We start from the raw sequence: 72,089 nt of genomic DNA on the forward strand, positions 1-72,089 counted from the left end.
TTAAATATATCAGTGATTCCTGCCCTAAAAATGCCAGTTTATCTGTATTAAATCGAAGAGGAATCTGGGGTCACTATATATGTAAATGTTTACAATGTAGGCATCTATTGTTAAGTATGTATATGTATATGTGTGTGTATGTATGTATATGCATAGTATGAGTCCCACCAGTCTTTTTGGATATTTTGCATTCTTTGTAAATATTGTGGCAGATACTGCAGGGAATATACATTTTTATGAGAGAAGCTGCTGAACACCTCATGCCTTACTTTTAGAAAACACAGAAATTACAGGTGCAGATGAAAAGAACCCACATCTGCATCTCCAAAAGTATAAGGAAAAAAAACAATGAAGATCAGTCAGGTTTGAGGCTTCTGTGTTGTCCTCCTTCCCTCAATCAAAAGATAAACTACCTTACGAAACATCACCTTTATTTTTAAAAGTAACCTGAAACTGTCTTTTCTTGTTCGATCTCCAATTTTAATTCTCCTCTTTGCATATAGAATTCTTCATAGATGAGGTTAACAGTATAGTGCAATCAATAATTAGCCAGGGCCAAGTAGAATAGGAACGATACAACACAGGCAATTGTTGCAGCTTATAGTGAGAAACATAATTATAATTATACTCAAAGTGGATCCAGGAATGCATTCTGAATTCCACAAATGACACTTGGGATAAAAATGCAAGCCAAATATATTGGAATAAAGTTTCATTTGAAATGGATTTTGTTATTGTTGTTGTAAGTAGCTATTACACATACAGTCCAAATTCTATTGATGCAACTATATAACTCACTGCATCACAGGGATATAAAGAGAATTAGTCCAGTTTTAACTTTCTTCAGCATAAACATGTTTTCCTCTGTTTCTGACTAACTCTCTCTTAAAAGTGCTAATCTTTCTGTTCATCTTTTGCATACACCTCCTCTGCATTTTCACCTGTATTCTTTTACTGAACTTTAATAAAACAGAAATCATTTTCCATTTCTACGCAGGCAAGAGAGGATCTTACATGTAGGACAGTGGCATCCACTCCCACCAAATCTTTACAGCCCCCTGTTCTTTTCTGAGTCTCCTTTCCCTACTGTGCTAAGCATGGAGGGCTCACACGCCAGCAGCAGCCCTGCACCACAGCGCACCAGCGCAGAGGTTCACACCACAACTGGAAGGGCACTGACACTGCACCCTCTAAGCGCTCTTACTATGTTTATGGGGTAATCTCCACCAGCTAAGCAGCACTCGCGGTGCCACTGAATGTTTTTGTCCTTCCTGCCTTCTTATACCATTTTGAAATAATACCTACAGTACAGCAACAAAAAATAATGTGTTTGATGTATCATTTCAAGAGCACAGTGCATCTGCCCTTGAAAACAGATTAGTCTGTTCATAGTTCTCTACACTCTGTGGGTATGATAACTTTTAGAGGGGACAAACTTGCAGGTTCCCAACTGTTTCTCGAAGTCAAATATCTAGAATAGGAAGGATTTCATTTTTCAACTTGTTTAAATTTTCTATGATAAATGCTCAAGAAGTCATAGACAGATCTCTTTGAGCTGTGCAGGTGTTCTGCCTTTTCTTAACCAGTTCTCCTGTGATCTTCAGCCTCATGGTTTTGCAAAGGTAGACATAAAACTGAAGTTTTATGTCTACCTTTGAAGATATTTGGTTTAAAATAATTGTTTACCCTGGGCACAACATAGCATAAAAGAACACTCTCTGCTGGTAACGCAGTTCCTCTTGGTAACTGAAGATTGTGTACACATGTACTGAGCTCTTCTATAAGAAAATGTGCATGACAGGATTCAGGGGACATCAGAATTACAGTGAACATGAGAAAACTGTATGCTTCATTTCAGGGCAAAAGTTGCACAGACAGATAGCCTGGTAACAAAGAAAATACTTTACAGTTTCAGCATCTTGTCCTGTATTGTTATTTTCAGATTAAAGTAGCTTTCCTAATCACCAGTCTCAAGTATGCTTTAATATTTTGAGAGAGATAAGTTTGGAGAATTTTTTAGTAGCAATTAACAATAAGAGAATAAAAATTAAATAACCAACAGATTCAAAAACAATAGACTTGGGACTTTAAAAATAGACTCATGTTGTTTTCACTGCTTTTTCTAAGTATTTAAATGCACATAATCATAAAAATATAAATCCTTTCTGTTCTCATACTGTAATTTTAAACAAAATTGAAAAATTGCATTAAAATAAAATAAAATTAAAATGTGCTATGTACTTCTAATAAAACAAAAAGGCTTTAGAAATGTAACTACAGCTGCCAAAAAGAGTCTGCTCACTTATTTCGTCATGATATTGTTGTGGAATAATACTATTAATGATAATGTTTAATCATGATTATGCAAGACAGCTTAAATTGAAAGCTCACTATGACATTTATAACCCAATTTTCCACATACATTTGCTTATGAACCCCCTCATTAGCTGTGACGGTCCAACAAAGTCACAGTTGATGCCTCAAACATCCGGTGGGGAATTTTGACAAAGGAGATGGTCTCTATGGAAATGCTGGAGTCATTCAGCGGACAGAAGGAAGATTTGGTAGGGAAGATTTGGTAAGGGGGGGGCGGCGGGGGCTTGCGGTGGTGAGACTGCACCTCTCTGACGCTGGATTTCCCTACCTTGAGCGACTCCGTGAAGAGCCAATGGGGAGCCATTTTCATGATGAATGCGCTAAGAAGAGGGGTCAGATGGTGGTCATACCTACAGGGAGGGGGTAGTAGCTCCCCAACGATCCCCAAGCCCACCAACCCATTTCTAGAAGGCTCTGAAAGTACAGACTGCACTGGAGCTGGGAAGGTTCTGGAAGCATGAACTGCACATCACACCTAATTAGCCTAATGAATACAAGTACCCGCCTGGAGGAGGGGCAAGGGATTATAAAAGGACACAAATTGAAACCCTAGGCAGTGTCCTTCTGGAACTGGACCTGAAGGCTGACTGGACCAACAGTGGCACCAAGACTGGTGAAATCTTTCTCTTTCTCTCTTCTTTCCTTCCTCTTGCTCTCTTTTCCCCTTTCTTCTCTTCTCTCCAGTTCTCCATTTTCTGCATACAGGGCTTGTTGGAACATACTGTATGATTTAAAGCTTGTTGGTGTCTGTTACATGATTGAAATGAAATAAATACATGATTATTAGTATATGTTACATGTTGTACAGTTTGTTGGTGCATTTGCACTTTGTTGATATATGTTGTAAGCTTTGCCTCAGCCACTGTTTTCATTGAATTCGAGGATTTTGGTTGTCATTCAAGTTTTGCTTAGCCATTATACTATCTGTTGTGCCACTGCTGGGTTTCAGGTAAACTTGTTATTTGGTGAAACCTTTTGGGTGATTGTTGTCACTTCCCATACTGTGCGGAGAATTAAAATCAACTTCATCCTGGCCCACAGACTGTGACGGGACACTAGCATGAGAAACTTCCCAGAAAGTGAAATGTCATATTAAATATATTAAAAGCTTTGAAAACTGTAACACCATTACCCTGCTGAAAATCACACTTACTGTTTCTTCAAAGACAGATGATTCATGTACATGAGTAGGACCTTTCATGCAAGTTTTTCATAATAAATGCAGTAGTTGTGAAATAAAATTACTACTTCCACGGTAATGTTTTACTGAATATGTATTCATAATTGCATGCATTCATAAAAGATAGAACAAAATGTTCTAGTATCTGGTTGTGACACAATAGAAATTCTAATTTTAAATTAGGTCAAAACATATAAGAAAAGGCTTCAGTGTGTGGAAGTTGATGCAGTAATTTCTATATGACTCATTCAAATACTACCTCAAAAGGTACTTGTTATAACCATTCATAATGAGAAAGGGTATCATCTGCTTTTCAGTGCTTTAGGAGGTTTGTGGCAATTATTTCTCTTAATAAGATTTTTTTTTTTCAGTAGAGTATTGATTAAGGACAAAGGACCACTTAGAGTAATGCTTTTATCCTTAGACTGCAAAAGATGCTTTTACACTATTTTCACTCCAGCCCTAAAAATAATTTATATTTATTTACGTCCCATTTTTTCTGTATTCTAATAGCTGTGTGCAATCACAATATTTAAAAATGTCAAATAGGATATTTTAAATTGTTACTGTAAATGTCTTCAAATCCTGTCTTCAAACTCTTTTAAAAAAAGAAAAATATTAAATATCTTAAAATTCTCCTGAAGTGGGATGTCCTTTTCTGGATGTAGCTGCACTACCTGCAGATGATTTTTGCCTCCAGTCTGTCTCTCAGCTCTCAGGGTAATTCTGCTGCTGCTTTGCAAAATGGAGGACGGGGGTGGGGGGGGTGGCGGGGGGTGTGTGGTTTCAAGTCCATATCAGATAAAGTCAGCTGCGTGCACTCCAAATACCTTTGTTTTCTTTGTAACCTGTTTGCCTGCCTGCAGGGGATTAGGAAGAGCACACACATGATCTCTTGCTGGCAGAGGTGAAGAGATGGTAACTTGTGACTGAAAAGAAGCAATAAATTGCTGTGGGGCAGAGGAAGGGAAAGCACAGCAGTATGTGTGTCAGGCATGACTGCTTGCAAAGGGAAAGCCATGCCCTGGCCATAGGCTTCTAAATCTAAAACTGGATAATCAAAAACTAATGTGCAGTAATTGGTTTCGGAGAGAATTGCTGAGCATGCTGCACTTTAAAACAGACTATGTATAAGCAGGGTGGAGATAATGTTATCCAACATCATCTGTCTAAATCCAGTCTGTATTACATACAGCCTAAACTGTATGTGGTCTAAGCTACTCAGCTAGGTTTCTTCTACAATCAGTGAAGAGAAACGAACACCTTAAAAAGTGCAATTCATTGCTGTGAAAGGTTTCTAACATAGGTGATTCAACCTTTGAGGTTACTTTTCTCTCTATATACCTCAAAGTCAGCAGAGTTATTAATATTCAAAGAACTTAAGTTTGATGAAGGGAATCCCCCACAAATTTACCATGGGTAATTCCTATTCCAGTTTTGAAAAAAATATTTGCTAGGTAAATTAATCTCAGATGTAAATTGCAAGTTATTTTACATATCTCAAAATCAAGTTCATATTTTAACCAAAATAAGTTCTGAAAGCCATTCTTTGGATATTCCCATTAGCAAGTCTTAGAAAGCTAAAAACCTGAGCATTAAAACTTACTTTTCTTTTTAAACTTCAGCTGGACTTTTGGTAAATTTTCAACATGAGGATGTAATTATTCCTTTCTTTTTCTCTAGCACTACTGTCTATGTCAATGAGACTGATCGCTCAGCTAAGGATTTTGCCTTTCTCCACCCAGTTCTCTACTATATTGTGAAATAACTTAATTCTTGGCAAAGATGATATAAGATACTGACAATAATGTAAAGATCTGATTAAGGATTCACTGAAAGAATTGAGAGGTCTTTTTGGACAATAATGAAAACTCTCTGTAAGCAGAGAGTGTCTGACTGATACCATTTTACACCTATTCTTTACAAAATCAATCACAGAATCATGGTTTAGGTTAGAATGGACCTTAAAGATCATCTAGTCCTGACTCCCCTGCTATGGGCAGGGACACCTTCCACTAGACCTGGTTGCTCAAAGCCCCGTCCAACCTGGCCTTGAACAGTTCCAGGGAGGGGGCAGCCACAGCTTCTCTGGGCAACCTGGGCCAGTGCCTCACCACCCTCACAGTAAAGAATTTCTTCCTAATATCTAACTTAAATCTACCCTCTTTCAGTTTAAAACCATCACCCCTTGTCCTATGACTACACTCTCTAAAGAGTCCTTCCCCATCTTTCCTGTAGGCCCCCTTGAAGTACTGGAAGGCTGCTATAAGGTCTCCCTGGAGCCTTCTCTTCTCCAGACCGAACAATCCCAACTCTCTCCACCTGTCTTCAGAAGGGTGCTTCAGGCCTCCGATCATCTTCGTGGCTTTCCTCTGGACTTGCTCCAACAGGGCAATGGCCTCCTTATACTGTGGCCCCCAGAGCTGGACACAGTACTCCAGGTGGGCTCTCAGGAGAGCAGAGGGGGAGAATCCCCTCCCTCAACCTGCTGGCCACACTTCTCTTGATGCAGCCCAGGATACGGTTGGCTTTCTGGGCTGTGAGCGCACATTGCTGGCTCATAGTCAGTTTTCCATCCACTAATACCCCCAAGTTCTTCTCTTCAGGGCTACTCTCAATCCACTCAACACCTGGCCTGTAGCTGGATCTAGGATTGTCCTGACCCATGTGCAGGACCTTGTACTTTGCCTTTTTGAATTTCATGAGATTTGTATAGCTCACTTCTCAAGCCTGTCAAGGTCCCTCTGGATGGCATCCCTTCCCTCCAGTATGTTGACCATACCACACAGCTTGGTGTCATCAGGAAAGTTGCTCAGGCCATAGTCTTTTAGCCTTTACCAATGTTTCTCATCAAGCACAAGGACCACTAATCACTGGCTCCATTGTGTAAGCCAAATATTTTGTGGCTCTATTGTGTAAGCCTGATAGAATCCAAGCCTTGCAAAGGACTTCATCATTGAAGAGGTGATAAAGAGCTGATAAGAGGTGAGCATCTGACGCCAGAAGCTGGATGATTGCCCAAGAAGCTTGAAGTCAGCAAAAATCTGTGGAAACTGCGGGAGAAGTAAAAGCAGCAGGGGGAGATCATGAGCATCAACTCAATTCAAGAACTTGGCCCCCCCTACCTGCAAGGAGTATGCTTGCTAATGTACACAGCAAACGAGGCTAATTTAAATATAACTAACCAATAGCATGTGGAATGGTAATTACAAACCAATGAGTGTAAACTTAGATAGGTTTTTGCTAATTATGTAGGAGGGTAAATAGGCTGTAGTTCCTTTGTGTAGCGTGCTAGCTTTGTGGAATTACCACCTAGTAACTGTCTATGCACAACTATGCAATAAAACCAGTATCTTGGCTTTGTGTGTGAGACACACTGGCTATTGCACACCAGGTAACAAACTCCATTTGAGGGACAACAAGGGTGCACTCAATCCCACTGTCCATGTTGCCAACAAAGATGTCAAACAGTGCCGGTCCCAACACTGACCCCTGAGGAACACCACTGGTCACTGCTCTCCATTTGAACATGAAGCCATTGACCACAACTCTTTGAGTGTGACCATCCAGCCAATTCCTTACCCACCTAGTAATCCATCCATCAAAGCAATACCTCTCTCTCCAATTTAGAGAAGGATGTCATGCAGGACAGTGACAAATGCTTTACACAAGTCCAGATAGATGACATCAGTTGCTCTTCTCATATCTACCAGTGCTATAACCCTGATGTAGAAGGCCACCAAATTCATCATGCACGCTTTGTCCTTAGTGAAACCATGTTGGCTTTCACAAATCACCTCCTTATTTTCCATGTGCCTCTTACGGAGACTCAAATAAACAACCACCAAAAATTAAAAGTCTGTTATCAGCACAATTAACTAGCCCTCCACAACTATTCAATTACAGGTTCAAATGTGAGAGGAGAACGGAGCAACTTCCTAGGGTGTAATGACAACCCAAAATGCAGAACAAAGCACCACTTTCTAGGGTTTAGCGACAACCCAATCACTCACCTAACAAGAGAGGGCTCTCAAACTTGAGGAACTTCTCAGGGCAGTGTCCCAGCCCAAGTCACCTCAAGGAGTTTCCTTGAGCGGTGTCCCGACCCAAGGGGAGAGTCCTCAACCACAGTGTGCTGCTCCAGGGGACAAGTTCAAAATGGCTTCCCCCAGGGGACTGCATTTATACCCAGGCCGAATCTGACCTGTAGTCAGTAGCGGCTCCTATTGACCAAAGGCCCCAACTACCGTGAAGCCCCGAGAACAAAGGCAGTCAGGAGCTGCTACACTTCAGCAGCCAAGAAGCCCTATTTTCATTGGGTGGGTGCACCTGCCACAGTGCCATAGCATACTTTCCAGAAGGATCTGCTCCATAATCTTGCCAGGCACAGAGGTGAGACTGACTGGTCTGTAGTTCCCTGGGTCTTCTTTTTTCCCTTTTTAAAGATGGGGGTTATGTTTCCCTTTTTCCAGTCAGTGGGAACTTTGCCGAACTGCCATGACTTCTCAGTTATGGTGGATAGTGGCTTAGCCACTTCATCTGCCAGTTCCCTCAGGATCTGAAGATGCAGGTCCCATCAACTTGTGTACCTTCAGGTTCCTTAGAAGTTCTTGAACCTCATCTTCTCCTACAGAGGGCGGTTCTTCATTCTCCCAGTCACTGCATTTGCCTCTGTGCCTTGGGTGATATGGCTAAGCCGTCACCCTTGCTGGTGAAGACTGAGGCAAAAAAGTCATTCAGTACGTCAGCCTTCTCCATATCCCAAGTGACCAAGCCTCCTGTTTCCTTCTGGAGAGGTCCCACATTTTCCCGTGTGTTCCTTTTATTACTGACATACCTATAGAAACTTTTCTTGCTGCCCTTGACATCCCTGGCCAGATTTAATTCTATCAGGGCTTTGGCCATCCTAACCTGATCCCTGGCTTTTTGGACAGTTTCTCTGTATTCCTCCCAGGCTACCTGTCCTTGCTTTCACACTCTGTAGGCTTCCTTTTTATGTTTGAGCTTACCCAGGAGCTCCTTGTTCATCCATGCAGGTCTCCTGGCGTTCTTGCCTGACTTCCTCTTTGTTGGGATGCATCACTCCTGAGCTTGGAGGAGGTGATCCTTGAATATTAACCAGCTTTCTTGGGCCCCTCTTCCCTCCAGCGCTTTATCCCATGCTACTCTGACAAACAGATCCCTGAAGAGGCCAAAGGCTGCTCTCCTGGAGTCCAGGGTAGCAAGCTAACTGTTTGCCCTCCTCGCTGCCCTAATGATCTTGAACTCCACCATTTCATGGTCACTGCAGCCAAGTCTGTCCCACCAGCCACTCCTTGTTGGTAAGAACAAGGTCCAGCATAACATTTCTCCTCATTGGCTCCTCTATCACTTGGGGAAGGAAGTTATCATCAAGACATTCTAGGAACCTCCTGGATTGTTTATACCCTGCTCTGTTGTCCCTCCAACAGATTTTGGGGTGGTTGAAGTCCCTCATGAGGACAAGGGCTTGTGAATGTGAGGTTGCTCCTATGTGTTTATAGAGAGCCTCATCCACTCAGTCTTCCTGGTCAGGTGGCCTGTAGCAGACACCCACTCTAATGTCACCTGTCCCTGCCTTCCCTTTAATCTTTACCCATAAGCTCTCAGTCAGCTTCTCATCCATTCCCAGGCAGAGCTCTATGCACTCCAGTTGGTCATTGACATAGAGGACGATCCCCTCTCCTTGTCTCCCCTGTCTGTCCTTCCTAAAGAGCCTGTATCCTTCCATTCCAGCACTCCAGTCATAGGAGCCATCCCACCACGTCTCTGTGATGCCAGTAAGATCATAGCCCTGCAGGCATGTGGATATCAAATGATTCTCTAAGGTACAGAAAACCAGTGAAGAGTCAGCCTCTCTTCAGCGTGTTTTAGCATCGTCAGCTGCACAACTTTTTTGTTTAACTAATGTCTGCAGTTTACTCTTTTACAGATTTACTTGGTAGTTTCAGAAGAATCTGATTAAATACTGAGCACTGAGCTAAGATTTTATATATTAAATTAGGTATCTACTACATCTTCCTAAATCACCTACAGTTTTGAATGATGACTGCATATCCTCTTGATGAAAAAAAGTTCATGCTCTAGTCATATCTTGAGTTTTTGTAATCTGTACAGTCCAACACATCAATTAATCACTTAAAGAGCCCTTTCATATCAACATCCAGGAGTGTTTCCCCAAAGTATGGATTATGTACTTTTAAGTGAGGCTAAGCCATAAGCAGTGGCAATGTTTGGAAAAAAAAAAAAAAAGAGTAAAAAAAAAAAAGTACTTTTAACAGATTCCTCAGATTCTCTTTCCTACAAAACTCAAATAAGAATGTTTAGAAGAATGCATGGCATCTGAACTGAAGATACAAACTATTTTCCACCATACTGTCTGTCTATTTAAGCACTTGCCTTTACCTTAATGAAAGAATGGTCTAGAAACACACAGAATTAGTGAAAGCAGTTTTTAAATAACTTGCAACATATACTGGAATAAACCCCTGGCTCTACTGAAGTAAATATCACATGCTCATTAACTGCAACAAAGTCAGGATTTCATCTCAGCAGTTTTAAATTAATCTCTGTTTATGGAGCTCTTAGGGGCCATTTATGTCCTCTGGGTCTTGATCCATGTATCAAATAGCTTGATGGCTGTCAGAGAGATTATGCTTGTGATATTTGTCTTCAAAGTGAAAATGAAAAAGAGGGAGAATTCTAGAGGAGCCAAAAAGCAAGTGATTCTTCCATGATGAAGAGAGGACAATGGAAAAATTACTGTCTCATGAAACAGCATGGTTACTTGAAAGTATCTTTTGATGGCAAGGCAAAAGAGAAAATCGAGCTGTTGATTGGTGACATCCTAAATACAAAGTGCAGACCTCAAGGACAAGTATGAGAGGGAGATCCAGGATGCAAAAGATTTATAATTTCACTTGGCAGGTTCTTATTGATGTTTGAGAAATTATAAACTACTCTGCTTTCATAGTTTCAGACAACTACATCCTATGTAGGTAATTTGGAAGGTTTGTGAGCTTTCCTGTAAGTGGTTCAAAAACTGTGATGCCAGAAAAGATGCTGATGACAGCCCAGCTTTGTTTCTCTCATATATTTTCTAGTACTTCTTTAAGTAAATCACTGACATCTGTGCACCTAGAGGTTTCCTTCACATAGTCTAATATAGTTGTATTAATAAAGAAGACCACAGTTTACAGGGAAAAGTAACATTCTTTATAAGACCAAACAATATAGTAGGAGGGAAAAAAGCGCTTTTTCAATTTTTCTAAAGCTACCAAATGGTCCAGTAAAAGTTACTATTCCCTATTCTAACACCATCAAAACTTCTGCAACAATAATAAAGAAGTATGTTTCATTCCTGAAGTTTGTTATACAAAAGAAACATTAAAAAAACCTCGTAGCTTCTCATGTACTTTAGGAAAAAAAACAAGGTGTGTTTTGAAATATTTTGCTTAGTTAAAAAAATGTAAAAAATGGAAAAAAATTATCTTCCAACAAATATAATAGTCTGATATGAAAAATAAATTTTGGTTTTTTGTAAACATTGTTTCATTTTCAAAATGTTGAAATAAAGCATGTTGTTTTTTCTCAAGATTATTTCTTTCTATTTAAATTGAAAAACATCTTTGCTCAGTTCTGATAATTTGCTACTTTTCAATGTTTTTATCTCGTATTAACTAAGGCAATACATATCTATTCCAGAAAGTTTTTAATTCAGAAGTCCTGATTGATTTGAGTCAAATATCATCCTGTTTAACTTTAGATATATGAATCACATAAGTTAGAAATTTGGTCACTTGCTCTAGGTTTCCTCTATAGAATATGGAAATGTCATGGCAGACCTTAAATAAGCTGAAGTACTCTTTGTGACATCTTCGTCTCTTCATGGGCAGTTTCGGCGAATTTTACCAACTATACTTTTAGTTTACCTCAATTAGGTGGCTAAAATTAGGTGAGATAAATAAGTCTTAAATATCTGATAAACTGCAGTTGGGGTTTTTTTGGTGTTAATAAACATTTTCCTCTTATTTGCTGACTGTGTAGAATGATATTTCTCTGGCCTACATTATTTAAATTCTGCACTGCATAGTACATTAAAAAAATATTGAGCATTATTTATGTGTTTTCATAAGCTAACCAAACTTTGGCTGTCTGTCAGGATTTTGCATTGAAATATGACAGCATTATTTCACTACTGGTGAGGTAAATAAACTTTGACTAGTTTCTGTCCAAATCAAGTTGCCTTCTTCAGCAACAGTCAAGGACTGGCACTCTTACAGCTGTTCACACTGAATGTGTTATTTGCCAAGTTGTTCCAAATGTTTCTATTTATTTTTCTTTTGCTGTTTTTAAGGTTTATATATATGTGTGTGTGTAACAGCAATTGAAAATTCTTCTTTACATTGATTAATTTTTGTTTAATGAATGTGTGATTCATCAACTTCATTCTTCTATGTCATAATAACTGGGATACATGTCTGAAATGTAGTGAATTTCAAAGGAGGAGTTAAACATAAATTACAGCACTCAGCCTGCTCTAGAATTCAAGCTTGCCTTTTTTTTTTTTTTTTTTTTTTTGATTCTGAAAGAACTACCCTCTTTTCCCTGTTGCTGTGTAAATTCGCACAAAACAGGGATAAAATGCCCGAGCTTTGATCCGGCCATTCAGCCCATGTGGGCACCACTGATCCATTTGCTGGATCACAACCCAGACGACTAAGCACAAGAAACAATGAAGTGACTGAACACAAAAGGCTGTTACTGATCTCTGTGGGTGTTTTGCCTCAATAAAACTGGGCCCTTAAGTAATAGAATCAGAGCTCTAAAACTGAAATAAGATGCATGTCTGAGGCTGCTAATTGTTTTCTGTTTTCAATATTTGAAATGTATAATTTAATTTTTTTTTTTACTACAGAAAGGAAAGAACAAAGAAAAAGAAAACACTTTTGTTCCAAGAGGAGAAGACCATTCAATTTGTTGGTGAATCATTTTTCCCATCTAGACTCATTATTTTCAATACATTGTACAATACTAATTTTAAGACTCAAAGAAATAAACATAGGGGAATAATACTGTGTAGGGATGAAATAACAATTTATAATGGCTAGGAGTTTGGACTCTCCTAAGGTTTTTAATTATTCAATCTGCTAGAAATATGTTTTGTGACTTTATTTCACCCAGAATAATTTTTATGCTCCACTTTACTGATTTGTATGTATAAGAAGAGTGATATCAATATAATTAATTGAAGCTTTCCTTGGACATCAAAAAGTTTGATGGAAATATTTAGTGTTCTGAGACCATTTGATTGAAAACAGCTTTTTTATGCATGATTTCAATGAGCAACCTATAGGTTCATTTATTTGATAAGATCTACTTTGGCCAGTCTTATTCATTCCACTCCTTTAGAAGTGATTAAGAAGCACAAGAGATAAGCTCAATAAGACATTTGATTTTTTGGTGGTATAACAGTTAAAACCAGGAACTGAAACTGAAGCTTCCTGTTTTTCAAAAAAGGAAAAAAGTCTTCCCACAGAAAATTCCATCCCCTTTCCAAATGACTTTTCCTTTCTTATAATTTTGATTAAAGATTATGGCCACAATTATCCTTGGTAATGCTTTTGGTACTTCTGTTTACCTCCTTATTCTTCTTCACATTTTGTATATGGGTATCTTGAACTTATGAGTTTAATGTCATGAAATGAAAAGCTGTGGCCCTATGAACAAGGGCATTGCTTTCTGAAAGCACATGATTGATCTCAACTGTTATCCCATGTCATTCTATGATGGGGCTTGATATGAAAGGAAAAAAAAAAAGTGTATCAGATACATCTGTTTCTAACTCAAATTTAGGTGTGTTTGCTGAAACTGTTTACTTCTATCCCAAAATTTGTTTTAATTTTCTTAAACTTATCTAAACATTTCCATGGGGTATAGCCCTTTTACACTAACATTCTGAGAGCTACACTCTTTTTAAAATGAGAATCAGCATAGCTCTCTGGATCATCACAGAAGAGATACCACAGTTTTTGTTGCTTAAACATAAATGTAAACAGTGAAGTTTAAATTCAGTCTGAGAAATTTGGATATAAACAAGAACTCACATCTCAGTTTTAGCTGTGTGCTATGAATATAAAGCTAACAAGCCTGTATCAAAAAAAAAATCCAACAAAGTAAAACAAAAAACACTTTTCCCAAATCTCAAGGACTTTAGAACTTCATCCAGACCCAGCTCTTACATGGGAATGATCCAGAAATGAAACCTAATCACAATAACATTTAAAATGATGATTCAACTAAAAACAGTCTTGTTCTAATGATAAATCTACTTCAGAGGAACATTAGGAAAGGTTTTTTTTTTTTTCTTGATTAAAAAAAAATGAGAGAAAATGTCCTGTCATAAATGTTCACTCTCTCTAGCTTAATCTGTTGCTGCAGCAGGAGCAACTTTCAACGTTAAAGCCATAAGCAGGACTGGGAGAGTTGAATTTTTTTTTTCTACCTTAAGAAGGTATCTTAGACTTATGACAGTGCTTTTGTATGAAGTAAAATTTTGACTTCAACAGCTCCAGTTTAGTGGTCTGTCATTTGTCAATGTGATATAAGGGTTTTTGTAATGCATATGCTATCACATGTAATCTCTATTACCTGGGAGAAAAACCCCATACACTTCTTCTGCATGCATAGTACAACCACATACGGATTAATTCGTGTTGTCTTTTACACCTGGTTCTGGAAATGAGCAAAATGGAATGGGGATACAAATGCATCTTGTATGACGACAACTTTGCCATCAGCCTTGGAGAGCCCTGCTCACGTAAGAACACTTCATATGTTTGTTTGTTTGTGTATTTTTTTTTTTAATATAGTAGTAGAATTTATAGTGAAATTCTAGAGGAATTTATAGAAGATTATAGATGAAGCCTAACCATGTATTTTGGATTACATGCTTAATTTGAAGATGTCTAATGTTTGTCCAGCTTCTGCTTAGAAAGCAAACTGTTCTAACTGACATCTTCATGTAGCCACAATCTTGATTAGTTTAGGAGCAATAAAATCAGAGAGGAAAGAGAAAAAAACTCATTATTGCGAATTGCTGCTCAGATCCACTACTATATAAATGGGAATTAAGGAATATTTGATCCCGAAGACTTCTAGAAATCCACAGTCTCCTGGGGAGAAAACAGACAGATATCACAAGCAATGATTTCCAGTTCTACATGTGCTTTTACATACTATTAAATCATGCAAACAAGTATATGTTCTACATATGTTCTCGAGTATATTTATAAGTTATATATATAATATATATATATTATATATATTATATATATATGTACTACATATGTTCTCAAGTGTGTATATATATATGTTTTATATATATAACATATATATGTATATGTTATGAATATGTTCTCAAGTATATTGGACGAGGGAAAAGCTGTGGATATTGTCTACCTGGATTTTCGAAAAGCATTCAACACAGTTCCCCATAGGATTCTCATAGAAAAACTGGCTGACCTTGGCCTGGATGAGCAAACAGTCTGCTGGGTCAAGTACTGGCTGGATGGAAGGTCCCAGAGAGTGGTGGTCAATGGAGCTAAATCCAGCTGGCGGCCGGTCACAAGTGGTGTTCCTCAGGGCTCGGTGTTGGGACCATTTCTGTTTAACATCTTTATTGATGATCTTGATAAGGACATAGAGTGTATCATCAGTAAGTTCACAGATGACACCAAGGTAAGTGGGAGTGTCAATCTGCATGAAGATAGGGAGGCACTACAGAGAGACTTGGATAGGTTGGATCGGTGGGCCAACGTCAACGGGATGAGCTTCAACAAGGCCAAGTGCCAGGTCCTGCACTTGGGCCACAACAACCCCATGCATCGCTACAGGCTTGGGGAGGTGTGGCTGGAGAGCTGTGTGGAAGAGAAGGATCTGGGGGTTCTAATTGACAAGCAGCTGAACATGAGCCAGCAGTGTGCCCAGGTGGCCAAGAAAGCCAATGGCATCCTGGCTTGTATTAGAAATAGTGTGACCAGCAGAAGCAGGGAGGTGATCATCCCCCTGTACTCTGCACTAGTGAGGCCACACCTTGAGTATTGTGTCCAGTTTTGGGCACCTCAATACGAGAGAGATATCGAGGTGCTGGAGTGAGTGCAGAAGAGGGCAACGAAGCTGGTGAAGGGCCTGGAGAACAGATCCTATGAGGAGAGATTGAAGGAGCTGGGACTGTTTAGCCTGAGGAAGAGAAGGCTGAGGGGAGACCTCATCACTCTATACAACTACTTGAAAGGACATTGTAGAGAGGTTGGTGCTGGTCTCTTCTCACAGGTAATTAGTGACAGAACAAGTAATTAGTGACAGAACAAGAGGGAATGGCTTTAAACTCCCAACAGGGGAGGTTTAGACTGGACATTAGGAAAAAAATTTTCACAGAAAGAGTGGTCAGACAGTGGAATAGGCTGCCCAGGGAGGTGGTGGAGTCACCATCCCTCGATGTGTTTAAGGGTCATTTAGATGAGATGTTGGGGGTTATGGTGTAGGGGAGAACTTTTAGAGTAGGGCTGATGGTTGGACTCGATGATCCCAAGGGTCTTTTCCAACCTGAATGATTCTGTGATTCTGTGACACCTCATCACAGCAGCATTTTGTTTAGGTCCTCATTGCAGATAAATAATTCTCACCATTGCCAAGATGCAAATCAACAGATCTCAGTGGGTAGTAATATGAAAAAATTAAGAAACTCAGGAAATGTTTCCATAGTGGTTTTACTCCGTCACAAGTGGAAGCTGGTATCCAAAGGGAGCAATCTCACTTTTCTAATACCTTCAGTTGTGTTTTTACAGGGTTTTTTTACTACTTCTATTTGCACTGTGAGACAGAATGAAAAGCTGTTTAGGCTGAGAATGGACCCCGTTAAAAAAAAAAAAAAAAAAAGGCTTTCAGCTAGATCTGGTCTCTGGTGTTGTTCCTCAGGTAGCTCTATAAATGTTAGCATGATGAAGGTGGCAGGAGTTTCAAATGCACTCTCTGCTTCCATTCATTTAAGGTAAGACTGAAGTCCGTAAAAAGTGTCATTTTAGTGAATTTACTCCAGATACCTGTGGGACAGCAGATACAAAAGCTATGACTTAGTGAGTAATTGCACCGTTTGGAAATACCACAGGTGTATAATTTACATGTTCGCCCCTTAAAAGTTGATTTGACATTTAGGCATACTTTATTGTTATACCGCACATTATGATGCGTTTGTTTTGTTACCAAGATTGATTCTTGGAGGGTAAATCACTGATAAGAAATACAGAATTGCATGAATTTTCTTTGACTAACTTTCCTCTGAGCTTTAGTAAGTTTGGTAATTAACAGAAAATGTTTTTTCATTCTTATATACAGTGATAAAAGCTGAATCCTTCATCTGCTGTCTTCTCTTTTTAAAGCACAGAGTTTTCTCTTGCAACTTTAGAAGCTTAACTTAAGCTAATGTGCATATATGTGTTTTAATATACATGTGGTCTCTTAGCCATTTCTGACATGGCAAGGCATCAGACAGGATGACAGGCTAACAAATTCATGGAGAAGCGTGTCCTAACTTGACAAGATTAATGAATTACCTCGAGTGATACTTCAATTTGATTTTTTAAAGAGTCACATACACCTCTATGCTAGACAGCTCCACTGAGGTGAATTTTCACAGTCAGAATAGGCTATTATAAGTTTAAAAAAAAAAAGCCAAAAATGGAAAATTGTGCTGGTATGTGTGATGTAAAAAAGAAGGGGCTTGGCCTTTTTATGGTAACTCTGTGCCCTAGGGAGAAAGAACCCTGAAAGACTGCACAACACAGGTGCTCTTCAAATCATAACAGAGGAACATAATCCTAAAAGTGGCCTCCTTAAATAGGTTATCAGTTTCAGAAAACCTGACAGAAGAATCTCACTACAGTGGAGATTAAAGGAACTATGTGTTGATGCTGTCATCTGAAACAAATGCATGGGTTGCTATCAGATGACTCATAGAACCTGCAATTTTTCACAGAACATGGCATTGAACCATTTGCAATTGTCAGTGAAATATTAGAAACATCTACACTATACTTAAGAAAAAATTGTTTTATATTTTAAATAGATGCTTGTTCTTTTTGCAGTCTCCTTCATGCAATACAAATGCTTCTGAATAAGTTTAAACAGCTACCAGGCAGTTTAAATAATAACATACCAATTCTATCATATTGTTCTGAAAAATTGCTTTCCTCATCCTTACACAAAGAAAAAGGAGCAAAGACATGGAAAGGAACTGATTTTGCTACATATTTTTTATTTTGAATTTTATGATATGGATATAAATTTCAGGTTCAAATTCAGTTTATACTACTGTAACCCACATATAGTGTCTAGGTACAGAAGCATAAATATGAATCCTTGTCCATTTAATTTATTCATGCAAATAGTCAGCAAAAGGCGTTGGACAAAATAGCTGAGCCAGATCCGAGTTGCATGAAAGTACTGCTGTATTAGGCTAGCAATAAATGACTGCCACTAGGAAATGAAGAGAAACCAGTGGTAACTCCAGGGAGGACTCTGAGGTGCACTTCTTTCTTGACACATCCATCCCTCACAGCTAAAAAACAGTGGAATCCAGTTTCCCTTTGAAACATAGAGAAATACGTATGTGAAGGGTTTTATTGTGGACGGTTTTGTTGTTTTTCCTTTTTTACTTTTTAATATTACTGCCTTTTTAAGTCTCTAAGGACATGCAGGTTTCCTACAACATACTTAACAGGACAGTTCAGGATCTGATGTATAAACATAAATTGAGGCTGAATTGGAATAAAATTGGAATAAAAAAAAAAGAAAAGAAAAAGCCAGATTGAAAGACAACCAAAGTCCATGGAGAAACTTCCAACTGACTCAGCAGGATCTGAATCAGCTCTTTACAGTGGCCCAAGAACTTAAAAGAAAACAGGAAGGAAAAGATGAAAGTGAACTGACAAATAAGGTGAGAGCAGAATAGAAAACAAAAGAGTGAAAATTAAGGATAGATAAAATTTAATAATAAATAGAGAAACATCCTCTGGGAGGAAATCAAGTTGCACTGCATGTCTGGCAGAAACCACAAAAGTGTTACATCAATAACATTTTTGTATGGTTGTACTTTTCAAAGATCTTTTCAGTAGATGCATGAAAGACTATATAGTCACTCTCCTTTAAAGAAAATCAGCTGGGACACACAAAAAGATGTTTTAGGGAAGGAAAAAAAATATTGAGAGATCTGTCATCTGGTAGAATAGCAGCTGATCAGAAAAAGATTGCAAACAGCATGAGGAGTTGGCACTCATTTACAGACAAGGTCAACTCTTAAAGTTAAATTTGCAGGATGATAGTATTACCCTTGTCAGAAGACATATCTTTATTCCTCAAAGTGAGTTGAATTTCAAAGTTGTCACATCCCTTTTTTCAATAAGTATTAACAGTTGCCTACAAGAAATGATAATCACTTTGTCTTTCCCTCATTGTTCTAAACTCATGTGCAAAATGCATGTTTTTACTTTATGTCAAAGCATACAACTTGATAGTACACACAAGATTTAGAGGTCTTTTTAGCTTGGTTAACATTACTGTGAATCCCTATACAGAACAAATTTCACAGTTGATGAATAGTGAATTCGTGAATGTATTTGAAACCCCGAAATACATTTAGGGCTTACAAATCATTAAAATTATGGATTCCGATTAACTCCTATAACTATGTTACCATCAGTGGAGGTAATGTTAATGAATTAGCACTTCTACTGGTAGTGCTAAGAACTGCTGGAAATGTTGGAAAGGGACTGGAGTTGAGGCCACGTTTATCCTACAGCTCTTATTAGTACATCTGTGATGGTCAAGACACCCTAAGAAGGGGTGATAAGTGGTCAATATATTTGTGCTATAAATACATCCATCAGGGAGATACAGTCACACTGGAAAACTGCATTTAACACAAATTTCTTTATTCATGGGGAATGGTATAAAACCTACAGTTTTCTCATGTAAATACCAGTATTAGGTGAAAGCACTAGTAGTAGTAGGATATGAATGACCTTACATTTATGGGTGAAAAGTATCCCTTTTGCAGAGGACAACTGAAAGAGCTATGTGCCATTTAAATGTTCAAAATAGACAGTAACGAATGCATTTCATTCTATTAGCATAATGGTGATGGTTCACTAACCTTTCATTTTAAATCCCTTTTCTGTTTTACTGGGAAAGAGCCTATTTGTTGTTGACAGTCTTACTGCTTTGTAGCCACTGGAATAAAAGATGTACCAATATAGGCATAAAGAGGTACAGAATTTAAGGTTATTATACACATGTTGCATTTAGAGCAACAATTCATCATTTAATGAAACGATTTTTGAAACATCTAAGTACTACAAATGTATGGCTTATTGATCATAAAATTGATAAATGTGTTAATATTTTATAGGAGAAAGCTAATATATCTTGCAAATGACAACAGGACAAGCTGTCAGCTGCAGCTGTAATAGAACATTGGTTTTGCCTTTGGACCCTGCTGTTTGAAAGATTAAATGTTTTACAGGCACACACCACAGCTCCTTTCAGAATATGCTATCACCGATCATACTTAAGACAATATTCCTCCAGCATGTTCTGGATGAAGCTCGTAATACATATTTGCTTGCTGTTGTCATGTGTGGAATGTTTGTGGAAAATCTTAGCTCAAATATTTGTGAAGATACCAGGTAAAAACTACTGAAGGAAAGCCAAGAGATTTCAATCAGAGTAAACAAAAAGCATGAGTATGATTAAAGTACATCTAACAATTGATTTATGAATCAAAATGTAGAGACACAGAAAACAACATAAATCATTTATCACCCTATTATTATAGTAAGCACACAAAGGGCAATAGAGACTCCAAGAAGACATGAATCAAGGTCCCTGCCTGAGAAAGCTTATAATATAAATTTTAGGAGAGGCATTGTAAGCGATGATGAATAACTTGGTGGGGTTGAACAAGGGTTTCATTTGATTGATCACATGCTCATCCTATTTAGACATTGTAAGATTGTGAACATTCTTTTTATAATATATAAGATATGAGTGATATAAAGAAGCTAATACCTATTCTTAACCTCTCTGTTGTGAAACACGGTGAGTAAGTTAATTTCCCATGGACTTAAATAAAAAGAGCAGAGCAGCAGCTTAGTAGACACAAGTGGAAACTGGTGAAAGCATTTTCCTTTTGAAACAAAGCAGACCATGAAGAATATACTGCATGTGAAAAAAAAGCACTCATAAAAGTGTCTAAACAACATTTTATTCATTTTGGGTTCTATTTATTTTATTTTATTATTATTATTTTTTTAATGTGAGACTTCTGGTGAGGGGAAACATCTAATGCAGCTGAAATAAATGACAAAATTCCCACTGTTTTCCACAGGGCCATGCATAACCACTGTGATCTTATTTTAGCTATAAAATATATGCTCTGAAAACAGCATTAACAAGACAGAAATCTCACTAGGAGGGCATTGTGTGTACATGAGACTCTGGCATACGAGATTTTTTTCAAAAACTTTCACAGACATTTCCATCTTTAACTGCCCCAGGGTCACCCTTGGCTCCCAATTCCTCGACCCCGTTGTGGAGCAGCTGACTCTTGCTGCTCCTTGGCGCTCCTCCTGAAAGGAGCGCCTAAAATACTGCAGACAGAGCCAGACAGAGGTGCGCAGCAGAAAGCCAAGAGACAATAGTCAAGGAAAAAAAAAAATCACTTTGAGAGTTAATAAGTATCAGAACACATTGCTCAGAAATTCTCCATCTGTGGCAGTACTCAAAACTTGAGGAACTTTGTCTAATGCTGAAGATAGCAATGCTTTGAACAGGACATTGGGCTAGATGACCTTCAGAGGTCCTTTGCAACCTATTTTTTTTCTTTTTATATGATCATTAAATGGATTAGCTATTCCTGACTAGAAAGGCTTAAATAAGACAAGTGCCAAGCTTTTAGCATAGAAATAGTTCATAGGATGAGTATGAATATGTTAATGGACTAAGCAAAAAATAAATTAACAGTTTGAGAAATGAAGTCCAAAGGAAAGTAAATTGTGTTGTTCCATTTGTAACAAAGTTAAATTTAGGTTAGTAACTGGATCAGATACCCCCAAATATTCTTCATAAATATAAATCTGACTTCTAAATATATCATCTAATGTCTGGTATATGTGATTAACTATGTTATGATGTTTTCTTGGCTTCATAAATTGGGTTACCAGCAGAAAATATTAAGCCTATTTAATTTCCAGAAATTCTCTTTATTTTAATATTAGTCCCTAGAAGGCTTCTTGAACTTAGTTTCATCGACAAGTCACAGAGGATCCATACAAAATTAAAATAAAAGTAAAGATTCATTCAATTTTAAAAGGAGTTTCATATCAAGGGTTTATAAAGAAATCATCTTAAACTTTCTTACTAATGGAGCCAAGGAGTTGGTGTGATTATGAATAAATACCAGGGTAAAACCTCTACAATTTATTCTAGAATTTAAGGCCAACCAACTGCCATGCAGAAACGAGAACCACTGAAGGCCTATTGCCCTGATAAATCCTATTAAATCTGTCAAAAAAATCAACAGTATAATTTATTTTCTTCTCAAAATACTCAATTATTAAATCTGACCCCAAGCAACTAGGAAAAAACCCCTAAATTTCCATTTTTATATTTTTAATAGACTTTTGATGTTGAATTCCTGAGGCTGGAAAATGATTACAAATTATTAGAGATAATGCCCAACACAAAACTTTGAATTTTAGAAAAGTGTTACAAAGTCTAACTCCATTTTCAGAGCTAAGTTTTCCTAAGAGACATAACATAAATTTTAAATTGAGGTCTTTGATTTATAATATTGAGAATTCTATAGGGCTTGAAATCCAGACCAAAACAATTTCCAGAATTCTTCTTTGAAAAAATATATCAAAACAATTTTATAATTCCACAAAGTTAATTTTAGATTTCATGTTAACCATGTAAAAATGTTATATTATTGCCTAATGAAAGAAAAAGGTCAAGCCAACTGACCAAAAAGGCAGTCATAGATAGGGACTAAAATTCTGAATTATCATGGACCTAATAGGTGACACCCATTTGAAGTAGTATGACATTACAAAAGGTGTAGTTGCATTTTACAATGCTGTCAGACATACTTAACCTGATCCACCACCTAGCATCATGCAGAGACATTAGCTATGTTACCTGGTACAGCACTGAGATGATCCTGCTTTATTAGCCTTGCTGTTTTAATTCAGTTGCTTCCAAGTGCTCAGCTGGTGTTTCCATGTGATACTGTACTGCTCTACATTGCTGCACCAGGAAGCTCAGACATACCTGAGTGTTATGCCGTTCAGTTTAAAAATAACCTTTGAATACAGTTCCTCTCTCAGTACAGAAGAATTAAGGAAACACAGTTCACTTCATCCCGACTACTTTGCCAAAGCAGAATTTGGTCAGATGCTGAAAAAATTAACAATACAAACTATGATTTTAAAATATATATAAGAAATACCATAGCTTTTTCAATGATAATGCTGATTATATAGATTTTATATATACATATATATATAATCATTGGAATCTGTCATTTCACTCATGTTTTCCTCCTCTGATGAGAGTGCTATATTCTTCAGACTAAAAGCTATCTGGATGATGACTGTGTGTGACATTTTATTCTTGTGTACTTTCACTTCTTGTCTGAAGGTTTCTAGAAACCTGTTAGACACAAGATGCTGTGGGACTGAGCTCTCTGAAGGTCTGGAAGATGCTAAAGCCAGTATGATGATCTTAAACGCCAATAACAAAGTGTTGCATTTAAGGTAATGAATTACTTTGGTAAGAGATGAATCCCCTTGCATTCTAGCCAGTCCTCAGAGATTAGAGGGGCTAGGGACAGCTGGACTTATCTCTTAATAGGTATGTCAATTGGGGCCGTTAACTATAGGCCTGACACCAGATGCATGAACAGCCCGTATGCTGTAGGTCCAGTTGCATTCAAGAGAAGCAGTCAGGTTCACGAGTAGTATGGTTTATTCTTATGCAACATCTACAGATTCTTTAAGATTGCCTACGATAAATGCACAAACTGCAGGTTGGCTATATAGCACTACACACGAAAAACTGATTACAATCACACACACTTAATTCCCGGGTAATCACTTGGTGTAGCCAAGAGCCCAAATCTTAACAAAAGGCGTCCCTTCTGGGGGGGGCGAGGAGCACAAACCCGGCAATCTCTCCCTCTAATTTGGTATCGGATTATCATCCCTCCAAGTTAGATACAAACTCAGGGTAGTATTTGTCTAAGTATGTATGTGTGAGTGGGTGGGACTGTGGTCAAGTCATTGTTTCTTGAATAATGACACAGCACATTCCTTGGTGCAAGGTGTGAGCTGGTTTTGTGGGAGAAGAGGAAGAATGAGAGATAAGGTCTACAGAGTACTGCAAAACAGTCCTTGGGAGAAGGGGAAGAGCCGTAGATAATCTGCATAGTCATGTCAAATGTTCCTTGAGAAAAGTGGAAGAACAGGACTGCGCAGCCTCCACCTCACTTCGCATTCCTCCTTGGTGCCATGGCAACACAAATCACTGGATCTCCATCCTGTCCTGTGTTTGTTCTGGGCACCATGTGTTAAGGAAATGTGTTTTGCAGATTTTTCACTGTTTTGCTTTTCCCACACTTCCAACACAAAGTTATACTTTTCTGATCCGAAAGCAAGCAAGGAAGTAAGGATCTGATTTCTGCTATCACCAAACAGTATAAGTTCAAGAGATCTAGCTTGCTATAAACACATTTCTCATCACTTTACTGTTTACAGTCCCTTTTTCTCAATTTATGAATGTGTTGCATCACCTCCTATACACGCAGTTTTTACTTCAGTGTGAAAGGTACATAAGCATCTAATCCAGCTGTGAAAATCTTCAGGCAGATAGCTCATTTCTTAAGCATTATAGTGCTGTATATCACAAGACACTAAGTCTAAATTCTATGTTTAGAAGCTGTGAAGATGTAAATCAAGGTCAGAATGAAACCCATGTAAGAGTAGGTCTAGGGCAGCATGACAAAATGCATGGCCAGGAAACTGTAGAAGTTGTACTTGAAGAAGAAAAAAATAAACATTAGCTCATCTTTAAATGCAAAATATGGTTTGTAAAAGCATAATCAGCGGGCTGCTAAAGACTCTTCAATCAACCTCTCATATCTACTTGATCTCTGAATCAAGAAGATTTGTAAACTCACTAGAGGAAGAAGGTCTGTGCAGTGAATGAGTTTACCCTTTCATTCTCATCCTGCCCTTGAAGAGAGAGAGACTTATCCCATTGAGGTGAGGAAAATAAAACAGTTGTGTAAATAACTCCATATCTTACAGGAGAAATTATGTGGGATGTTATGGAAGTGCTGCCATCACATGCTTCCTCTTACTTTACTATGTGGTAGAATTGAAGGTGAAATTTCTGAATGCAAGGAGATGTTTCATGGTCCTGTAATGATTTGAAAAAGTAAACCTTAAAATAGTTTTAGAAGAAATTTAATGTGGAAATAGTCTATAAATTGAATCCAGAGATTATATAGGTCTGTGCAAGATTTTCCTTTTGATTTCAATAGTCTTTCCATTTGAGACAGTGAAAGAAATTTGGGCTCCAAATAAAATTTGTACTCAAAGCTGAAAACTTCAATAAGGAACATATTTCCACATTTCATCCTTATATTTCTTTCCTATAATCAATCATTTCAACAATATACAAACTTTATCCGAAGCTTAACAAAGAAATGCCACATTATGGGTTATAGTCATAACAAATGAATAGCAATATAATTTCTTTCTTTATGTGACAGACCCAGACAAATGATTCTGATACCTTTAATATTCCATTTGCTTCCTTAGTTAACAAAAAAACCCACCCCCAGGTCTGAGGAAACATGTGGATAAGATTTCTAAAACACATTTTTGTGCTGCTGCTTTGTTCAAGGACAGGACAAGAGAGGAAAGGAAGCTGCCTCAAACCAATTTATGTTAGTAAAGGATTAATGAAAATGCTAGTAAATTATATAATGGCTTCAGGCTTGAAAAATGCAACAGCATTCTTGTTTCATAATGGAATTTTTGAAGCCAGTTTTATGCAACATTCACATTTTATCATCAAGTAGAATTCCCATATTTGAATGCTGAAGATATCAAAGGTAACACTTGAATATTGTCTTGATTTTTACTTTTTTTTTTTTTTTTTTTACTATAGTAAGTCATAAGGACAATGATGCATACCATGTTGAGATTTTACCCTTAAGAAAGCAATTTTCAACCAACATTTCTGCAGAAGACAGCAAATGTTACCCTTTTAAAACTCAATGTCAAATGTAAAGTAAGAGGGAAAGAAAGCCTCTATTAAAACCAGTTCATTTTCTTGGCATAATCCCACCTTTTGCAATATATGTAGTTGAAAAGGCTTTTTTTAACATGGTTTGTTTTTTTTTAGGACAGAGAGAAATAAATTTCAGCTATGCAAAAGATCCTATCCTGACATTGACAGTCTACTTACTATTACGTATGAAGTAAACATATTAATGGCCCTTCAACAGCCAGTATGTTACTTTACTAATATGATTCCACCATTTGTGACTCCTGGGATAAGAAGGCACTTGGATCAGGGAGACAGTTTTCCCAGAGCTCAGGTATATGTCACCCTCATGCATCCTTGAAAGAATTTAGATTGTTCTGGTTTAGCTGACAGGTAACATAGGCTGAAGTTATGGTCCTGCTTCTTCCTTGCATGCTCTGAAGTTCAATGAAAAATCAAAGTAATGAGGATGGATCAGCACATTTTATTCAAAGATTCACAATTATTTGTTGCCTTTTTTAAATAAAAATATATTGACAATATTTTAATGTATGCTGTATTGCTACATTATGCTATACAATCTGTTAAATTCCAATGAAATTAGAGAGAACACAGACATTAGGAGAAAAATTTTGAGGTACCAGGAAGCTAACCTGACTGAAAGGCTTCCTACATTTCCAATGTCTCTGTCAACAGGTAATTTAATAAGTAGTCTAGTTTTACAAATATCTAGTTTCTAGTTTTCCAGTGTAATAACTCAGCATACAGAACACTGGGGAGGCAGAAAGGGAAAAGCAAAAGAAGAGCATCACTCATAAGAAGAAGGAGCATCTTGCAATTTATTGCTAGGCAAGCACCATATCCAAATAAGGCAAATTGCCAGTGTGGTCTCTTCCTTTCCTTTCCTTTCCTTTCCTTTCCTTTCCTTTCCTTTCCTTTCCTTTCCTTTCCTTTCCTTTCCTTTCCTTTCCTTTCCTTTCCTTTCCTTTCCTTTCCTTTCCTTTCCTTTCCTTTCCTTTCCTTTCCTTTCCTTTCCTTTCCTTTCCTTTCCTTTCCTTTCCTTTCCTTTCCTTTCCTTTCCTTTCCTTTCCTTTCCTTTCCTTTCCTTTCCTTTCCTTTCCTTCCCTTCCCTTCCCTTCCCTTCCCTTCCCTTCCCTTCCCTTCCCTTCCCTTCCCTTCCCTTCCCTTCCCTTCCCTTCCCTTCCCTTCCCTTCCCTTCCCTTCCCTTCCCTTCCCTTCCCTTCCCTTCCCTTCCCTTCCCTTCCCTTCCCTTCCCTTCCCTTCCCTTCCCTTCCCTTCCCTTCCCTTCCCTTCCCTTCCCTTCCCTTCCCTTCCCTTCCCTTCCCTTCCCTTCCCTTCCCTTCCCTTCCCTTCCCTTCCCTTCCCTTTCTTAAAAATTAAAAACAAGAAAGAAAGCAAAGCAAAAAGTACAGCTTTTACGAAGCTGAGGATGTACATTGACATATAACACTGTCACGTAACTTATTTAATATTCCATAATTAGACACAGAACAGTTTAGGGGACAGACAATTCCATTTCTAGAAGAAAGAGTGTTGAGTGAGAGCAGTAAAATTGAGCACATACTATATGAAAGACCTAAACTAGGATGTGTAAGTGCGGCTATACACAAAAGGAAGAGAGCAGTAGAGCAATACAAGCCAGTGATGCAGAACTATTAGAGAGGCTCAAGCTAAAGGAGCCAAGGAAGCAGGCAGATCGGCTGGGAAAATGGTGTTGCAAAGGTCACAGTTCAGTGTGTTCTGTGGAAAGTGACAGGAAAAGCGGTATAGAGGGCATGGGAACCAGAATCATTTTATTTCACTACAGAATAGGTGGAAAAACAAAAAGGGGGCAAAAAAAAGAAAAGTACAGTGAAGGAATATGGAGAATTCCAGTAAAGATAAATATATCATTTATATATTAGCATATCCAAAATAACCTTAATACATATGGGTGACCACTGCTTACTGGAGAGAGTCCAGCACAGGGTCACAAAGATAATTAAGGAACTGGAACATCTTTCATATGAGGAAAGACTGAGAGAACTGGGGCTGTTCAGCCTGATGAAGGGGCATCTTATCAGTGTGTTGAAATACATGATGGGAGGAAATGAAGACAAGGGAGCCAGACTCTCTTCAGTAGTGCCCACTGACAGGACAAGAAGCGATGGTCACACATTAAAACACATGGAATTCTATCTGAACACAAGAAAATACTTTTATTTTCTGTGATTAAATGCTCAAACAGGTTGTTCAGAGAGGCTGCAGAGTCTCTTTGAATATCTCCAAGGAGATATTCAGTCAAATTTGAATATATCCAAGGAGATATTCAAACCCGAGTTGGACACAGTCAGGAAACATGCTCTACCTGATGGGACTAGATGATTCTGTGAAGCAGTCAATCAACTGTTTGATCAGGTCAATTGCTGGTCTGATTTCAACTGAATTGTGCCATCACCAGCAATGGGAGGTATCCAGACAACAGAGCTGTAGCTCTGGAGAAGGAAGAAACACTCCAAGAACACTGACTGAGAAGAAATGGTTCTTAAAGAGGTGTTGAAATAAAACTGAGAAGAAGTGATTTCATTCAAATCAAATATCTCCTGATAAAAAATGAACTCTGGCCAGGACTGGAGGAAAGTATCACTGAAAATCCCTCTCTGCGTCAGTGCGTACCATCTATACCTAGCACTCATAGCAGACACTTGTCTAACCTTCTACAAAAAAGGGTGTTCTGCAGACTCTCTGGCACTATTTTATTAAAATACTCCCAGGCCAGGACACTGGCCACTGATCTTACTTCCTGTAGCACATTTAATTTGAAAATGTTAGTGTTTTGCTTTCAAGTTTAATATTTACTGTAGGCTTTGGGGAGCTGAGTAGTGATCTGCAATATAGGGGACAAGTATAGAATCATAGAATCATAGAATCATCTATGTTGGAAAGGACCTTGAAGATCATCTAGTCCAACTGTTAACCTAGCACTGACAGATCCCAACTACACCATATCCCTCAGCGCTATGTCAACCCGACTCTTGAACACTTCCAGGGATGGGGACTCCACCACCTCCCTGGGCAGACCATTCCAACGCCTAACAACCCGTTCTTTACAGAAATGCTTCCTAATATCTAGTCTAAACCTTCCCCGGCGCAACTTCAGGCCATTCCCTCTTGTCCTATCACTTATTACTTGATTAAAGAGACTCATCCCCAGCTCTCTGCAACCTCCTTTCAGGTAGTTGTAGAGGGTGATGAGGTCTCCCCTCAGCCTCCTCTTCTCCTCCAGACTAAACACCTCCAGTTCCCTCAGCCGCTCCTCGTACGACATGTGCTCCAGACCCTTCACCAGCTTTGTTGCCCTTCTTTGGACACGCTCAAGTAATTCAATGTCTTTTTTGTAGTGAGGGGTCCAAAACTGAACACAGGAATCGAGGTGCGGCCTCACCAGTGCCGAGTACAGGGGTAAGATCCCTTCCCTGTCCCTGCTGGCCACGCTATTGCTGATAGAAGCCAGGATGCCATTGGCCTTCTTGGCCACCTGGGCACACTGCTGGCTCATGTTCAGCCGGCTGTCAATCAACACCCCGAGGTCCCTCTCTGACTGGCAGCTCTCCAGCCACTCCTCCCCAAGCCTGTAGCGCTGCTGGGGGTTATTGTGGCCGAAGTGCAGCACCTGGCATTTGGCCTTATTGAAACGCCTACAGTTGGCTTTAGCCCATTGCTCCAGCTCACAAAGTAGAGATGCTTTGTGGATACAATTAGACAGGGCTTGATTCTGACACTGGTACCATTTTAGGTGACACATCTATTTGCCTGCTACCTCAGAAAAGTGTTGGTATTCTATTGATCTTATGTTATATTATTAAATCCTATTATTATGGAACTGTTTTAGTGTATGACTGTAATTACAGAGCTCCTGTAACTGGACTAAGTAGGTAGATAAGCCCTTTTTTCCTTTATAGAAAAATAAAAGAAAACACTAAGCAAAACACTAGTCCAAGAATGAAGCATCTTTTGCTGAAATGGAACAGGAGATATAATCTATCAACATGTATTAACATCTTTTCTGCTGGGATGCTTCTAGACGGCTTTCTACAGAAGATAAAGTTATTTACCTTCCAGCATCTTAAGAAATTTTTCGTGCCAGTTTCTATAAGATGAATTCTCTGGAAGACGTGAGGCAAATGGTGATCAAAAAACTGACTGCACTGTGTGCCATAGTAAACAGTTCAGGTAACTCTCTATTGGCAGTTTGAGAAGGATGTGTTTTTCTGAGTACCCATAAAACAGAATTAGAAAAAAGAAGAAAGATTGTGGCAAAATCAAGTTTACTCATGGATTCACCTCTGGAACTTGCTTGTACTACAGCAATTGATTTGTAGGCAGAGACTGCTAGTTCTTTTTAAGTGCTTAACTCTGGCACTCAGTTGCACTGGATTTTGCCATATGTGGTGTCATGTCTACATTTCACTTTTTCCCAAAGTGCTATGCTTGGCTTCACTCTAGGTCATCACACTTTAAGCAGATATCAGATTCTTTAAACTACTTTAAACACAAACCACTCTGTTTCTTTGTCTGCCATTCACAATACTTCCATAAATAAGACAATGTTGAGTCGGCCACATCTACTAACTAAACCATTACCCTCTAGTGGAACATCATCACCTGCGGGTGCTTACTGAATCACTCCCACTATCTCTGGGTTGGCTGGGGATAGTTTGAGCACTGTTCTAGGCATTTACCTGTCTTTTATGCCTCTGATTGACCTGTTGCATACTAGTATTTATAAAACTTATAACTTCCATGTTTTCCCACAGTGTATTTAGGAAAACAGTGGATAACAATATAATCTTCCCTTTAATTTCAAAGCAGTCATTGCTTTTAACACCCACAAGAAGCTTTACCTACTTAGTTAAGCACTGCACTTGTACCTGTACTATCGAGGCCTGTTGGTATTGGTATCTTTGGGCATAGGCCTGGGCATCCCAGTAAATCTGGCCCAGAATGTGAATGCCAGAAACATTCCATGTTAACATGCCACATTTGCATAATGTTCTTCCTTTAGAGAAAAAACATTTACATTGCAGCTGGTCTGTAACTTCTTTTCTAGACAGTCCTATACATCTTCAGTGTTTGTGGTATAGGTGTTTCCAGCACCTTTGCAAACTGTGAGCTTGTCCAAAGGTCTAGAGTGGTGTGGATATTGTCTTGGGCTCCCGTCTGTCCCTGGCACTGGGGTTCCCAAATCTGCTATCTTGAAAGTGAAAAAGCATCCCCTATGTCATTTTTCAGGCTTGGTCCATAAGTTAGGAAAGTAGATACTGGCATGGGCAGTGAAGCACAAGACCTAAGGATTTAAGGGAGTTATTCCATCTGTTTGTGAATTATATTGCCTTTATTTTCTCATGTTGATAGATGTAAAGTAAACACAACTGTTGATAAACTTTTTCAGCCACATTGTCACAGATGTATGGAAGGGAAATAATTTTAAGAGTGTTATATCTTTTGTAGTACTCTCAGGTGCTCAAGCGCAGGAATCTCTATTCATATTTTTCTATTTTGGAAGTATAACCAAAACTACAGGCATCTGACTTGCTTTCTGCCCAGAACCAGTCCAGTTTTCCATCAATAAACTCTTCTAATACTTAACAGAAGACCTCCATGCATCCAAATTGTTCTTCCTGTTCTTCATATCACTGAGATGATGATGCTGTTTTCTTTCTAATCCCCACTACTGTGGCAATTTATCTCTCAGAGTGGACCCTCCCTGAAACTAACTATCCAAGCTGCAGAATTTAGAGGTTCAAACAGCAAATTTAAACCTTTTTGTTCCTAATGCATCCATTATACAGGGATAGAGTAATTTTAACTAAAGAAAGCAAGTATCTTGCCACATAGATACCTAAAACAGATAGGTGAAGTTCTCTCATGAAAATGATTATTCACTTCTTGAAGAATGTCAGTGCTCTTGCTGTTATAAATAAGACCAGAATCTTGCTAAACAATTTTTGTCTCTCATCTCACAAAAATAAATCACTGAAATAATGATCTGACACAGTCTTACCTGTCATAATCTATTCTCTAATTAGTTTTCATACTAATCATGTGTTGCACAGGTATGGGATCTTTCTATTCACATGGATTTGGAACATAGGCTTGAGAATTCAAAATCTCAATCACGCAGCAAAAGGAATTAGTAGGTGAACTTACTCTTTCATTGCCAGATGGCTGCAAAATCTTGAGCATTGCCAAAGTCATATCAAGTGACTTGGGTCAGTGTTACCCTTCAGTCCTGTAAACAGAACTCTCTGTAGGTAGACTAATTATGTATTACTTATGTAATTAGTACTTGACATTTTAGGCACAAGTAGGAGTTTCACAGCTGTCTGAACTATAGCCAAACCTTTCTTTGTCCCTCTTGCCCATGATTTTATGTAATACTTCCTCCTCTACTCCAGTATTGATGCTACTTTCTCAGCTTCCTTTTGACTCCTAATAGTTTCTAACAGAGTTTTAAAGACTTCAGTAACCCCTACTGAAATGTTCTTCTGGTTCCAGGTTGCACTCTGTCAAGCCCTGCATTCCTCTTTCAATTCCCTTACAAATTTCCATTCAGTTGCCTTTTCAGATGGTGAAAATTTTCCCTATAGGCTTCACTCCAAGTGTCATGTAGGAAGACAGATTTAGCCTATCAGTAATTTCTAGCACAGTTGTTCTTGGAGCTATCATAAGAAGTTATCCTTGTAGAAAGTAGAGAGTAAGGAATCACTCTGTCATTGTTGTAACCACCCTGATGGAGCACTGTAATCAAATCTCTTGAACCAGTGCTCTTTTGTGGGGACAGTTTTATGTTCAGAAGCAGCCCTGGGGCAAAGACCCAGATCCAGCCACATTTTTTGGGCTATTCCTTGATAGTCACTCCTGTGTTTACAGTGGAGTTCTGAAACTTCATAAACTGTTTTTAGGTGCCCTAGACTGAAAATACCACCCTTCATTTGATCTTCTATGTTACGAAATAAGATGCCTGGAATTAGGGGCTTCCCTTCCTTCTTCTTGCTACAGCTTCACCTGCAGATATCAGGGATTTTGAGTTTTTCCTCTCCAATTTCCCGGAGGCAACTGGTATGGACTGTTTTTTTCAGTATAGAAGAATCTCTGAAGGACCTTTGTCTGTAGGTGGCTCCCACAGCTTTGTGTGTGAGACATCAGAGATCTCTGCATTCACATAGCAGTCAGAAAATGTTTGCCTTTTAGCAGAGTGAGCCAAATCTATCTGGCTCCAGCAGCTGTATTTGTAGATGTGGCTGTTTTAATTCTGGTACACCCTGCACATATAGAAATGAAGAGGCTCTTCTCAGATATTCTGGGTATACACAAATCAGCTTCATGACTATATACATTACACATTACCTTCTGACATGTGAAATGAGCCTAATGTGTCCACGAAATCTGATAGAGCAATGCAGGGGGGCATTAGTTCATTACTGAAAGAACTATTGCATTACTAGGTGCCAAATGCACTTCCTCAAACTTATAGTACATTTGTGCTGAGAGGTATGCCAAAACATTACGCTAATTAGACTGAAAACTATTAAAGATGTTCTCCATAATATTTAACATAATTTTCTACAGCAGCATTCTGTACCTTTTCTTGATCCAGACATAGAATTTATATGCTGGTTCCCTCTGTTTCTCATTCATTAAAACCAAGCAACGCTGTTTGTATCAGGTATTGTTGTAAAGCCTTTTATTCAGCCTTCTCCAAAGTCTCTTTAAAGAGATTTTGAAGCTTTTGTTCATTGCAGAGTGATTTCTCAGTAATTTTTCTTCCACTTTTAAAAGGATGAAGTGATTTAGTGACCTTCTTCCCCTACAGTGATAACTGTACCTTTCTGTTAAAACAGAAGTTGATTTTCTTCATGTTGGCCTGTGAATATTTAAAGCATCGCCCTTGACCAAGAGTTAGCAATGAAGTAACAAAGGGTGTGATCACAGCCTTCAGGGCAGCAGAAGTAATAGATTACAGAACATCACTACTGGCAGAATGTAGTCTTGTATTCTCCTATAATGTTAAGGCCATTAGATGAAACAATGGCACGCCCTCATCTTGAGCTGTATGCTTGATTCTGGTCATTCAGCCTTCAGAAAGATAGAGCAGAAATAGCAAAAAAATGAAGATAATTTGAATTTAAGGGATGAAAAATTATTTAAACACTTTGATATGGAAAGAGATTTGAAAAGATTAAGGCTATATCATTTAGGGAAATGATTAACAGGGAGCATGATAAGAGGTTATTTATGAAATAATGAACTATATGAAAAAGGAATGGAATTCTGTTTGTCTTTCTGCATATTACAAAACTAAGGGACATGTGCTGGAACTAGAAGAACTTTAAACTCTAAAATGAAAGTATGATTAAACAAAATATAATTAGCATGTAGAACTCACTTAAGATACATACTTTTAGAGCCTACTGCATCAAGAAAAAACATGTGTGGTGCGAAGTACATTTCCATATCAAAAAGGCTGCCTGAATTCTGATTCAGATTTGGCAAGAATAAAACTTGTCTAAGATTTAAACTAGTCATGCATTATTAAAAGTTGTGAAAGGTTCTTTCCTGACTTTAGTGTGATCAGGCTTGGACCCTCTAAGCATAATAAACATGATTGCTAGGCAGAAAAAGTAAGACCCAAAATGGGAACCTGGTACATTTTGAGTGAGAGAACATGATATGGATGCTAATTTGGACTAGGAACTAGATTCGTTGACACAAAGATCTTCTTCCAGCCTTATATTTCCATATTTTATTTTAAAAAGTGTATTAAGTTGAAATAAATGGATAGTCTTATATTTTCCTAGTGTAATTTTTAGGTCTGAAAGGGATTTCAAGAGATCATATAACTCATTCAAGGCAGGATTAACTATACCTATGTAATTTTTGTCTGTCTAGGACTACTGCGCCACAGAATGATCATAAGTCCACACTGTCATGCCATTGTAAAAAAGCAGATGTTATAATCAAAGTTGCAAAAGACTAAAAAGGCCTTATTTTAAGGAAGATGTCCAGTTTGGTCTGCATTTGAAGTGAATAAACCCTTTCCCGAGAGCCTGGTAAAAGATAAGGAGAGTGATCAGAATGATAAAAAACATGGCCTATATGGAAAAATAGTTAAGTGCATTAATGTTATTTAACCTAAAGATTAGAAATATGTCATGAGTCTGTAATAGCTATTTTCAGATAGTTAAAAGGTTGGTTTGAAAAAGGAGAGAATATTAGAAATTCAATTTAAATAATTTATTTTTACTTATGTAATTAATATATATTTTTTATAATGCTCATTCTCAGGCAAGTCTCATTGTAGTAGAAATGCTCTGGCTTACTAGTGTATGAAAATCACTGAGATTTCAAAGCAAAAGAATGAAGTATAATATTTGTTAGGTTAATTGAATTGGCTTTTTATGTGATTAATAATATAATAGTGTTATAAACCACAGATGAACCAGTCAAGACAGTCACACTAATTACTTTCCATGAACAAATAAGCATTTGAATTGGATCGCACACAATGAAAACCTTTTAGAAATAATCATCAAAACAAATTGAATATCAGAACCTGTGTTTTTTAAGCTGGTGAAATATGCTGATGTTAAAATACGTTTTCATATCATGTTTTATATTCTGTGAATAACAATTATTCCACTGAAACCAAAATGTCTCATTCTTCTTTATCAACCTGAGAAACCTTTTGCATTTCTACTGGTGTCTGTTTGTTAGCATGCTGGTTAGCACTGTTTCATTATAAAATAGCTTTGTAATTCTCTAACAAGTATCACAGTATCAAGTATCTCGTATTGCTCTGACAGAATTTAAACAGAACGGCCTGTTGACTAGTTCTTTCTGGACATTATCCTCAAAACCTTGTATTTCTCATTCTGACGTGATTGTACACTCATGAAAATGTTAGTACAGATTGCTTAAAGAAATTTAAAAAAAGTTAAAGAAAATGTGAAATCACTATTTCCTCCACAAAGGATAATTCTATAACAATTTTGTAAACAAATCCTATCAGATATTTAATTCCAGCACTTAATATTTGATGTGAAGAGAAAGTAAATTACTTTGGATTGTTTGACTATTTCAGTGTCTGAAGATAGCAATTCAATACCTTTTGTGAGCTAATTTTCTAACTGTAAAGCTAATGAGGTAAAAATAACTAAATCTATTACTTGCTCACACATTGTGGGTTGGAAAGGCCTCACTCTGGTGTGTTCTAAAAGCTGGATGTTTTGTTTAAGGTGCAAATATGGTCTATGATCAATAGAAGTCGAGGAAGGTAAGCGCTAGTGGAAACTTCTGTATGAATCCCTCTTTTATGATAAAATTGATTGCTGTGTGGTGTAACTCCTTTTTTTTTTCCTGTTGAATATATTAGTAAGTGGACAATTAACTTTAGAAGATGAAAGTTGATGAAAGTTAGGAATGATGAATCTTCCATTGAGTGTATTAATCCAAGAAAAGAAAATTTCACAATTACCTTTCTTGCTTTCCGTATATAAATAAACTCTTTATATCATCAGCTTTCACCACTTTGAACTGAGTTTCTATTACTTTGAGCCACTTCTGTTACAGCATTTTGCTTTATGCTTATATTATGTAATTTGTTTCAAGAAATTAAAAGCGTATTCATACAAAGCTCATAGAAGATAAATTTGTTTGAAATGAGTTTAATAAATACTCTGTAAATTCAGAAGTTCACATTGCTCCTGGATAAGAAAATATTTTCAGATATGTCTTTAAGTTACCATGGGTTGACAAATTTCTCATTGTCAGATGATCTAGGATATCTGATCAATGTGCATGCTCATGGCCCTTGGCAAATATATTACTATATGATTTTACTTAACTCATGACCTACATCAATCAAGACAGTAGGTGATAAAAAGTCCCTGCATTTCTGGGCATAAGATGAGAGCATATCCTGGGATATTAAATTACCAATCTTGTTACAAGCTACCCTGTACCACTCAGCTAATTGAGAGGTCAGGTCACTACTGCTCACAGGTGTATTGGCTACCTGTTCTGAAGACATAACTTAGTTAAATTTCAATTTTCATTTTTCCTTTTCCAGGCTTCCCACCACACCCCATGCCTCCACAAGGAAAAATTCTTTAAGAATTCTTCCCACCTGGTAAGGAATTCTGGTGGGTTTGACAACCATACAACCCTCTGCCCTCAGAATGCAGGGATAGGACTTCCTCGGAGAGCAGTCCATAAATTTACAGCTCATTCCTGAACATGATCACTTCATTATCTTCAGTGCAAACTGGAAAGTCCACATCTTTGACCCTCTTCCCACAACAGCAACACATAATAAGGACAATCAGCTACATGTAACAAGGACAATAAATAATAAATTACATTGGAACAAAAAGAAGACAAAAAGAAGAAAAATTATATATTGTGTGGGTACAAGGAGGCATGGAAAATAATAGTGATGGGAACCATATGAATGAGCTTATAGCAAATAAACTCTATTCTGCTTTTTTTCTCAAACTGAAACAACTATTCTCTTCCAACCTACTCTGCAGCTAAAGGTACATGAATTATTTTTACCTATCTGGAGTGCTGTGATCCTATGATCCATTTGCACATTTTCCCTTCTAAATCTCACTTTAATACCTTCTAATTCTCTTTAGCTGGGGATTGACTTAGCCCTTAAAGTGTTTTGTGATAGTAATATAAGAATGCTTTATAAAATGAAGTTTTGCAGTACCCTGTGGAAATATATTTTAGATCAAAAGCAGATGACTGGGTTTTGTTTTCAAACTGATTTATCTGTTGTAAACAAGATGCATATGCTGAAGAATGAATTACTTTAGGACAGTAATAAAAGAAATACATATAGTTACAAGAAACTTCACATGTACGGTAGTAAAAGGAGAAGCTTAAGTCTTTCATGTTGGTATATATTGGTAAGGGAATCCACATATGAGACAATTGTTGAGGAACCCTGCTGAATAGAGAAAAACAAAGATAAATAGAAAAATAATTTTTATATTTTGAATTTGAATCTTAGAAATACTCAAATCAAAATGACCACAATAAACTGATAAAATTGCAATATATTTTAGGAATTTATAATCTGCTGAAGCCCTCCTAAAAGTTTCATATATTTTAGTAAGGACTGGTTGGTTAAAAAGTCCTCCATGTTTAAGTCCTAAACTCTACTGTAAGTGCTTATCAAACCATGATATTTTAGTCCCCTAAGCATCTATTGATAAAGCTGAAGATATCTGAAGTTCTGAGGAATTTACTCTTAGGAACAACAAGGAGAAGTTAGAAGCAAAGATCAGCATTGCATTGATCATATTCAGGTGCAGGTCTAGCTCCAGGTATTTCAGACCTCACTAAATGGCACTGCCATATATAGACTCCTATGGCCTTAAAATGTGAGGAAGTGTTCAACTTTGGGAAGAATAATTATGGCAATCTCTTGGTCACTCAGAAGTCCATGTGCATGTAACACTTCAGAAAGCAAGCTGTGCATTTCAACAGAAGTCAAGTGTTTATTTTGCTTTTGATCAGATTCAACTCTAGTTGTAAAGTTGTCTTATGGAGCCTGGTTTTGGAGCACTTCAGGATTCTCAAAATAAAACACTGATCACATGTTTCTTTTCCATGATAAATGGTATGCACTTCCTGTGTGAATCCATGGAGGGCTGTTGAATGCTGTCTTACACTGCTGTACATATTCCACCTTCTGGTTAGTCAGTGTCAACAGCTCCTATGTTGTTCTCTACACATATGTTTTTGTGAAAGATTGGTTTTGAGAGCTCAGATAACAATTTCTATTTATCTAAGATTTTTTTTTTTCCTCAGAGTCTTTTTGCATATTGGAAATATTCACTAGATGACAAAAAGAATGCTCCTCTTCCTGATTAAGGCATTCACCTGGGAAATGAGTTACCAAAATTCAATGATTCTTCATTGTGTAAACTTTTTTGAAGAAGGTAGAGCAAAATCAATAGGAATGACTGAAAAAAAAAAAAAAAAAAAAAGGAACATGGAGCTCTGAAGCTGCTCAAGTAAAAGCAATTTTCTGAGACATAGGAGATCTCAGGACAAATCTCTGTTGTGAATCAGGCAGCATGGCAATTTATTGATTTGGGTATCAGTTGGAATATGCTGAGGAATATTCACCATTTTAAAACTTTTTCTTCAGTGAGATTAATGTCCCTTCAGTATACATAACCTTTTTTTGAAAGTGTCAAAATATAATTGTATTGGGTTTGTGTGGCAAGATTTTGGCAGCTGGGGGGCTACAGAGGTGGCTTCTGTGAGAAGCTGGTAGAAGCTTCCTCCATGTCCTATAGAGCAAATGCCAGCTGGCTCCAAGACAGACTTACTGCTGGCCAAGACCGAACTCATCAGTGACGGGGATAGCGCCTCTGTGATAATGTAGTTAAGAAGGGGAAAAAACTGCTATGAAATAGCAGCTGGAGAAGAGGAGTCAGAATATGTGAGAGAAACAACTCTGCAGACACCAAGGTCAGTGAAGAAGGAGGGGGAGGAGGTGCTCCAGGTGCCCCTGCAGCCCATGGAGGTCCATAGTGGAGCAGATATCCACCTGCAGCCCTTGGAGGACCCCATGGAGAAGCAGGTGGATGTGCCTGAAGGAGGCTGTGACCCTGTGGGAAGCCTGTGCTGGAGCAGGCTCCTGGCAGGACCTGTGGAGAGAGGAGCCCTTGTTGAAGCAGGTTTGCTGGCAGGACTTGTGACCCCGTAGGGGACCCACGCTGGAGCAGTCTGTTGCTGAAAGACTGCACCCCATGGAAGGGACCCATGTTGGAGAAGTTCATGGAAGACTGTCCTCTGGGAGGGACCCCATGCTGGAGCAGGGGAAGAGTGTGAGGAGGAAGGAACGACAGAGACAACGTATGATGAACTGACCACAACCCCCATTCCCCATCCCCCTGCATTGCTTGGGGAAGGAGGAGGTAGAGAAATCGGGAGTGAAGTTAAGCCCAGGAAGAAGGAAGGGGTAGGGGAATGTGTTTTTAAAGATTCGGCTTTATTTCTTATTACCCCATTCTGATTTGATTGGCAATAAATTAAATTAGTTTTTCCCCAAGCCAAGTCTGTTTTACCTATGACAGTAATTGCTGAGTGATTTCTTCCTGTCCTTATCTTGACCCACAAGCCTTTCATTATATAATTTCTCTCCCCTGTGCAGCTGAGGATGGGCTGACAATCATAGTGCAACTTTGGTGGGCACCTCACATCCAGTCAGGGTCAACCAACCACAATAATGTTCCAGTATTTCATATGTTTTCTTAATTTGTATTTATAGAAATTATTTGCTGAATTTAACCTCAGTACATAGACAATTTCACTGTAATGTAACTACAATCCATAGATGTTCTGCCTCAGGTACAGAGTATAGTACTCCCAAGGAACTGATAATGTGACTGAAGTACACCAAACCTCACCTTCTGAGGCATTGTTAATAGTTTTTTGGGTCATAAAAAGCCAGCCATAGCTAAGAGCTATTTCTGTTATGAATACAATCAAGAAATAGTCAGAAAAACCTACTGGCAATTGAATAATTCTACTGTGGAAGATGGAAACATCATAAAACACAGACAGGGAAAAAAGAGCGTCAACAATCTCAACAATCAGTGGATCTAATATGAAATTCTGGAATAATTTTCATTAGCACATATTATCTGTGCCAACATGAATTAGCCCCATGTTATGCAGATTTGCCAGTGTTCTCCTAGACATCACTGTATTCTTAGACTCACTGTTTCTAAATTACTTTTCTTTCTACAGAAAGTAGTCTGTAGTCTGATCATTGAGGTCATCCATTTCAACTTTATCTAGGCAGTTTGAACTATTAGAAAATACTTGAAACTAGTTGACTAATAGATTTCAGATGACACTATGACTATTATTGACAATGAAAATAATTTTTTCAGTATCCTGCCTGAAGAAACATCATCTCATAGCAGAAAGACGATATTAATCTTTATAAATATAAATATAAAACTGAATAGGATTTGAACATTAAAATGATTCTTAAAAAGATCTAAAAGATGTCTCTCCATTGTAATTACATGTGTTTAAATATTTTCTGCAGGTGGCGCTTCTGAAAAGAACAGGGAAAAAAGTTCAAACTTGTGAGTGACCATGAATATAATAAAGGAAAAGAGGACACCCACGACCTGTTAGTTCATATATTTTGCTGCTCATTATTTTATCAATGGTTGTAAACTGATAAGGAAAGTAAATACTTGAGTAAGAAAAACTTTTGTATTAGTCAGGAAAGAAATAGAGGGATTGTTAGGCACAAGAGCAAATGACAATCATAGAAAAGAGTTTGGTTTGCTCTATATCTAGAATCATGGCTGTAGACATACATAAAAAAAAAAAAGAACGCAAAAAAGAGAAAGTATGCAGGAACTGAAAATATTGGAATAACATCAGAGAATTTAATACTAAGTTATGTCAGCCTAAGTCTAAAGAAAAAGTAGTTAAATGAAAAAATTCTTTAAAATAAAGGGTCAGAGATGAAAGATAAACATAATGAAGGAGATGGACACATAATGAAAAGCTTGGAGATACTTAATTTACGTCAAGAAAAGAAAATATAAGATGCTGGAGGATATACAAAATATGCAGTGGCCAATTGAGAATTCTGGGCTAACATCTTATACCACAGATGACTGAGATACAGCATATTACAGAATTTATACTCTACACATCTTACCCCTTAGTGGAATCTATGGACAAAAAATTAGTTAATCAGGGTCTTTACACACCTATTACCCATAAACATATGAGCAAACATAAAACCACACATATACAGGACCTGACTCTCTCTCTTTCTACATATACATGGTATGTGTTTGGATTCCATGTTGTGATGGAAATCACTTAATATAGAGTACAAGTAATGTTGTAAACAGGGTGGGCAAAGGAGCAGGAAGTGTGCTTGTGGGGGAAAAGGGGACAATGCCCTCCATGATTTCAGCATATTTACAGGATTTCCATACATTTTCGTACCTCAAATCTCCATTCATATCCCTAACTTTTCTCCTGGAGTATGCTTCCTTGCCTGTCTTCTTTTGCAAAACCACATTATCAGCTCTGGCGGAGATGGCATGATAAACAAGACAAAGGATCAGATTGTTACATTCCTAATGAAAATTTTGGCAGCTCTACAAAACAGAATCAAATTGCAAAATATACACAAAACCTGGAACTGCAGAGAACAAAGTAATCAAATATGAAAAACTAACTCTTAATAAACTATATGTGTTGATCTAGTTCTGGATTTCTCATCCACTTTAAATGCCAGCCAAAGTCAAAGACAACAGATTCCAGGTATCATTAGCCTGTTTTAAGGTAACTGTTTTGCTACAACAACAATAATATCTCCCAACAATATTTATGAATGACATATACAAAAAAAGAGTAAAATCAAAAACTAAAAGATAAACAGCTTGGCTTTAATTCACATACAAAATAGATTTTTGTTTTGGTTTGGTTTGGTTTGGTTTTTTTATGTAATAGCTGAGATCTCAAAATTCTCTTGAAAGCCTAATTTGGTATTTCACTGGTTCCTCTGTGTGGTCATTGTGGATCTGCCTATTTTATGACCAGCAAGCTCACAGCTCCCAAATGTGTTGGAATTCATCTCAAATCAGATGAGGAGAAACATATGTACGTGCCAGCCCTGGCTCATCTTGTGTCTTAGCCTAACTAAGAAACCCATTCATAAAGACTAGAGAAAAAAATCACATCATTCTCCAGCAGTAATTTGGATTAAGTTTGAAAACCAAGGACATTCTCCACTGTAACCAAAAAAACCTTGCCAGGTTCATGGAGTATCTGTGAGGAGAGAATCATTGTTTCATAATGCATTATGATGCTGTTTTTTTCATGCATTTCTATGTTGAGCCAGTAGGATATTTTCTTTGCTTCAGTGTTGCTGAAAATAAGAGACTTTTTTTTCTCCACATTTCTGTGTCTTGAGAGATAGCACTGCAGCTACCAGAAAGCACTGATGAAATACATGATGGGGCATTTGGGACTCCAGTTTTAGTAACTCTTCATCTCTGGGTTTACAAATCATTCCGTTGGAATTCTTCCTTCCATTTCTTCCTGCAACCTTTCCCTTCTGCATAACGTAAGCGTCACCTAACTCATGGTTCAATCTTGCAGTCTGAAAGGGAAGACAAAAACCAGTATCTGTTCATCCCACAGATCTATATTTGGTTTATATTTGATGTGCACGGAACTAGAGAAGAGGTGTCATTTTTTATTTCAGGACTCACGCCACTTCCTCACTTGCACATATTCTTCTGTCTGTGGTGATCCATGAATGACAACATATTTCCTTGAATAGGTGCAGTTCATATTGACAAAAGGAGTTTTTTTGCTGTTGTAGTTATGCTATTCCTAGAAAAGATGCTTGCAAACTTAAGCCTTCCTTGCAAGACTATCACAGAAAAGATGATTCTATAACTATCTTGAATTAGTATGTGTAAATATTCCAAAAAACTATATCTCAGTTTCTTTGTTAAAATTTTAACAACTTTGTTAACAAACCCTCACTAAATCAGGACTATGTTGTTTTCCATTTGTGGAAGATCATTTATGTCACTAAGAGGAAAAGAGTAATCAAATAACTTGAAAAATACTAAGTAAAAATGCATTACTCAACCTTATATACAGACTAATATTATAGTTGCTGGCTAACAGCACTTCATTGCTCTCATATTGGGAATGCAGTGAAATGCAATCAGACATGACTGGATAGAAATTTGTAAAAACCTATGTTTAATGTTATCAAATTTGAACAGAAGTTTTTCTACAAAACTATTTAAGAGTGTCACACCCTGAAGCTAGGAATTACAGATAAACTGCTGTCTGTGAGACTATATTTGATACATTAAAGAGTATGAATATGAATCCAAGAAAAATATGATAGGAAATTTCAAGCTTTGGGATTAGCTGTGCATTTGTTAAACGCATGCTATTTGAATTCCAAATTATATTTTCATAACAGACCACGTGTTCTATGTACTAGTTTATGCAATAGACTTAGTCCATAGATTTATTTCAGATGCTGGTTTAATTTGCAATGATATAGAAGTATGGGCAGAAACTATGTATCTTATACATTGGAAGTGAAGTTTATGGATTCACATGTCTTTTATGAAATATGCCAAAGCTAGATTCTGAAGGAAGAAGACATTCAATGTATGAAACAGCATGATTCATAAAATAGAAGACTGTTGAGGGGGTTTGCCTTTTTTTTTTTTTTTTTTTTAATTTGTGTTTGCATTTACAGGTCCCATTGAGTGTAACAGGTCAGGTATACAGATCAACTTTAAAGAACGTTTGTAATAAATTCCTTATGTGAACTTTGTAAAGCAACATACTGGCATACTACAGGTCTGCTCTTACTGATGCATAACTCTTGCTAGAGCCAAGGTCTTAGGGTGTTTCTTGGGTTTTTTCCTCTTTCTTTCTAAACTTAATTTTAAATATAATTCCAACTCTTAATTCCCCTGTTTGATACTAGTACAAAAGGAATAAAAATGAACAAAGCAGGACTGAGCAGGTTTGCAGATTCAAAAGTATTGACACCTCAATGTTAATTTAAAATTAGAGGAGGCATCAAAGGCAATGCATTTGTGCATGCCATTACTCAGCAGCATATCATTTGAATTATTTCACACTCACAAGTGTTCCATTTCAGAACTACTGCAACAGATTTTGCTATTTCCTCTATTACCAGCTCTCTTAAGAAATAAAACCCCCAAATCAGCCCATGACTATTCAACCATTACACATAAAATGTTTTAAAGACTTAGAAGTCATCACTTGTTTGAAAGAGGAGTCTCCATGATAAAATAGATCTGATGCTTCTTCAACATTTCAGTGTAATGAACCTTCAATGTGCATTTAAGTTTGTGGCTTCACAAGAAATAAAAGCCAAACTAAATCTATTTGTCCTCAAAGTAAATGTCTGTCTTCCTCGGGCCCCTTCTCCACCTTCCCTAGTATCATATTCCCAGTTCTTGCCATTTTATCCAGCACTCGTGGGGTCACATAAACAGCCAATCATGTCAGTATTTTGGAAGTGTTTTTATAGGGTTAATTTTCAGATGTGTCAAAAAGGTTCCAGTGTTGACCTCTTCTGTGATCATTAGCTTACATCAGCGAAGCCACCCATGAGGCTACTATGGTTCTTCAGAAAAGGAGTACTTTAGGGAGAGGAGTAAACTACGGATCTAAACAACTTTGGTGTAACATAAGGCTCATTAGCAATTTCTTAAATATACATCAGTACAGTTAAATGCAAATTTATACCAGTGCTACACTTATAGCATTACTGTATAGCATCACCTTTATATCATCATTTGTGGTAATACGAATGGAATAGTATTTTAAATGTTTTTCTAAATTAGCTGCTGTAATGATTCAATAATTCTTATATAGCCATATTTCTATCACAAACTCTGAGAAAGTAAAACATGCCCATCCAATCACCTTTGCATATTTTTTCTTTTCCTTTTGCTAGTCCTTGTTCCTTTGAAAACATGAAACATATTTTATTTGGAAGTAAGTGAAAACATAAAAAAAAAAAAAAAAAAGAAAATTACTAAGAAACTCAAATCACTGTATCATAATTTGGACCACATTTGTTCATTTTTTCAGATTCAGGACTTTGAGCCCCATCACTGAAAGGCCCATCATCACATGCAACCCAGATCAATTAAAATTATAATCCAGGCATTTGATTTTCCTGTGTCAGTGCAGGTTTTGCTTCTTTCTCCCTGGCAGGCCGTGGAGCCACAGGCTGCTGGAATGGTCATAGACTATCATGAAGCCAGATCAATACTTGCCTCTCTGCAAAACAGCTGTGCTACTGCTAGCTCAGGCTGGATCCAATGCCAACTTGACAATACTACTGGAGCTGTCCTAGTGCTACAGACAAAACTTTCCTACCCCGAAGTTGTTGACTAAGTTACTTGAAAAATCAGGGTGCTCCATATATTACAAATTGTCTCCTGAGCAGTACTCAGCAGTAGCCACAACACCAGTGTGCTATCAACACCCTGCCAGCTCCCAACATAAAACACAGTGCCATGAGGGCTGCTACAGGGGAAAACCAATTCTGGCTCAGCCAGACCTGGTACACTTTCATAAATGTAGGTATAATATAAATTTACTATCACAATTAAAACTCATATAAATTTTAAGTGAAGCACACAAAACACAGTTTGAGGTATCATTTAATGTGTGCAACAGCTGGTGAGAGCAGACATTTCTTGTCCTCTGCAGTAGAGGAAGTAGAAATTGTATTGAATTATAGGCTCTTAAGACTCGGCAGAAGCTGGTTAGCACCCATCAGTAAACTATCCAAAAGTTTCTGCCTGCAAACAGCCTTCTTGGATCTGCCCTGACGCTCAATACAAGCAAGAAACGCATACACACACTCTACAAAATATTTGCAATGAAAAGCTGGGACTAGGAAGCACTTATATGCAACTAAGAGGGTGATTAAATTCTGTAGCAGCAGTAAAGCAGACCAATGAACTGAAAAGGAAGCAAGGGGCTAGCCAAACAAAAAGTAGAGGGCTGGAGGATTTGTTGGGCAAGGAGACAGGATGTCTACAGGGGTGGGGGAAACACTGGAGAGATTGAGACAGTGGAAAGAGACCTGTCAGTATTCAATTTCTAAGGAATAATCAAAGGTTGTAAAAAGTTGGATGAAAGCTTTCCAGATTTGTCTCAAGGTCCTTATTCTTTGAAACTACACTAATTTTTTAGCTTCTAGTTCCCCCAAGTTAAAGTGCCAAGTTTCTGTCCCTGGAGAGAATCTATTTTCCATCTGAAGGAATATATGTTGTTTGGCTACAAGAACTGCTTTAGAGAATCTGCCTTTCCACAACTTAGAGACCTTCCAAGATTCTGGGACATATCCCAAAACATAGTTATGGAGAAAATTATCATATTCACCTACTTACCATTATCAGATTTATCTTTTACCGTATTTTAGCCAAGACAGTTAAAGTCTGCGACAGTTCCAAAACATCTTGGTAGTTCACAGCTCCAACATGTCTGCTTTGGCACAGCATGTGTGGACAAGTGCTTGAGCCAGTCTTAGTCGTAATCAATAATAAAGTTTTTAATGTCTTTCAAGACATTTCCTCACAGACTGGGGTTCAAAGATGTACACAAATCTTAGTCTCAGGACTGGCACCAATGATTGAAAATGGTAAAAGTCTTCTGGGCCAGTATTTGTTACAGACTGCATGCAGTTATCTGCTTGGACTTGATACATTCTTTTCACATCAAAAGAAATATCATTTATTGGTATTCTCTGTCTTGAATGAAAACAAAACAGAACAAAACAAAATAAAAAAAAAGCAGGTCCTTAAGGATATGTTTGTTCTTCAGATTTGATGGGTTAGGTGATAGTTATATCTATCATCTATATAGCCTATATACACTGATGTCTGAAGTGGAACCTCTGAAATTAACTGAATGACACAATCTATCTTATCCATCCACTCTCACATAGTATTTCTGTGATTTTCCAGTACACTCACCCCAATGTTTAGAATTAACTTCCAAGAATATATTATATATAAGTGTATGCCAAAGTGGTGTATACTGTCTGGTAACTAGTGCTGCAGGAGGCATCCTGCAGTGTGAGCTCCAGTAGGCTGACCCCAACCAGTCTGTGAACAAAGGGCAAAATCTCATTCTTGCAGCGAAAGCTCAACAGTGCTGTGTTATGAAGTCTGGTTTTCCAGAAAAAAAAAGGTGATCTGAAAGAGCTGCAAGATGGGCACACAAAAGTTTCCAGATAGATGAAGGTTGCAAATTGCAACAAATTATTTTTTTTTCCTTTCATCTGACTGCAAGAGAAATACTTAAAAATCAAGTTAATTTCCCCACAGTCATATAGATGAATGATAACCAGGAGACCTCTTAGGACATGCAGAGTTATAGAAGGCATGTTCATTTTGATAACATTAATTTTGTCCTAGAGGCTGATGGTAAGGTCTCTCCATCTGCCAAGATCTCTGAGATGTGCTCTAAATTAATTTTGAGCAGATTTTCCGTCTCATTGAAGATAAGCATCAAAGGAACATCATTAAGATTGTAAAATCAATCATGTAAAAGGTGGAAAATGCCAAAATCTTACACTGCATATCCAGAAGTGGCTGGAATAGAGATTGTTATAACCTTAATTCAGTCCATTGTGCAGTCCTTACTTTCCACCTGCCTTAATCAGGGCGGTAAAAGATTTGTACCTTTAAGCAGCAGAGAATTGAGTATGGTATCCAACACCAGGATTTATTATTCACATCCCAATTTGTAAGAAGCAAAGAGTTTTAACCTACCATAATAATGGGTTTGTTAAAGCAGTTTTCAAAGATCCATATTTTCAGCTTTGCTCACAGTTTTTGCTATATAAGACCTCCAAATCCTTTCCTGTTTTCCTTTAACTGACATATTTTTCTCTTTAAATTAAGGAATTAGTATATTTAAATTTATTTGTTTCTTGAGGGCTGGTAAAAATCTAAGAGAAATAAATAGTCTGCTCAGATTTCTCAGGTGGTTACTAAATTAAATTTAAAACCTTGGTTATGCCTGCTGTCATGTTACTGGGGAGAGTTCCAAGATTATTTCATTTATAAATGTCTCTTCACCTAATAGTTTTAATTTATCTCAGAATAAAAGAAGTTTAAATGTTAATTTAAGATCTCTTTGCTGATCAGAATAGTTGCTGTTAGGTTAAAAATCTTGTTTAAATCAAATAAACGATTAGAACATGTAACAAGATACATCTCCTGAGAAACTACAATACATGCATATATACAGCTTTGATGTATACATTAAGTTTTTTGGTTAAGAAATTATATTTTAAATTCTCTGACCAGTAAATTGTTTAATAGGCTTTCACTGGTTTATTCTTAGCTTTTCCTAATACTGCTCAGTTATGTAGGAGCTATTTGGTACTTTCTTTTTTTTTTTTTTTTTTTTTTTTTTTAGATGGTAAATGAAGGCACAGTAATTCAAAAATATCCTAAAGTATGTGTAGCTATTCTGATTCTTAAAACTTGATTCTTCGATAAAGTTATTATGTTGGATGTAAAATTAAAGATCAACCCCCACTGATTTCCTTCAATGATTTTTCACAATTATGATACTCAGTGCTAAGTCATAGTGCATTGTCTCCTACTTTTCACGTGGAAAATCAGAAACATCCAGTTAACCAGAGATAGTGGTGTATGAAATCAATCTTGAAGATTTCTCATCTCTTTCCATGGATACTAGAAAAAAGTTTAGAGCAACTAAATACACTTCTAAATTTATATATCTCAGCAAGATACCTACCTTTATTATGACAAAAATCAGGCCTCGATGTTATTACCAAAAAGTTTGTATCCTTTGTATCCTTTATAAAGAAAAAAAAGCCATATGGGACCTCTTACCTGTGTAGGATACACAGTGATTCTTAGAAGCCAACAGTCCTTCATGAACATCACTAGAAAACTTTGATACCAGTTCTCTGACTTTCAGTCCCTGGTGAGTTGTTTGTTTGTTTTGTTTTTAAAAAAGATTCATTGTATTAACCCTTTTTAGACTCTGTTTACACTGTAAGCTAGTGACTGAGCAGGTCCAAAGCAACCCCACATACACTAGAGCATATCTGGCTAGAGTTTTACGCCATTAAATAAGTGATACAAACTCAAGCCAATATCTTTGCGATGTTTTGTAGAGATGTTATGTAAAGCAGTGATGTTCTTTTAAACCAACAACCACACAGTGGATTGGGACCTACAAACACAGAGGTGAGGCTGGGATGGGGACTAAAGAATTCGATACCCAGTACATGTGAGAGAACTGTCCCAGAGGACCCTCTAGACTTAGAACAGCCAGTGCTCACTCTGCTCTTTAGAGAGAAGGTGAGGAATTAGAACTCTGTGATTTTTGCATCTTCTTCTACTGCGCAGGAGTGAGTTGGCTCCATTGAATTTCATGCTTAATTTTCTGTAAATCTGATCCATGAGGCTAAAAGCAAATAATTAGCTACAGATAAACATCGAAATTCGTATCATAGATGGTAAAGATTAACTAGATATGTTTTAATAAGAACTGACTGAGATATTTAGTTGACAGTGATTTGAAAAATCTGCAGTCTCTTGACTGTATCAATTCAGGATTTATTCTCATTAAGTAGATCAAAGAAAAAATTCTAGTCACAATTTGTGTGACTGAGACACTCAGACAAGGTCAGAATAATAGAGCCTGCATCTTGCACAGTTTGATAAGATTTGGGGATGTGAGGAACCTGACTTGAGTCTAACCCAAGCAAATTAGGAATTCAGATCTCACATTATGGGCCATTATCCAATGCAGAAGGCCCTGATACAGGGCTCTTTTCTCTGGCTTTTAACACCCTGCTTATCCTGACACAGAATAAATTTAACTGTTGAAATCTCTGCATATTTTCAAAGATTAGATTATTCTTCTATTCATTTTAAATAAACCCATATTTTTATCTTCTTTTTCAGGTTATGCCTTACAAAATATGGAGTGAATGCCAGAAACCTAACATTAAATGTTGACTCAGTTAGAAAGGAATCTATTTCATAGTATCACATCATTCTACCATATCAATAAATATCAGTGTTCATCACATTAATAACTAACAATATGGCAGAAGTACAGCCCCAGATAGAATATTGTGTTATGTTCTGGAAATGATTTATCAGAAAGATGGACATATTGGAGTAAGTTCAGAGAAAAGCAACCAAAGCCATTGTGAAGAAAAAGGGAGTGACCAGAAAAGCCTAAAAGTTTAAACAGCTACCATCAAAATACTGAAGTTTACAATTTTCAGGTAATTTGTCACATTTTTTGTTACCACATAATTTTAATTGTGACCACATTGAGCTACAGAATCACAGAATCACAGAATCATCTAGGTTGGAAAAGACCTTGAAGATCATCCAGTCCAACCATCAACCCAACATTAACAGTTCCCAACTACACCATATCCCTCAGCGCTATGTCGACCCTGCTCGTAAACACCTCCAGGGATGGGGACTTCACCACCTCCCTGGGCAGACCATTCCAACGCGTAACAACCCGTTCTTTACAGAAATGCTTCCTAATATCTAGTCTAAACCTTCCCGGGTGCAACTTCAGGCCATTCCCTCTTGTCCTATTGCTTGTTACTTGGTTAAAGAGACTCATCCCCAGTTCTCTGCAACCTCCTTTGAGGTAGTTGTAGAGGGCAGTGAGGTCTCCCCTCAGCCTCCTCTTCTCCAAACTAAACCCCGCAAGTTCCCTCAGCCGCTCCTCGTAAGACCTGTCCTCCAGACCCTTCACGAGCTTCGTTGCCCTTCTTTGGGCACGCTCGAGTAGTTCAATGTCCTTTTTGCAGTGAGGGGCCCAAAACTGAACACAGGAATCGAGGTGCGGCCTCACCAGTGCTGAGTACAGGGGCAAGATCACTTCCCTGTCCCTGCTGGCCACACTATTGCCGATACAAGCCAGGATACCATTGGCCTTCTTGGCCACCTGGGCACACTGCTGGCTCATGTTCAGCTGGCTGTCAATCAACACCCCCAGGTCCCTCTCTGACTGGCAGCTCTCCAGCCACTCCTCCCCAAGCCTGTAGCGCTGCTGGGGGTTGTTGTGGCCAAAGTGCAGCACCCGGCATTTGGCCTTATTGAAACTCCTACAGTTGGCCCTAGCCCATCGCTCCAGCCTGTCCAGATCTCTCTGCAGAGCCTCCATACCCTTGAGTTGATCAGCACTCCCACTCAACTTGGTGTCATCTGCAAACTTACTGAGGGTGCATTTGATCCCCTTGTCTAGATCACCAATAAGGTGTTAAACAGGAGTGGCCCCAAAACCGAGCCCTGAGGGACACTACTTGTGACCAGCCTGGATTTAACTCCATTCACCACAACTCTTTGGGCCCGGCCATCCAGCCAGTTTTTTACCCAGCAAAGTGTGTGCCCATCCAAGCCGCGAGCAGCCAGTTTCACCAGGAGAATGCTGTGGGAAATGGTGTCAAAGGCCTTACTAAAGACAAGGTAGACAACATCCACAGCCTTTCCCTCATCCAATAAGGAGGTCGCCCTGTCGTAGAAGGAGATCAGGTTTGTCAAGCAGGACCTGCCTTTCATAAACCCATGCTGACTGGGCCTGATCATCTGGCTGTCCTGCATGTCTTGTGTGACGGTACTCAGGATGAGCTGCTCCATCATCTTCCTGGGCACCAACGTCAAGCTGAGAGGCCTGTAATTTCCCGGATCATCCTTCCAACCCTTCTTATAGATGGGTGTCAGACTGGCCGATTTCCAACCTGTTGGGACCACCCAGTCAGTCAGGACTGCTGGTAAATGATGGAAAGTGGCTTGGTGAGCACCTCAGCCAGCTCCTTCAGCACCCTTGGGTGTATCCCATCAGGTCTCATAGACTTGTGTGTGTATGTCTGTGCGATGCAGTACGTCACTGACTATCTCCTCCTGAATTGTTAGGGGGTCATTCTCCCAGTCTCTGTCTTCTAGCTGAGGAGGCTGGATTCCCTCAGCACAACTAGTCTTGTTATTAAAGACTGTGGCAAAGAAAGCATTAAGGACCTCAGCCTTTTCCTCATCACTTGTTGCCATGCTTCCTCCTGTGTCTAGCAGGGGATGGAAGCTCTCCCTGGTCTTTCTTTTGCTGTTGATGTACTTATAGAAACATTTCTTGTTGTCCTTGACTGCTGAAGCCAGATTAATTTCTAGCTGGGCTTTAGACCTCCCAAATTTCCACTATGCATAGCCTCACAGCATCTTTGTAATCACTGTGAGTGTCTAGCCCCTTCTTCCAAAGGCCATAAACTCTCCTTTTCTCCCTGAGTTGCAGCCAAAGCTTGCTGTTCAGCCAGGGTGGTCTCTGCCACCAGCTTCACTTAGAGCACCTGGGGACAGCCTGTTCCTGTGCGTTAAGTCTTCCTTCTTAAAGAGTGCCCAACCTTCCTGGACTCCTATACCCTTCAGGACCGTCCCCCAAGGGATTCTGTCAAGCAGTTGCCTCAACAATCAAAGTCAGCCCTTTGAAAGTCCAGGATGGCAGTTCTGCTGCCCCATCTCCTGGCTTCTCTAAGACTAGAGAACTCTATTATTTCATGATCACTGTGCCCTAGTCAGCCTCCAACCACCACAACATCCACCAGTCCTTCTCTGTTCACAAAGAGGAGGTCCAGCAGGGCACTTTCTCTGTTCAGTTCACTTACCAGCTGTGTCAGGAAGTCTTCTTCCACGTGTTCCAGGAATCTCCAGGACTGGTCCCTCTCTGCTGTGTTGTATTTCCAGCAGATGTCTGGGAAGTTAAAGTCTCCCACAAGAACAAGGGCAAGTGATTGTAAGATTTCTCCTAAGTACCTATAGAATATTTCATCCACCTCTCTGTCCTGGTTGGGTGGCCTATAATAGACTCCCACTACCACCTCTACCCTGTTGGCCTTCCCCCTGATTCTAACGCAGAGATACTCCACCCTGTCTTCACTATACTTGTGCTCAAAGCAATCATAGCGGTCCCTAACATACAGCACCACCCCACCGCCTCTCCTTCCCTGTCTATCCCTCCTAAAGAGCTTGTAGCCATCAACTGTCACACTCCAGTCATGGCAGACATCCCACCATGTCTCTGTAAGAGCCACTACATCATAATTTTCCTGTTTCATCATGGCTTCAAGCTTCTCCTGTTTGTTACCCATGCTGTGTGCATTGCTATAGATGGGCTGATGTCCCCAGCACCTTTCTGCATTTAGAGGTCCTAATTCCAGCCTGACCTTTCACAGGTGTTACCATGGTTACTGATCCATCCATATCCCTTGCATCTTTGTTGTGCTGCATGTCTCCATCCCTTGCCTCCACTGAGATGGCAGGGTGAGGGTCATCGCTGGCACACCAGCCCACAAACTCTGGTAACTACCCTGGGTCTTATGTCTGGGAGTTCCAGTTTTGTCCCCTTCCCCCTTCAAATCTAGTTTAAAGCTCTCTCAATGAGCTCAGCTAACTCCTGCCCCAAGATCCTTTTCCCTCTCTGGGACAGATGCATCCCATCTGATGCCAAAAGGTCTGGCGTCCTATATACTAACCTGTGATTGAAAAATCCAAAACCCTGCCAGTAACACCAGTCTCAGAGCCACAATTTCATCTGTTGACTTCTCCTGTAATCTTCCTCGTCCATCCCTGCAACTGAGGGGATGGAAGAGAACACTATTTGTGCCCTCGACCCCTTAACCAGTTTCCCCAAGGCCCTGAAATCTCTCTTCATTGATTTAGGACTTCTCCTGGTAATATCGTCACTACCTACCTGAAAAACTAAGAGAGGGTAGTAGTCCTTAGGTCTCACTAGTTTGGGGAGTTTTACTGCGAGGTCCTTTACCCAGGCCCCAGGAAGGCAGCAGACTTCCCTATGAAGCAGGTCCGGTCTGCGCATTGGGCCTTTGACACCCCTCAGAATGGAGTCACCCACTACAATGACCCTTCTGGGGTGCTTTTTAGAACTGATTTTAATACCTGCTCTAGAGCAACCCAGCCTTGGTGGACCTTCATCTTCCTCCTTGATTGACTCATTTTCTTCATCCTTCTCTGCTTTATTCACAAGTTCCAGGGCCCCATATCTGTTGTGAAGGGGCACCATGGAAGGTGAGGGAGGTCGGGAGGGTATTTTCCTGGCTCCCTGAGCAGGGACCTGTTTCCAGTCTCCCCCATCTCTTAGGTCCCCTCCTTCTGCTTGGTAGCAAGATGGTGAGGGATTGCCTGTCTCTTTTGGAGCTTCCATTTACTCCTTTTTCTTCAGAGGTGCTACTCCACCAATCAATTTCCCTTTCACACTCCCTAATACTTCTTAACCTTTTAACCTCTTCTTTGAGTTCCGCCACCAGGCTGAGCAGGTCATCCAGCTGATCACAGCGCACACAGGTGTTATCACTGGTGCCCTCCAGCAGGACTGACAGGCTCAGGCACTCCCTGCAGGTTGGGACCTGGACCGCTGCATGTTTGTGTGGCAGCTCCATCTGGGTCACCATGTTCTTTCTGGTGCTGGTTTTGACCCGAGAGGAGACCATGGTTCAGTCTACTCGTGGAGGACAATGAGATGACTACTAGCTAAAATAAGCTCTTGAGCCAGGAGAGGGACTGCCCTGTCCACACACCTTACCTGCACGCCCTGCCTGTGCAAACTGCCGTGCAAACTGATGCGCCACGTGCAAACTGACACGCCACGGCCTGTTCACCTGTCCTGGTCGCTCGCGCTCCCTGGAGGATGCTCTTGTGCATGAGGGCTGTTGGGCGTCGTCATTCCAGTCTCCGCCCACTCTGAGTCACCGCTGCCCTCGTTCGCAGCTCACACTTCCAGCAATAGTGCAATAGCAGATGATAACAGTCTATACATACCTCGTGTGCATAAAAAAGTAGCAAAGGAGAGAAAATATTTAGCAAAATATACAAAAGGGAATATAACAAGACATGACTAAGACTATTTTTTAAACGGGAAAATATTTAAGGAATAGAAGTAAATTCTTGACAATGAGCACCAGTAGCCTTTCAACTGAATTCTCAAGGACAACAAAAGAAAACCTAGACCGTGGTTTATTCAAATGTAGTCTGCCAAGATACCCATTACATGTTCAATCCCTGACCCCAGTAGAAGATGGACAAATGATCTAATAGTTTCTTTTTTCATGTTACTCATTCTATAATCTCTGATGATGTCAGAAAATGAAGATAAAGTTTTTTATCCCTCAGAAGTATTTAGTAATTAGCCCTTTCTCAACTTCCAGAGACACCCTTTTTTAACCTGAACAACACATCCAGAAGTTTTGAGATAAAGAATAAAGTGATTGATGGTAGCATAAATGTCCCCATTTTAGGTTACTATGCTATGTTTGATAATATAGAGATGTTTATGCTGGGGAAAACCTTAAATAGAAACAAACCCTCAAACCCCAGCTCCAACAATACAGTGATATACATAAATAAAATTTAGGAATTATAAGGCTTTGGTACTAGACTTGGTACTAGACTTCCAAAATAAAAAGGAGAATATAATTTTATGTAACTTACTTGGCTTAGGTTGCATTTTAACAAGAGGTAATTCTTCTTTTTTTAAAGACAGTTTAAATTACTTAACCTATCTTTAAAAATTATTTTATGCACATACATGTATATGATTTACAGGTGCTTATTAGGATAACTTACTCAAATGTAAATATGATTTGTTTGTCTTCCTTTGGTTTATTATCTCTTTACCTATCTGCCTAAATTTCCAACTTTCTCTTATCTCTTTACTCATTATACCTAAGCACTTTACCTGAAACTGAAGGTGACATGAGTTTCTTTGCATTTTAGCAGTGACTAATGTACATTTTCTGAGAGTTGTATGGTGAAGTATAGTGTATGACACAGGAAAACTTTGGCTGGAAATACTTCAGAGTATCGCTAGTCTGTTCCCTTATTTTAAGACAGAGGCAGCTTGTGAGGAACTGTTCTTAAAGTTTTATACCAAGGGAGATCCCACAGCCTTCTCAGCCACCACATGCTAGCAATGAGATATCCAGGCCATTATCCTTAATTTTAGAAAGTTTAACACAATGTCTCGACTGACTCTTTCTCAATATGTGTTAAGTTTAATTTCTCTCAGTTTCTACTATAAACATAGAGAACAGACTTTGGAGTTTTTACTTTAAGACTTTTTTTCAAATTTGTATGCTCTTAAAAAACCAGGAAAACTGTTTAATATACTCACTGGAGAGAATTAAGTGCAAATAACTAATGGATATTTAATTTAATTTTTATTTAATATGTCCTTCCTACCCAATCACTTTTAATCTTTATGGCTTTTTGGCTTGTTGTAGTTTGAATATATACTCAGTCTCATCATGCTTATAATGGCAAAGAAATACCAGCAAGCCAATCTTTCCTTTAGCTGCAAGCGTATTTTAGCCTCTGCCTGAATTTCATCATCGCTCCTAACTTGTGGTGCTGGAAATTTTGTCTCTTGAGACTGTAGAAACTCTCTCACAACTTGCTGTTATTATTATCCAGGCTATTTAATTAATCCTTATATTGGCCTTTTTGAATGTCTGCAGAACAGCAGGTACTTTCTTCTCTCTCATATTTGGTATTTATATTTAGGTTTTCCTACAAATATTTGGCTAAAACTGGTTGTGAAGGGAGGTTAGCTAATTAGCTAATTGAAAATGTTCTGTGATGTCTGGTCTTGCTTATTGGCTTCTTACTAGCAAAATGGACAATAGTAACCAAAATGTTCCTGTCAAAATGAGATGTCACAAAAATTATGCAGAAAGAGAGAAACAACTCAAATTTGGGTACCATATAAATTTTTAAGAATGAAGCTATGGAAAAACATCAATGTTCAACATGTAGAACTGCAAAAAGTCTGTGTATCCTTTAGTTTTGGAGACCAGCAGAATTGAGCAATTCTCTGTAGGTTTATTTAGATGTTGTACTTCTAGCACAATTATGAACCAAACATGACCTGTTGCACGCCTGATCCTGCACAGAGCCTAAAACAAGGATTCTGAGAACCTTGACCTACCTTCCTCTTAGATCCTGTAAATATCACAAGGATGCAGCCTTCCTCCAAAGTTCCCTAGAGGTGGGCAAATTGGAGATCAGGAGTGCAGGAAAACACCTGAGTTCATTCTTCCGGGTACAAGAAATGATGGTTAAGTGAAAGTCTGGAGACTAATTTGTCAAGAATTAACAAACACTGATGATTAAAAAACTATAAAATGGAACAGCTGATGCTGACTGTTAGGTTATTGCTTCCTGGTACACGTGAGGAGGGGATAAGATGATTGCAGCATGTGTTACCTAGAAAATAAAATAATTATTGATAGATACTGGACAGAAACATCTGGAAAACATACTACTGAAATACTCTCCATTGTCAAAAATAAGTTTTGCAGAAAACACTCACTGGTGGATAAATAGTGCTGAATTTTTTGTGGAATATAATATTTTTGAAAAAAATAATATTCTACCTTGTTGTAGTTATAGGATACAAAACCAATTTTGCAATTTTTTTCAAGATTTGAAGTCTGTGCTAGAAAAGATAAGTGGGTAAGATGCAGAAAAATCTTACAGTATTTTGAAAGAACTCACCCTCAGGATAGCCTGAAGGTTGTTGAGCTGGAAGCTAACAGGTAGAACAGATGCCGACTGTGAGGGAGGCATAAACAGTACAGATGTACAAACAACTACAAAAACATGTGGTAGATTATTAGTTCTATGTATAAATGAGGTTTAAAACATCAGCAACTTGATAGACTATCTCTGTCAGATTTTTGCTACTTCCTTTCCCCTCATATCTTTAAAATGCTAATCCTGTGGCACTTTCATTATTTTGGGGACTAAAGTAAGTATATATCCTTTTGTCTATGCTTTATATCTGTCTTGCATCTGTGTGTGTCTTTATGAGCTATCCCTTCCTCAGTTTTTGCTACTGAGTGCTGTTGCTGTGTGTGTGCATGTGTGTATATAAATTATTTATTTGTCTTAGACAAAATTAAAAAATCAGAATGATACAAGAAAAAAATTATCTTTTTGCACTTACCGTATGTTCATCTATGTACAATTGCATTATTTCTGCAGCAACAAGATGACTGATTTTTAAATGCAATATTAATTGGAGAACCTGTTCCAGTGCAAAGATAGAGGCTGTTACAGTTAAATAATGAAACAAAAGAGAAAATAAAGACCAACAATCTGAAAAAAAAAAAAAGTATTAAAGAAAACTCAGTAGGAGAGGCATTCAAAATTGCACCACCTCTCTGATCCTAGGAACCTATCTGAATCCAGATGTACATATAGTACCAGCAGTACTTATATACAACAAAATTATCCATGTCTTTTATGACAGACAAACAGTAATTATTCTTGCACATTAGATTTCAATGAAAATGGAAATCAGGACACATAAGATTTACAGCAGCACTAGAAAAGGTTTGCAGACTCAAGTTATAAACTCTTAGAATTATTGTTTCCCACTGGATACATCAATGAATTGAAGGGGAGAGAGAAGAATTATAAACCTCTGACTTTAAATTTAACAATAAGAGGTGTTAGTATTCGAACTTGTGCATTTATCTCTTACCAATAGGGAATGTGACACAGACGAGGTCCTCCAGAATTTCTTTTCCATGCAAATTGGCAAAAAAATAATGCTGTTTCCCAGGGCTGTATTTTAACTCTATGAATCCTCAGTTATAATTACAATAGCTGAATCTTACTTTTGATTAAATATTGCTGTCTGCTACAATTTTCCCCACTTATATTGCCAGCAGATACTGTATCTACAAAAACATGTGGTAGATTATTAGTTCTATGTATAAATGAGGCAGAACATAAAGGAAGATATAATAATCTTATGAAACCAGGGATGGTATAGACAATTAAGACATCAATGACATTTTGTTTATCACTATACGTTATGCTAAATGGTGTCACCCAAAGTTAGCTGTAAAGCTAATAAAGCTAATTCACATTCTGCTGTTCCCATCTGATCAACAGAAGTTAGTTTATCTTCCATCCAGGTGTTAATTTAAAAAAAGGTCAGTAAATCTAAATGTGATTTAATGTTAGGAAGAAAATGAACAATTGTATTGAAGGAATAACAGAGTCAGAGTAAAGAAGGAAAGGAACAACATGACAAATACCCATGTCACCAAAACTGACATGGGTCAGCTGTAGGGTAATGCCTACATTCATGAATATTTCACATTAAATTATAGGAATCAATTTCAACTATTCACATTCTAAACTGACATTGCACAAATGTGTGTGATATCAACTAATCACACATGTACATTTTATGTTTTGTGTTACAGGACTAACAAAATATTGCAACTGAAAACTTTAGCAGGAAAAATTACTATGAAGGATTCATCCCAGATCAGAGTAAGCTAAAAAATCCCTATTTCTCAGAAATGTTCCTGATACTCGCAATTTTATCAGGACAACCTATATTGACTGGAGATAAAGAGTAAAACATCAGGAAAGCATAAAAACCTTTTGCATGCTCATTCATTGAAGTTCCCTGTGTCTCCTCAGATTCTTTTATAGAAGTGGAGATGAACCTGAGGATCCTATTTTCTGAAGGAAAATGCCAAAGGATGCCGGGTTATTTGAGATCAGGCCTATGGCCATATTCAGCACAGTATTCCTATTCTCCATTTTCACAGCTGGCAGAATTAGTATTCAAATACTCAAAAATCTTTTTATAGTTCTGCTTCCTGAGAAAGAAATAGGGAAGAAACACCTTGGCTGCCAGGGTAAGCTTCAGATAAAACAAAACATTTGGTTGCTGGGTTTTGTGTGTGTGGTCCATCTGAAAAATTCTGTAGTTGGTGCCTGCCCCATGATTTAGTAGAAACATCTTTTTATTCCTCCTGTGACATTCCGTGAGCAGAAGCTTCAGGCAAAGATACCTCATGTAGCATTCTGCTTCTTTCAAGGCAACACTTATGCAGGGTAACCTGGCCAGCCTTCAAGGTGCCTATTAGCTTCCCCAGGATTAATGCCTGCAGTTCACATTCCCTTGGCAAGCTCTATGAGGGCACTGAAATGGCTCCTAACTCAGAATTGCCTCCCCCTTTGCTGCAAACTTTTAATACATTTAATTCTGTCAGTACAGAATTCCTGCAAATATATTAGTCCAACCTCTTTGTGTAATTGCCAAATACCAAAACTTCTGCCATTCCCACCACTGAATTGCTTCTTATGATGTGCTGATATAGCAGGGAAAATACTAGCTAAGCCTATGCAAAAATATCAAGGTAAATATTAGATATAAAATACCAGCCAGTGAGTTACAGTTGGCAAAAGCAAATCTACAGAAGGTTGAACTACATACTCTGGCAATATTGCAGGCCACCTACATGGCATATTAGCAAGAAGATCTTCTTTTCTGATTTATTGGATTCTGTATTGTCTCCCATGTAACCTATGGGCAAAATTGTACTTTTAATTTTAATCCAGGGAGAGGATTTACAGCTACTTTTAACACCTGTGAGCTAATCCAGGTGAGAGAATAATTTGATTGCATCCATTACTGAACCACAGCCATTTCTGTATTTACAATGTCACAAATTGCTCTTTTTAGAATCTGATCCTGACACCTGGCATTTTCACTGTCAAAATGTATCATTTCTAGAGACACAGAATCAGAGGATGACTGTGGCTGACTGTCACCTGTAGAGATAGTCGAGTCCAAACTCCTGCTTAAAGCAGTTACCTAGAGCAGGTTCCTCAGGTACGTGTCCTGTCCAGTTTTGAATGCCTCCAAAGATGGAAACTCCACAAGCTCTCTGGACAACCTTATCCTTGTGTTTGACAACCTTCACAGTAAAAAAAAAAAAAAAAAAAAAAAAAATCTCCCTTATAATTAATTGACATTTTCTGTATTTCAACTTGTGCCCATTGTCTCTTGTCCTGTCACTGGACACCACTGAGAAGCGTCTTGCTATCCGGCTCCATCTTATTTACACCTCTCTCTCTAGCACCCATCAGGTATTTATATACACTGAAAGGATTTCCTAAACCTTCTCCCCTCCAGGAAGTCTCAATTCTCTCAGCCTTTCATCATATGAAAGATGCTCCACTGCCTCAGTGTGTCCATGTCTGTTTATTACTGGGGAGCCCAGCACTACACACAGTACTCCAGACGGGTCTCACGAGGGCTGAGCAGAGGGGAAGGATCACCTCCCTTGACCTGCCAGTCATATTCTGTCTAATGTAGTCCAGGAGATCGCTGGCCTTCCATGCAACAAAGGCACATTGCTGTCTCATGGATAACTTGGTGTCCACGGGGACCCTCATGGCATTTTTGCAAAGCTATTTCCCAGCTGATTGTCCCAAGCACATACTGGTGCATGAGATTATTTCTCTCCAGGGACAGGACTTGACATTTCCCTTTGTTGAATTTTAGAGATTCCTGTTGATACATTTCTCCAGGTCCCTCTGAATGGCAGCATAGCCATCCGGTATCAACTCCTCCTGCTAGCTTAGTATTGTTTGCCAGCCTGCTGTGGGTGTACTTTGTCTCATCAGACACATTCTGTATGTCGTTAATGAAGATATTAAACAGTACTGTCCACAGTATCTGCCCCTTGGTACACAGCTAGTTACTGCCCTCCATCCGGACTTCACGCCCCAGATCACAACCCTTTGAGCCTAGAAGTTCAGGCAGTTTTCCAGCTATCTCACTGTCAAGTTGTCTCACTCATATTTTATCAGCTTGTGTATGAGGTTCTTATGGCAGAGAGTGTCAAAGATATTCTCATAGTCAAGATAAATGAAATCTTCTGCTCTCCACTTGTCCACTAAATCAGTCATCTCACCATAGAAGGTTATCAGGTTGATCAGGCATGATTTCCTCTTTGTAAATCTATGTTGACTACTCCCAAACACCTTGCTGTCCTGAATAAACTTGGAAATGGTTTCCAGGATTAGTGTCTTCATCGCCCCCACTTGGATTAAATTGAGGGTGACCAGCCTGAAGTTCCCCAGATTCTTCTTCTTGCCCTTCTTGAAAATGGGAGTGATGTTTGCTTTCTTCCAGTACTCAGGAATGTCCTCTAGTCACTGTGACCTTATAAAAGTAATTGTGAGTGGCCTCACAATGACATCATTCAGCTCAATCAGTGCTTGTGGGTAATTCCCATCAGGTCCTATGGATTTGTGTACCTCCAGTTTGTTTACATGTTCCTTAATCTGATAGTCCTCCACTGAGGGTAACTCTTCCCCGCTCAAGACTTTCCCCTGGTCTCAGGGACCTGGGATTGATGTAGTCAATATTTCCACTAAAGACTGAGGAGAAGGAATTCAGTGCATCAGTCCTTTCCATGTCCTTTGTCATCAGGTCCCTTGCCCCTTTCAGTGGTGAAATGAATTTTTCCTTCATCCTTAGCTGCTGATGTACTTGTCAAAGCCCTTCTTGTTGTCCCTCACGTCCCTTGTCAGATTCAACTCCAGAGGGGCTTTTGCTTACTGTGACAGTCCAATGAAATCATAATTAATGTCTCAAACATCCAATAAAGAACTTTGGCAAAGGAAATGGTTTCTATGGAAACCCCAGGGCTGTGTAGTTAATGGCAGGGAGGTGTGGCAAGAGGATCGTGTTCTGTGGAGGTGGGACTACAATTTTCAGAGGCTGAACTTCTTTATCTTGAGCGACTCTGTGAAGACCCAATAGAGAAGCCATTTTCACAATGCATGTGTGAAAAGGAAAGGTCAAACAATGGCCACACCAACAGGGAGGGGAAAATAACTCCCCAACAATCCCTAAGCCCACTGACTCATTTTCAGAAGAATCTGAAGGTACAAACTGCGCATGTACCAAAAGCAAGGAGAATTTTAGAAGCGCAAACTGTGCATGATGCCTAATTAGCCTAATGAGTCCAAGTGCCCACCTGGAGGAGGGGCAAGAAATTATAAAAGGTCACAAGTCAAAGCCCTGGGTGGCTGTGCCACTCTGGAACTGGACCCCTAGGCTGGCTGGACCAACAATGGAACCAGCACTAGTGAAATCTTCCTTTTTGTCTTTCTTGTTCTTTTTCCCCTTTTCTCTTCCATCCTTATTCTGTATCCCGTCATATAAGGCAAGGCTTGTTAGAGCATGTTTAAGGCTTGTTGGGGCACGTTTAAGGCTTATCAGGGTGTGGCAGGTGCATCCGCCCAATGAAAGCAGAGCTTCTTGGCTGCTGAAGTGTGTCAACCTCTGGCTGTCTTTGTTCTCAGGGCTTCGCGGTAATTGGGGCCTTTGGCCAATGGTAGCCGCTATTGACTACAGGTCAGATTCAGCCTGGTTATAAATGGAGTCCCCTGGGGGAGCCATTTTGAGCTTGTCCCCTGGAGCAGCACACTGTGGTTGAGGACTCTCCCCTTGGGTCAGGATGCTGCCCAAGGAAATTCCTCGAGGTGCCTTGGGTCGGAACTCTGCCCTGAGCAGGTCCTCGAGGTTGAGAGCCCTCACTTGTCAGGTGAGTGATAAAGCGTTTTGGGTTGCCGTTAAACCCTGGGGAATGGGGCTTTGTTCTGTGTTTTGGGTTGCTGTTAAACCCCATAGAGTTCTTTGTTATGCGTTTTGGGTTGCCCTTAAACCCTAGAAAGTTGTTCTGATCTCCTCTCACAGACATTCGAACCTGTAATTTACAGAGAGCTAGTTAACTGTGTTAATAATTAATTTTTTTTATTTTTGGTGGTTGGTTGCTCATTTGGGAGCCTCCGTAACACAGGGTATGTTATAAGATCTGCCACTAGTCAGTGTACGTTTAATGCCTGTTGCAGAGGTTACAAAGATTACTGACAAAGTTTCATTGCAATATCTTTGTAAGCGAATAAAGATTAAGTTTTGTGAATTGAAGATTCCTTGGTGTCATTTCACCTTAAACCTGACCTGGGAATCAGTGAATCTGAGTTGTCGTCCCAACAAATTGGGATGTGACACTTACCTAACCCCATCCTTACATACTTGGAGAGTGTTTCTGTATTCCTCCTGGGTCACCTGTCCCTGGCTCTACTTCTGATAGGTTTCTTTACATGTTTGTGTTTTATCAGGAGCTCCTTGTTCATGCATATAAACCTCCAGCTGTGTTTGCTTAATTTCTTGCAAAAGGGTATAAACTATTCTTGATCATGGAGAAGCTGATTCTTCAAAATCAAACTAGCTCACCTGGCCTCCTCTCCTGGACCATGTCTCAGGGGATTCTTTAGAGGAGGTTCCTGAACTCGTTCTTCTGAAGTCCAGGGTTTTGAGCCTGCTTTTTGCCCTTCTCCTTCCTCTCAGAATCCTGAACTCCCCATCTTATGGCCACTGTAACCAAGTCTGTCCCCAGCTGTCACATTCCCAACAAGTTGTTCTTTTTAAGTATGAGATCCAGCAGACTGCCTTCCTTTGTTGGCTCCTTGATCACTTCTGTTAGGAAGTTGTCATCAATGTATTCCAGAAATGCCCTGAACCACTTGTTCCCTGCTGTGTTGAACCCCTAGTTGATATTTGGCTGGTTTGAGTCCTCCAGAAGGACCAGGGTCTGTGAACATGAGACTTCTTCCAGTTATCTGAGGAAGGCCTCATCTGCTTCTTTATCTTGATCAGGTGGTCCATAGCAGATATCCAACACAACATCAACACATGTTGGTCTGCCCTCTAATACTGATCCATAAGCTCTCAACTGGCTCATCATCCATCCCAAGGCAGATCTCCATGATTGCCACTGCTTCTTCATGACAAGGGATACTCCCTCTCATTGCTGTCCTGACCTTTCCTTCCTGAACAGCCAGTATTCAGCCATTGGAGCACTCCAGTTGTGTGAGCTATCCCATGACATCTCTCGGATCCCAATAAGATTGTAGCCCTGCAACTACATACAGACCTTTAATTTCTCCTGATTGATAGTGGGAGACCCAGAGTATCTCCAGCTATCTCTGGGTTTACCCATATGTATATTGCAGAATTTATTTTGAGGCAGAACAGAGAGTGATCTGAAAGTGCACTGCATATTTGAGAAGTGAACATTTTATTAAGCAGTTTCGCTATCACAGTCTTTGCAATTAATGTTGACAGCATTGGCTATATACACAGACAGTGCTCTGCATGTTGCTTAACCTTTCTAATGAATGACTTCCTCTTATTTTCCTCAGCTATAACTTATTCCTGCCAGCCTGACAGTGTTAATATGCATTCATAAATAAGAGACTTCAGGCTCTAGCACTGTCAATTTCTTTTTTGTTCTTCAATTAAATAACAAATTTTCATGAGCTTTATGAATCATGATTAATTGTTAATAATTTTTACCGTTCACATGTCTTTAAACTTTTTTTTAAAAAAACACAGTGATTTTCTGGCATATAAAATTGTTGATTGTTAAAAATTGCTTCATATCCCAATGTCATCATCCAAAAAAGAATATATTGCTGTCTTTTCATACTCACTATTGCTAAATATTATGTTCTTGTAGTTCAGTAAGAGCATGGAGACATGTTTTCTGTTACTGGAACTCTTACCAGACAACATTTGACACCATACTCAGAGAATCCACCTTGTGGGTAGGTTTTGTTGTTGTTGTTGTTTTAAATTGATACATCTAAGTATGAATAATAGTGTTTAGAATATTTAGTTTCTCACTGAATATCTTACCTGTATACTTACAGGTAGAATTTTAAAAATGAGGATAGAATTGTAAAGTAAATCAGACTAATCTTGGTTATCTTGAGATCCTCTCATCAGACCCTGTTCTAATGAAAGTTTTGAAAGCAGCACTAGGAAAATAGGATGAGAAAGTAAGTTGAAAAGATTTTAAGTTTCATTCACATGTTCTGGGATTCTGTAGATAAGTAAGGGCTTTACTGAATCTCAAATAAACAGCAGTAATGAATACAGGGAGGAGAGAGGAGAAGAAAGCATAGAAGACTGAGACCGAAAGAATTGCCAGAGGCAAAATAGCTCCAGGGAAGGAAGAATGTTAACAATCAAAATCATTGCTTTTGAGAGGGGAATTTAACTTTTCCTTCTGTCTCTGTGTCCTCCTTTTTTCTTTGGGGTAGTGTTCATTCCACAGAGGAATGCAGTTCAAAAGACTGGAATTATTCTTGGTCGTTATTGACATCAGTCACAGAGGAAAGCTTTTATTTTGTGCTCTGGAGAGGGCTAGACAGTGCATGGATAGTACTTCACTGTGTCAGTAATCCCACTGACACAAAGTAGGAGTAATAATAGAGGTAAAGTGACCAGCAATCCACTGGATGTTGATATTTGAAATGAAGTATTAGAGCACTTGTATTCCTTGCTCACTTTTGTCCTGGATGGGCACATTGTAGTTTTTGTACTATTGTTTGAAACTATATAGCATTTTTGTGATGAAAACAATTTATGGTACGCAATTTTTCTAACAGGAAGATCACCTCTTCCAGTTGCAAATCTTTATGGTTTATGGCAGGCTGAAATGGATCTTAAGCAAATACAAACTGGTTTCTGAATAGAAGCCTTCATCAATATTTCTGTGGTGTATCTTGCTTTTCTGCAGTTAGAAACAGCCCTGAACTTGGAGGAATTTTTGCTGTATTTGCTTGACAGGAAAAGCAAATGGATTCAGAGGGTTTGGAATGGCTGCCTTCTACCACCAAACTTTACAGGATGTCCCCTGATGCTACAAAGCTTCAAAATTGGCATAGGGAGAGAGAGGAGGCAAAACAGGAATCTAGGAGTGCATGTAGCTTGCTCTCACTGCACTCTGCTGCGCAGGTCTCAGCTAGAAAAACATGGCATAGTGTAGTTTTAATTTCTGGAAGATCACATGGCATGAAGAGTGCAGATATCATTCTTTTACTCTTCTGATCTTTTTTCTTCATCATTCATTCCTGTCCTTGAATTTCCTAAATATCTGTATGAACATATGTATCTATGTTTCCTTCAGTTTACATTTACTTTCTGACTTCATGAATTTAAATAAGGTAGGCTGAAAGGGATGTCTGGAGGTCATCTAATTCAATATCCCAGTCAAAGAAAGATCAACTCTGAATATAGATCCAGCTTTGAAGCTAGATCAGGTTGCTCATGACTTTACTACAGGCAAATTTATTTTATAAGCAGTCTATCTGTATAGCTTTACTTTCTTGCAAAGGACTAATTCAGTCTGCATGAATTTATTCAGATCAAATAATAGCTGTACCAGTTCACTGGAGCAGTACATTGTCTATTGGCTTTATCAAGAAATTACTGTTTAAGGTGCCATTAGTGGACACCATAAGGCTTTGAACAATATGTCTTTCTGCTCATCAAACTGCCATTTACAGACTTCCTTCTAACTTTTAGCAGTCTTTTTTGGGATAGAACTCTGTAGTTAATGCTCCTGAGCAGTAACCAACATTATTTGGTACAGTTTATCATGTATGAATGTGTCTGAGAGATTAATCAACAGGAGTAAGGTGCTGTCATCACCCCTGCAAATCCAACTTAATCTGTGCAAAAGTTCAATTATTTCAAGTTAAGCTCGTGAGAACAACAGAATAGAATGTCCTGGATAAAATTACTTGTCTGTTTTGAATAATATTGCAAAGGAATGATGTGTGGGGTTTTTTTGTTAAAGAGGAGTTGTCCCTTGCCTTTGCATGCAACACAAGAATAGTATCATGTAATCAAACTATCAGTTCTGAGACAAGATAATTGTCATGATTAAGATATGTCTGGCCTTCCCTGGAGATTACATAGGGTGGTATTAAAATCACTGTGTCAAATGCAATATCTATTAGAAAAAATCACATTTCAAAATCCTGAGATGTCTAAAAGAAATTCTGCCCTGTATGGAAATGTGAGAGGCTTTGGGTAAAAGCTTAACTGATCTTCAATGTAACTTTCCTGTATCACAGTCCTAAACATCGCAAAAGCCAAATATTTCATCATTAATGTGCGAAATATATTTGCTAAAATGTTTACACCATTCCTACTGACACTGTTTGGAATACTGTCTGTGAAATTTCTAACCTTGTAATAGATAAGGAGAGGATAGATCGAAAAAATAAATTCTAATTAAAAATGTCTTAAGAGCTTATTTTTTGGATAATGAAGTAAACCAATGAAGAGTAAAGTGTCATTCCTAAATTGTGTTTGAAAAAGAATATTGCTGACTAGCTTAAGATTGTTTATAAAGCTGCAAATCCAGAGAAGCTGTTAAAGTTTTTTATTTTTACTAAACTGCATCAATATCACACCTTTGATAAAACCGCGTTTGAGTGATTAAAAATATGTATCAGTCCTCATGTCTATTTTGGTTTTATCCAATTATTTTATTTTGTGTTTTTCATTTCATTTGAGCTTCCCAAAATCCTCAGTGATGCCACAGTTTGCTTATTTAATAATTTGTTGGATTAATCCATGTTGCTTTTTACTAGCTGAGTAGAACCACTTCCTTAAAAAGAAGAAAGCTGAATATTTGAAGTGTTCTTTGGACAAGACAGCATACCCAAATAGAAAAAATAATTATTATTGCAAGCATAAGAATATTCATATTTAAGATAAAATGAACTGTCTGTGTGTCATGGTATCAATATCTACTTTTATTGAGTTGCAATTTCAAAGAGAATTAATTAAAATTAAATAATTATGCATATTAATTAAATATAATGAAGTCTTAAATCAGATAGATGGTATTTTGAGGGGTAAATTGTGTAAATAGTATTTCTTTGAGAATTACATATTTGCATCACAGTCAGACTGAGTCTGCTTATTGTTAATAAATTTTATGCATGTTATAAAAAAAAATTGATTTTTTGTTTGCTAGATATGCAATTTAGTCAAACTATGAGAGTAATCACTAGTAAATATGTTGCTGTATTAATTTCCAGAGATATGTATTATGGATTCTGTTTCTAGTTAATTGAGTTAAATATTCCATAATAGCTATTTGTTCATTGTAACAATAATATTTAATTCAGCAATTTCATTTTTTGTATCCATCCCTGTGAGGAAGGTAAACTAAATAAAATAGAGATAACATAATTATTTTCTACTAAATATGTATAGGTTGAATTTAATTCTGAGTTAGGAAGCCAGATTCTTTCCTTTATAAAATTAATAAAGCTGTATTTATTTCTTATTTCCTGATTTAACATCAAACAATGCCAATCTCTGGATGGCAAGGGTTTAATAGAAGGAAGATAAAGAAGAATCACTGAATACAAACTGAACTTTTCTGTTTAGTGCATCCTCTTATACGTACTGAAGGAAATTGTGAATGTTCAGAAAAAATTCCTCTGCCCCCTGCATATATTTCTTGAATTCTTTTTGAATATGAAGTCGATATATAAACATAGCACCACATAAACCAAAAGGACTGAAAAAGAGCAGCAGTTTTCCTTTAAAGGAAAGCAATAGTTCAGAATATCTTGAACTAATTTCTTTGTCAATTTTGTTTTCTATTAGCTATAGCATTTTCTAAACATTATTTCATTAACTAAAAAAATCTCCTTAAGGGAAACTAAAACTTAAATTATCTATCTGTTTTTAATATGGTAATCTTGAAGTCAACAATTAATCTATATATGACAATTCATATGAAAGCTTTAAACTACAATAGTATTTAAATTAGATTCTTGCTCTACTTGAACAAAATCTCAACCTGAAATAGCCTCAAAGATGTCCACAAGAAATAATCTTGCAACTAACATTCCACACTCAGATTTATTGGTTCTTTTAGGTCAGATTTTGCTTTATTAATTTTTACTCAGAAGCAGCAAAACAAAAAGGTTTGGTGTCTGACCAAATCCGATAAATTTGGGCAAGTTCTATTCAAGGTTTTAGATATCAAAGTGAGTCTAAGATACTTACAAAGATACTACAAAGATCTAAGATACTACAAAGTGAGATACACCCGAGGGTGCTGAAGGAGCTGGCTGGGGTGCTCGCCAAGCTGCTTTCCATCATTTACCAGCAGTCCTGACTGACTGGGGAGGTCCAGACAGATTGGAAAATGGCCAATGTGATGCCCATATATAAGAAGGGTCAGAAGGATGATCCGGGAAATTACAGGCCTGTCAGCTTGACTTTGGTACAAGGGAAACTGATGGAGCACCTCATCCTGAGTACCATTACACAACGCACGTGGGACAGCCAGATGATCAGGCCCAGTCAGCATGGGTTTATGAAAGGCAGGTCCTGCTTGACAAACCTGATCTCCTTCTATGACAGGGTGACCTGCTTATTGGATGAGGGAAAGGCTGTGGATGTTGTCTACCTTGTCTTTAGTAAGGCCTTTGACACCATTTCCCACAGCATTCTCCTGGCAAAACTGGTGCTCGTGGCTTGGATGGGCACATGCTTTGCTGGGTAAAAAACTGGCTGGATGGCCAGGCCCAAAGAGTTGTGGTGAATGGAGTTAAATCCAGGCCGGTCATGAGTGGTGTCCCCCAGGGCTCGGTTTTGGAGCCACTCCTGTTTAACATCTTCATTGATGTTCTCGATAATGGGACAGAGTGCACCTTCAGTAAGTTTGCAGATGACACCAAGTTGCGTAGGAGTGTTGATCAGCTTGAGGGTAGGGAGGCTCTGCAGAGAGACCTGAACAGGCTGGAGTGATGGGCTAAGGCCAACTGTATGAGCTTCAATAAGGCCAAATGCCGGGTGCTGCACTTTGGCCACAACAACCCCCAGCAGCGCTACAGGCTTGGGGAGGAGTGGCTGGAGAGCTGCCGATCAGAGAGGGACGTGGGGGTACTGATTGACAGCCGGCTGAACATGAGCCAGCAGTGTGCCCAGGTGGCCAAGAAGGCCAATGGCATCCTGGCTTGTATCAGCAATAGCGTGGCCAGCAGGGACAGGGAAGTGATCTTACCCCTGTACTCGGCACTGGTGAGGCCGCACCTTGATTACTGTGTTCAGGAAAAAAGGACATTGAATTACTTGATCATGTCCAAAGAAGGGCAATGAAGTTGGTGAAGGGTCTGGAGGACAGGTCTTATGAGGAGCGGCTGAGGGAACTGGGGTTGTTTAGTCTGGAGGAGAGGAGGCTGAGGGGAGACCTCATCACCCTCTACAACTACCTGAAAGGAGGTTGCAGAGAACTGGGGATGAGTCTCTTTAACCAAGTAATAAGCGATAGGACAAGAGGGAATGGCCTCAACTTGCACCAAGGAAGGTTTAAACTGGATATTAGGAAGCATTTCTTTCCAGAACGGGTTGTTAGGCGTTGGAATGGGCTGCCCAGGGAGGTGGTGGAGTCCCCATCCCTGGAAGTGTTCAAGAGTTGGGTTGACATAGCGCTGAGGGATATGGTGTAGTTGGGATCTGTCAGTGCTAGGTTAATGGTTGGACTGGATGATCTTCAAGGTCTTTACCAACCTAGATGATTCTGTGATTCTGTGATACTTAAATTAAAAATGGCACTGCTCAGAACTCTTATTTTGCTCCTGTTTCCTTTGAAGCTACCCAGTTTCCATATGTCCTGTGTGTTCTTATACCTGGCCAGATTTTGATGGGCCATTAGCTCAGCAGCTGGAGCGTGCCC

This window comes from Strix aluco, chromosome 1 (assembly GCF_031877795.1).
Source record: "Strix aluco isolate bStrAlu1 chromosome 1, bStrAlu1.hap1, whole genome shotgun sequence".
Classification (NCBI taxonomy): Eukaryota; Metazoa; Chordata; class Aves; order Strigiformes; family Strigidae; genus Strix; species Strix aluco.